The sequence below is a fragment of the Terrapene carolina genome, unplaced genomic scaffold (assembly GCF_002925995.2).
Source record: "Terrapene carolina triunguis isolate 2854851 unplaced genomic scaffold, T_m_triunguis-2.0 Scaffold374, whole genome shotgun sequence".
In the NCBI taxonomy this organism is placed as follows: Eukaryota; Metazoa; Chordata; order Testudines; family Emydidae; genus Terrapene; species Terrapene triunguis.
Window position 1 is genome coordinate 13019569 of NW_020664725.1, and position 71301 is coordinate 13090869.

At 42.3% G+C, this 71301-nt stretch overlaps 3 protein-coding genes across 5 annotated transcripts in view; all 3 read left to right on the top strand.

Annotated features, from left to right (window-relative positions):
- The first annotated feature begins 2168 nt into the window (after nucleotides 1-2168).
- CUNH11orf88 (chromosome unknown C11orf88 homolog) lies at nucleotides 2169-20719 on the top strand. The gene is made up of 6 exons (XM_024207192.2): nucleotides 2169-2340; nucleotides 3390-3428; nucleotides 4347-4417; nucleotides 12714-12773; nucleotides 14655-14707; nucleotides 20467-20719. Exons 1-6 carry the CDS (start codon nucleotides 2169-2171, stop codon nucleotides 20522-20524), a joined length of 453 nt encoding a protein of 150 aa, XP_024062960.2. The 3' UTR covers nucleotides 20525-20719.
- A 6416-nt stretch (nucleotides 20720-27135) lies between these two features.
- LAYN (layilin) lies at nucleotides 27136-45358 on the top strand. 2 transcript variants are annotated; one of them, XR_003899906.1, is made up of 8 exons: nucleotides 27136-27258; nucleotides 29603-29900; nucleotides 33298-33455; nucleotides 33953-33991; nucleotides 34355-34438; nucleotides 35761-35863; nucleotides 37768-38548; nucleotides 42665-45358. XR_003899906.1 is itself a non-coding variant. In XM_029912922.1 (7 exons), exons 1-7 carry the CDS (start codon nucleotides 27177-27179, stop codon nucleotides 38126-38128), a joined length of 1125 nt encoding a protein of 374 aa, XP_029768782.1. In that variant the 5' UTR covers nucleotides 27136-27176; the 3' UTR covers nucleotides 38129-39065. The 2 variants fall into 2 exon arrangements, 1 of the variants encoding a protein (XP_029768782.1); XM_029912922.1 differs by lacking the exon at nucleotides 42665-45358 and having other exon boundaries at nucleotides 37768-39065.
- Nucleotides 45359-53277: 7919 nt separating this feature from the next.
- SIK2 (salt inducible kinase 2) overlaps nucleotides 53278-71301 on the top strand; it is a 105402-nt gene continuing 87378 nt past the window's right edge. Inside the window, exons 1-2 of one of the 2 annotated variants that reach the window (XM_024207165.3) lie at nucleotides 53278-53481; nucleotides 63824-63940. In XM_024207165.3, coding sequence (XP_024062933.2) covers nucleotides 53332-53481; nucleotides 63824-63940 — 267 coding nt within the window. In that variant the 5' untranslated portion in view covers nucleotides 53278-53331. Of the gene's footprint in view, nucleotides 53482-63823; nucleotides 63941-70096; nucleotides 70140-71301 lie in introns of those variants that run through there. The other variant, XM_024207166.3, reaches the window with a different exon arrangement.

Here is a 71301-nt window from a genome sequence, read left to right on the forward strand (position 1 = left end):
AGCAGCCCCGGGGCCTGTGTTTGTGCAGAACGGAAAAGGAGAGCCAGAGCAGGGAGGCTGACAAGGGGTAGGGGTATGTCAGCACTGCAATACAAAACCCATAGCTGGCCTAGGTCGCTGACTCAGGTTTGGGCTCCAGGATTATAAAATTGCAGTGTAGAGTTTAGACTCAGGGCTGGAGCCCAGTCTCTGAGATCGCACAAGTGGGGAGAATCCCAAAACTGAGGCTGCAGCCTGAGCGTCTACACTGCAATTTTATAACCCCACAGCTTGAGCCTGACTCAGCTGACCTGGGCCAGACTGGGTCTTTTATTGCAGGGTAGCTATACCCTAGGAGACCAGCAGAGGGACTATCCTGATGGCCTTTCCAGGCAAAGGCTTGAAAGCCAGGAAGAAGCTGCAGAAAGACTGACTAGGGTGTATTTTCTGATAAAGACCAGGTGCGGACCAAAAGAAAGCCTGGGTGTGGCAGAACATGCCAGAGCTGGGATATGAGGTGTGCTGTTGGACTGTGGTTTGGCACTCTCATGGACTACATGCATTCTCTGTGGGATAAACTGACTGTGTTTGGGGCTTCCAAGGACTATGTGTGTTATGCGGAATAATAAACAAGCTATGGGAAGGGGTAATACTGGACACAAGAGACCACCTGGTGGAATCTTTAACGAGCCTGAGAGGGGAAGCTGAGGCAGTTACCCTGACATTGTTGTGCCCACCTGCAAGGAGGCACTGGGAGGGGAGGGAGAATTGTGGGAAGCAGAACAAATGTATCATGCTAAACATTTCAATCGCAACAAAACCTGTCCTCCACTATACAGCAATGGTGTTATTCCTGCATAGAACACTCTGGGCTACATCCTCCGGTCCTTACTGCAGCAAAACTCCTGTTGACTCCAAAGAGACTGTGCTTGGCTCTATTGCCACTTCAGAAAAACATCACACTTCATCTGAAAACTAGAATTCTGTGTAACCACAAAACATAATACAATTCTACTGTGCAGTAAGAGTGAGTGCTAGATTGGTGGGGAACTAGTTGTCTCATCATCTCATGGTATAGATCACCTCAGGGGAGTTTGCTGGTTTAAATCTGGCTCCTGGGTTGGTAGTAACTGAAAGCTACCAGCTGATGGTGCTATGGTGCCCTACTTGTGAGGTCTCAAGTTTTAATTCCAGCAGCAATATTCTAATTGGGCCACATCACATGTGACAAACACCTGCACTCCCATAATGTGTCCAGATCAGCAGTGCCCTCTGATGGATACTGTCCGTGCCAGATATGCTATGGGGTGCAATAATATCACCAACTGGCTACAAAACCCAGGGCAGCACTCCCTAGAAGAATAAACAGGGTTCTGGGTCAAGTACTGCACTGGGGGAGGTGGGCAAATCTGTGCTGGATTAATGCACAGATGCACTAGGCCCAGCCCTTAAAAATCAATTATTTAAAAACTAGATGAAAACCAGGCCCCAATTCACCAGTGGCCTGCCTATAGGGTACCCACGTGCAGCAGGGACAGGTGGGTGCGAAATGCTGCCTGGCTACCTTGGAAGCCTTTTGCTCTCACGGTGCGTCGGTGCAAATGAGAACACGAGGTGCAGGGTACCACGGGCCCCATGTTTTTAGACTAGAAATGTCTCTGACATCACCACTTTAATGTAAACTAATGTAGGAAACTGCACTGCCCGAATTCCTGCCCCTCAGCCGCCTGGACCCGAACATTCAGGGCTGCGGGCCTAGCCTGGCTCACCCAGATTTCCCGAGTTAGTCCTAAGCGTTGCTCGTGTTCTGGTCCAAGAGATGAATGGGGCTGAATTGTTTGGCAATAGCCACCACAATAAAATTAAATGTAACGTCTTTGCCAGGGCAGGGGTCACTCCAAAGCCCCCAGGGGCGTTTAATTTCCAAAAGGGGAGGTGCAGGAGCAGGCGGGGGCTAGTTACCTGGCAACGAGACGGATCAGTGCACACGCTGCCTGGAAACTCGTTAAACGGTCCATGGATGTTGGCCTTGGGCTGGGCAAGTAACTGTGAGGTGGGGGCAGCGACCCAGCCTGCTTCATCCCCGCACGGCCGGGCTGTAAGCCGAGTTCCCCGCGGGGGCTGGGCCGAGCGCGCAAACACCGACCCCACCCCCTCGGGCCAGGCCGCGGCGGCGGCTCCCGGGATCCATGGAGACGGCGCGGGGCTCCGCGGCCTCCCTCACGCCGGCCGGACTGCTGGTCTTCGCCGGCTCCGCCGAGCGCGACGTGGCCTTTGCCAAAGCCTTCTGGAACTCGGTGACCCTGCAGCCCCCGCTGGAGTCCCGCCTGGGCCCCGCGGGGCCGCGGCCTCGAGAGACCCGTGAGAGACCCCCCGCATTCCCCCTTCTCCCCCCAGACCTGGGGGGGGAGACATCCCCCATCGCACTCCCCCTAGCACGGGGGGGGGAGACACACACACCCCGCATTCCCCCTTCTCCCAGCACGGGGGGGGGGAGACACATCACCCCCCTGCACTCCCCCTTCTCCTCCCAGCGTTGGGGGGGAAACACCACTCCACTGCATTCTTCCTTTCTCCTTCCAGCACTGGGGGGGGAGACACCACTCCCCCGCATTCCCCTCTTCTCGCCCAGAATTGGTGTGTGTGTGTGATCCTCATGTCTTTCCCCTTGCCCCCTATCATGTAGGGGTGACCCCCATTCCTCCCCAGTAGTGGGGGGTGACTCCAGGTTATGACTGTTTATTTCCTGTCTCCTCAGGGCTGCCTTGAGAGCCCCCAGCCTCTGCTCCAAAAGACAGCTGTAATTTAGTTATGCCCTCCCACCCCCCATGTGCCCTACCTTTATCAGTGGGATGACCCTATTAAAAAACCCTCCTTTGCAGGTGTACCCCAAGAACCCAAATCCCCTCTCTCAGCCTGCATGTATGGGGTGTGTGTGATACGCTTTTGCTTCACAGTCACTGGAGAATCAAGGTGCTGGGCTCAGCCAAGGTTTAAACTAGTGTTTAATTGTATACAGATGAGCAGCCCCATTCAAGTCAATACTTGCATGATTAAGGTTAAGCATGGGTGTAGGTGTTTGCAGGATCAGGACCCTGCTTTGGTTACTGGAGAAGTTTGAAACACTAAGTCATGTTTTGGGGTGTTTTTGAAAAGTTGCTTATGGACAGATGCAAATTCCAGTGTGGACATTTGTGTTTTGGTTTAAGATGGGTGTATTTTGGTTTAGATAAACATGTTCCTGATTGCCTTGAGCTAAACTGAACTGAAATCATTGTCTGCATGGCCTTTTCCACTGCTTTAACTAAACTTGTTCAACATCACCCCTATACTTAAACCGTGTCATGCTGTGTGTCAACAAGGCTAAAGTGATATTTTATTTCTTCTTTATGTGGTTTTTGGTTTTTTAGAGAGAAATATTGCTTTCCAGATTCCACCAGGCAATAACAGTGAGTATAAAATAACAAGTGCTCTCGTGTTGCTAAACCCTTGACACATTGGGGGGTGGAGTTGTGTGTGTGTGTGGCTTTTGGGGTTTTTGTGGGGGTGGGAATTTAGCCAGGAAGTGTCTTTATAAGGGCTGAGTCACAGGACACTGCCCTCTCCCCCAATTAATGGCAAGAATAAGATGGTCCTGTGGTTAGAGTGCTATCCTAGGACTCCAGAGACCTGGGTTCAGTTTCCTACTCTGCCACAGACATCTTGTGTGACCTTGGGCAAGTCCCTTTATCTCACTGTGCCTTAGTTTCCCATCTGTAACCTGGGGATAATAACACTGCCCTACCTCACAAGGGTGTTGTGAGGATACTATGTTAAGGACCATGAGGTACTCAGGTAATGGGGGTCAGATATCTATCCCAGAAGTCTTACAAAGAGCCTGGTAGCCAGACATTATAGCCTGGTCCTGTGAACACCTTCACAATTTTATGAGTAATTGTGGTGAAAGCAATGGGGCTACTTGTGTGCTTAGAGGTAAGCCTATGCTTGTTTCAGGATGGTGGCCATAAGCCCCATTTCAACTGGGTAGTTGAGTACTCCCATTGATTTCAGGTTAGGCACATGCTTAAGTACCTGTCTGAATAGGGGCCTGCTCCAATTCCGTTTCCAAAACGTGAAACCAAAGGAAACTTAACCAGGCCTGTGAATTAGTTCACAGTTCTGCAATGATGCCTGTCATTTCTATTGTTACTGGCCATACTGCATTTCCGTAATGATGCTGTAACCATGACTGAGAACAAGTCAAGTCTCAGATTTCCATATCATGTGCCATTTATATAGGTCTTAGTGCTAGCTATTCTGAATCATTATTCAAAAGCTTGTCTAGCACTAATTTTCTATGTAGCCTTTGACTTGTTTATTTTATTTAGAGAGTGAACAGATAATCTTGGAAGCTCACAAAGCTCAGAAAGCTGAAGAAAAAGAAAAATATCTTCAGAAGGTAAGATCTACTGAATAAAAGATTCTGGGGTGTGCCTATTGCAAATTTTTAAAATTTTATATATGTATGTTGAAATACATGATTGTGCATAATACATAATGTGCAAGCAGAATAAAGTCTAGGCTGGTTATTTATTTTTATATATCTACACACACACACTCACTGCTTTAATAGGGCCAATTTACAAACCTGAAAACAATTATGAGCCAAATAAGCTGAGAGTCTCTGAGTACCTTTCCCCAACCTGAAGAAGAGCTCTGTGTAGCTCAAAAGCTTGTCTCTTTAGTCAACAGAAGCTGCCAAGCTGGTCCTCACCCACCTTGTCTCTCTAATCTGAGTATAAGATGAGAAAATGGGTGGCTACAGTCAAACAGATGGGAGAGTTCAAGGAAACCATGAGACAATATTGGTCAGTGTCATAGGCAGTGGTCTTAAAGTAGAGCAAGTGCAGAGGTGTTTGCATGTTCAGAGCCTTAAGGCATGTCTACGCTGTCCTGCAGTTCACACTGGGTGTGTGTAAATAGCAATGCACACCAGTGTGCTGTGCTGCAACTCCCTCATGTGGATGCTGCAGGTGTGAATATAAAAGTCCCAAGTTCGCACTAATGGCAGGACTACGTTAGTGCAAACTCAGGACCTTTAAGTCTGTGCCTTCAGCATCCACACGAGGGAGTTACAGCACAGTGCTTTGGTGTGCACTGCTGTTTGCTCCCCCTAAGTCTGAGGCTATGTCTTCACTACGGGGGGGGGTCGATTTAAGATACGCAAATTCAGCTACGCGAATAGCGTAGCTGAATTCGACGTATCGCAGCCGACTTACCCCGCTGTGAGGACGGCGGCAAAATCGACCTCCGCAGCTTCCCATCGACGACTCTTACTCCCACCTTCGCTGGTGGAGTAAAAGCGTCGATTCGGGGATCGATTGTCACGTCCTGACGGGACGCGATAAATCGATCCCCGAGAGGTCGATTTCTACCTGCCGATTCAGGCGGGTAGTGTAGACCTAGCCTGACCTGCAGTACAGTGTAGCCTTGCCCTTAGTGTCTTGTATCTACAAGAAGACTCTTGTTGGAGAAACAGCTTTAAGCAACTTGGGTAATAAACTGCAGTGGAATGTTCTGATGATTTCCCAAAATGGTTGTTCTTCAGTTAGTTCCGATAGGCTAAGTAAGGCACGCTCATCACTAGGGCCAGTGGGGATCTGTGTTAAATCCCCAGGCAGTGGTCGTAGCACTCCAGTTACTAGCTAGCATCACATCAGCCTACAGTTAACTTCTAGACCAGAGGGAAAACACAAAGACACTTTTAGTGACAATGTAGGACTTATCACCTCTGCTCTGATAAAAGCTTGAGGTGAAAGATAGGTGAAGCAATTGTGTTCATCCCAACCAAACTAATTTCATGTGTGCATGAGGATGGAGTACTGCGGAAAAGGATCGGGGGTGGGGGGTCATAGTGGATCACAAGCTAAATGAGTCAACAGTGTAAAACTGAAGAAGAGGAAGAAGAAGCAGCAGCAGCAGTGGCGCAAACCTAGTTCTGGGATATATTAGCAGGAGTGTTGTAAGCAAGACACTAGAAGTAACTTTTCTGCTCTACTCTGCGCTGATTAGGCCCAACTAGAGTATTGTGTCCAGTTCTGGGTGCCACATTTCAGGAAAGATGTGGGCCAACTGGAGAAAGTCCAGAGAAGAGCAACAAAAAATGATTAAAGGTCTAGAAAACATGAGCTATGAGAGAAGATTTAAAAAATGGGGTTTGTTTAGTCTGGAGAAGAGAAGACTGAGGGGGTACGTGATAACAGTTTTCAAGTACAGAAAGGGTTGTTAGAAGGAGGAGGGAGGAAAAAATTGTTCTCATTAACCTCTAAGGATAGGACAAGAGGCAATGGGCTTAAATTGCATCAAGGGTGGTTTAGGTTGACATTAGGAAAAACTTCCTGTCAGGTTAGTTAAGCATTGGAATAAGTTGCCTAAGGAGGTTATGGAATCTCAGTCATTGGAGATTTTTAAGAGCAGGTTGGACAGACACATGTCAGGAATAGTCTAGATAATGGTCCTGCATTGAGTGCAGGGGACTGGACTAGAAGACCTCTCAAGGTCCCTTCCAGTCCTATGATTGTATGAAAGAAACCCCATGGCATCCTGAAGAGCAGTTTCTCTTCCTGTATATGTTGGGACATAGTGTTGCACAGTTACATTAGATAGATATGGTTTGAGGTCCATTTGGAGCCATAAAACAAATCTGCTTTTTAGTAGTGCCTCTTTCGAAGGCTTTTTATCAGGTTATCCCTTTAACGAAGGAATTGGGATAATGAAATTGCATTTTAAATCTGGAGGACAGCTAGTACTTTTATTAAAAACATAAAATTGAAAATAATGAAGGAACTCTAAACAGCAGAAAGTGTGAGTTGCTGTTTATCTGATTGAAAAAGCAGCTAATTATCTTGCTACAGCAAAACCATAATTTCAATAAGGACTTACTGAGTTTTTTGTAATATTAACATCAAACATTTAAATCCTTGTGGCTGAAGTTGACTTAAGAAAAAAGCATAAATTGCAAAGTTGGAGTGCATTTATACATTTATTAATATAATTTATGAAAACTGTTATAAGTTTGCTTTAACATTCCGCTTGTATTTTTTTAAAGAAAATTTTGTTCATTTGACCAAAGTTACTCACATATTTGTTTGCAGGGTTGGGGCCATTAATCACTCTCTCAGAACTGCAAGAATAAATATGAAAGACTGTAATGGTTTCTCATGCAATGTGCATCTACAGACTGCATTCACTATTGAAATTTTTGAACCAAAACTTTTATTGGCCAAAAAAAAAAAAAAAAAGTGCAGATTCAGGTTATCTGAAACATTTTTGCGAATTTGTGTTGAATTTGCCAGATGGCTTGTTTGTTTTTCAGCTTTTAAAAAAAAAAAATTAGAAAAAAGTCACATCTGTCTTGATTTTGTTCTATTCTTCCAAACAACTTTTTGTTTTGAAATTTCCTTCCATTTAATTTTAAAAATGGAAAACTTAAAAATGAGGTCAAAATCTAAACCAAATGTTTCATTCAATCCAAAACCAAGGTTTTTGACTCTTAAGTTTGCTAACAATTTCAGAAATATTAATTTTTGGATGGATCTGATTTTCCCCTTTCCCTCCCCCCCATCACACACACACACGCTTTGGAATTGCCAGGAAACATTTGCACAGCTCTAATGCAGACCCCTCTTTGTTTGATGAATTTTGACTCTCAGACCATAATGGCTCCTTTGATTGTATTGTCCCATCAGGTAGGAGGTTTTGAGACATGCTGTGTGCTGTTCATGTGCTGACGTACATGTGTATGGTTAAAACTCCTTAATAAAGGAAAGAAGCTAATGTGCATTTCAATTTTTTATTTCGTATTCTGGACTAATTTCATGACAAACAAAGTCTATTTGGTGATTGTTTTAAATGACAAAAGTAACATTTTGAAGAATTGGATATAAGTTTTGTAGCTTTTTTTTTTTTAAATTTAAAAAAACACTTCATCCATGAGACTGTTCAATAATAGAATTTATTGTTGTTTAAAAGATCATATATTTAGAAAAAAGCTTGTTTGGCTGATTGTGAGCTCCTTGGAGCATGGACTGTTTTTTATTGTGTGTTTGTACAGCACCCAGCACAATGGGGCCCTGTTTGCATTCAGGCCCTTTAGGTCCTAAATGGAATACAAATAATTATGATGCTTAAAATCTTCAATTTTTTTAATCAGTTCAAATAACCTTTTCTGAATTTAGGAAGACACTAGGATTTACACAATTCAGTCTTGTTAGCTCACCTACTGTACTTGAAAAGTATCCAGACACCTGTCACGCTTCTCTCTCTCTCTCTCACACGCATACACAATTAGCATATAATGACTGACACCCCGTTGTACTTTTGCTTTCTAGATACTGAAGTATTCAATAGAAGTAAACTTTTGTTTGCATTTACCAACAATACAGATGGTAAATTACTACTGCATATGTTCACTATGGATCCAATTAATCAGAATCTAGCTCAAAAGCAAATAACATTCAATATTATGATAAGGTTGCTAGCCTTACTCTGTAATTACAGTATATTTTCCTTATTTTAGTAAAATGTTTGGGGTGGGTTTTTTGGAAAAGCTTATACGTTAGGCCTGGGAAGCAGGCCAGATTTAAGCAATCAGCAGTAGGTGTGTAAAGGTGCTGAGGTCTGCAGCTCTTCCTTGCAACTCAGCAATCCTCCTCTTTCCAGTTAATAACTCTGTAATGCATTTAATCTATTAGCATGCGTTAGGCTTACCTTTTGGAAATTGGATTAACAGGGCAGGAGTCCTTTTCAGTGAATATTCAGTTGATTTTCTAAAAATTCTGCAACTAGATTAAATCAAGGTTGTGCAGCTTTGCACATCCTACAGTTGTAGGTGCAGTTGAGAAATGTTAATGAGCAAATTATACAACCGCAAGACAGAGTACAAGCCTCCAGTAAATCCAGGGATATGATAGTTAATGCATTGAACAGAATAAGACTACCATTTAAATTATTAGACAGAGGTAAATTTTTCTATTAAATCCACCTGGTAGCTCTTGAGTTGGATGTAATGTTCTTTCTGTGTGGGGAGGCGTCCCATTGGAAGAATAAAATATAGAAGGTGAGATCTGCTATGCAGATCTGAGAAGATAATTTTCCCCTAAGTAAGGTATAATGTAAGAATTTTCAAAAAAGCATCAAGTCAAGATATAACTATTACACTGTAATTTCACAAACTCACAGTGAAATGCATTCATTGAGAAAGGTTGTTTTAATTAGCCAGTTAATTTTAATGAAACTGGAGTAATGTGTACAGAAACATAGCTGGTATCTTTTTTTTTTTTTTTTTTTTTAAATTTATTCCTTGCACTGGACTAGTATGTAATTCATTTATTCCTACAGTGTTTGTAGATTATTACCCAATTACCTAAGAAATTACAAGCACTGCAGGTCCAAGGGAGTCAATCTAAGTGTGCCTAACATCAGGTAACCTAGCCTGTCTGAATATATTCAGACATATTGATATGCAATGCTTTTTAGTCACTTTTTGGTCACTTCCTCTCCTTCAATATTGGTCTCAGACTGCTGTCTTCCACCTCATCTCTGAGTTAGTGCTGAAGGTCTGCATATTACCATTGCATACTTTGATAGTGCTGTAGATCACATCAGTAATTTATTCACCTAGAGTACAGAGCAGCATGGCTAGTTAACACATTGAAGGTCACTTGAGGGACTGGAAGAGACTTTCACAAGGTGGAGTTAATGAAGTGTCGGGATGCTGCCCTCCTTCCAGGTGGCATTATTGATTGGTTTGGTAGTCAAACCTAGGCCTGGTTGTGACAAGGTACAGAGGCCCAGCACATAATGGGATTACAAGGAGAGCCAAGGTTCCCTAGTTATCACGTGGATCATCTGGATTACTAAAGCAAAGGAGAAGCTGCAGCAACCTGGGGGAAAGGGTTTGCCCTTTCCCCAGTTTTCTGTAAAGGCTGGGGCAGCCACCACTCACCTTCTTTTCTTTTATCTCTTTCCCCCCCCCCCCATCTTCCATGTGATAACTCAGAACTGAGCTCTCCGTGTAACCTGTACACACTGGGCCGTTGTGCCTTCTCCCAGCATGTTCAGGTTTGACTGCCAGACTTCAACAGAGTTGGTTTACTCTTGTTTTTAATATTCTGTGTGTTCATAAAGCCACCCCTGGAGAAAGCGAATTGAACTCAACTAGCAGCTGGGGTTTTCTTTCACCTTCCCTGGCTGATGTATATCAATACAATCCCTTTTTTGTATGCTGAGGTATAGATTTGTCCCTCTTTTTTACAGCCTCACATATTTTGCTTTCCTTTCTAGTAAAGGAAAATAAATAGTAAAATGTAAGTTCAGACTCCAGAATAATGTCTAGGTGTTATATTGGGGCATCCATACCCCAAAATGGACTAGTTCTAGTCTTGGATCTCTTCCTACCTGCTGTATTTTTAAAAAGAACTGTTGTATAAATCAATGGTAACATTTTTGGCTAGGTTTAAAGTTGGTTAAAATTTGAAGTGATTTGTTGAACAAGTGACTCTTTTTAAGGGCTGAAAATTACATAAGCAGAAAGCTCAAATTCTGCAGAGGAAATTGTGGTCAGACAAAAGAATCCGAGCTGGCTTCAGGAGTTTTCTTTCGGTAGCTGGGTATTAATATACTGGCAGAGGCTATTGCTCTGTTTTCATTGCAGTTACCCCTGGCTTTTACTTGGGTGTTGCTCCCTAACCCCTACTGGCCATAGAAAACAACCCTTTTGCCCAAGTTTAGAGGTGCTTTTAAACCCAAGCTAGTTGGCCCGGGTGGGGCTGTGGATTAAAACCCAGATGCTACTCTCACTTGGGCTGGTAACCCACCGACTTGGCAGTGGGGACGCAGACTAAAGCACTCTTGTGCTGATAGTCCTTCAGTGCTTTCCCACAATTTCCCCCGTGTGCCCAGAAGGACAGACAAGTTCTACCACATCTAACTGGGAAAAATCCGAGTGGCTCGGCTCACTGCAGCAAAAGAGCCATAGATACGCCCCCCCAGAAGTCATAGTGATAGGCACAGGGGAGCACAGCACCAGTAACTTGGGTAGGGCTTTGCAGTGTGGCTGCTCATGCCTGGGTGATCGGCCCCTGGGTTACCTTTGCAGTGAAGATGTACCCTAAATGATTCTTTAAGGAATGTTGAGCATCCTCTTCCCTCTCTTGGCAGGAATCCCTTGTCTCCTTTTACTTCCCTGTGATAGGTGCTAACATATTCTTGTGTTTAAACCCTAAATCAGTATTGAGCATCTTGGTTTTGCTGGTTAAACATTTCCAGTGCTGCTTATTCCTCTTTCTCCTTACCCTGCTCCAATAGCTAGATCTTCTACTTCGTTTTTTTTCCTGAAAAATCCCTTGCTCTGTCTCGCATTAGCTGCTTGGGTAACAGAGAGCAGATTTCTGATTCATTGTGCTTTTACTAGTGATTAGACACAGTACAGGAAATGTTGGTCTGTTTAATATTCAGATACTTACAATTCCCTGTGAGTCTCAGCTCTGGTATTGAAAGAAACGGGGAATGACGTGGGCACTGAATAAAGAGGTTTTCAAATCAGATTTTACTTCCTTAGTTTTGTACACATTAGGTTTTAACCCAAAAGGAGTTATGAAGTGAGAACTCTTTGGTGTTAGTCACATTCTGTAATTTGTTCTTCTCTGGCATTGGTGTTGGAGATTTCCCAGAATACTTATTGGAATGTCTGTTTCATAACAAATTGCTAGGAATGTTTCAGCAGTGTTTAAGATGCCTTTTACCCAGCTTAAACAATTCCTACTCTTCTCTCTCTTCCTCTCCCTCCCCTCCCCCCCGCCACCTCTGTAGCTTGAAAGTCTGTTCTTCATTTCCAGCAAGCAAAAGTCCAATAGCATTTGATTACTGCATGTTAGAAGTATTTTGATTTATGTGGGTGCCTGGAAACCCAAGTATTAAACTGGTCTGAGTAGAAATTGTTGCACTGTTCATCATGAAATCGTTCTATTTCTGCAGCTGGTATTTTAGAGAAAGAATGGTTTTAACAAGTTCTGGGACATGAACTTATCTTTTTACAGTTCTGAAGAACCAAGACTGTTAATGCAAAATAAGCAAAAAGTATTGCATGTTTCACTATTCTGGATGAAATCATGGGCCCATGGAAATCACTGGGAGATTTACCTTGACATCAGTGGAGCCAGGATTTCACCCTTTGACTTTTTAAAACATTTCCATGGAGTGGGAGAGAATTGCTTGCACCAAAGAAGTATTGTGACAATAAAAGATGTCTTCTGCCTTGGATGTGATCTTTTCACATCTTTCAAGCTAAACAAGTTTGATATGGGTTATTTTGGATGGGAGACCGAAATAATCCTTATTTTGCTGTCTTGAAGAGACACGGGGAGTATTGTTTGCTAACTTTTGTTTGTAAATGTGTTTACTTCACCACTTGGAGTGGTTCATCCTGGATCAAGACACAGATGGCCTTCTTCAGATATCCCTACATCATTCTAGGAACAGAAAACTCAGTATTTTAAGATCAGACTTTCTGGATCATGGAAAAATACTGTGAAATAACTGCTTAATTGACAAAGTATCTCCTAATGTACTTGTTACATATTTATTCTAGCTTTCTGCTCCATTAAGAAATCAAATGTTTATTGTGAAGCTGTAAGATGTAGATGGGTATAAATTAATTTCTCTGGACTTAAAATGGTAAATATGTTTTCTCTCAGGCCAAGAGGAGGGATGAAATACTTGCTTTACTGTGGAAACAAAGAGAAGAGAGGATCACAGTAAGGCTGCTTATTTTTCATATTCATCTTTAACATGTCTATCTCAAGAGCAGTCCTTCTTTGGAACTTCTTACAATACAACATGTACCAGGAAACAACATACTCTGGTGAGGGGATACTGATATAATTAGAGGTTATCTAGTCTGAGAATAGTCTTGGAAAACGGATGCACTTCAGTATGAATGTTAACGAACTTTGGGAAAAGGAAGTAAAATATGTCCACTTCCCCTTATAATCCAAAAGACAGTGAGGAAAAGGAAATTGGTACAGCTTATATAAGTGGTCAAGGGGTTAATTGGCCAGATCTTGGGGCTGGGGTTAATTTTTGTAAGACTATATTTTTTCTATCCAGGTGCCCAGGTTCCTGTTTTTTGAGGCATCATGGTAGAAGAGGGTCTTCAGGACGGATTTAAATGTGCCTTTGCTCAGGAGGGATGTTTCGTGCATTAGGGACAGTAGGGAAGAAGGTATGGAGATGCTTGTGAGAGAAGCAGACAGTGCTGAGGCTCGCATTGCTCACAGGGAGGTGATAGGAAAAGAGACAAGGATGGATAAGTGCTAGGCCTAAGAGGCCTGGAAAAGATCTTGGATTTGGGAGGCAGAATCCAGGGGAGGGATTTATGAAGGGGGTGATATTGTCAGGTCAATGGGCAAGGAAGATGATCTTGGCAGCTGCATTTTGTTATAGCTGTTTGGCTACTAACACTAGAACTGAAATTAAATGTAAAACAAAGATAAAATACAATGTTCAACTTAAACAAGGATGAGTAACAGAAGCAACACTTCAGTCCGTTTTAATACAACCACATTTCACAGAAGTAGTTACATTTCTCAATTAATTTAGCTAGATGAATCTTTACAGACTGTCAGTCTTATTTTTAATTAACTTTATTTTTCATCATCTGTTGGCTTTCCCACTATAACACCCTATTACCAGAGATTTATACGAGAACCATAAAACTGACTATAGTTTTGGCATATGTTATCACGCTAGGATCCTTTTTATAAACTAATTTTTTGAGGGTGGGTAATCCCTTTAGCTTTTTTCTTATAAGTAGCATAAACTAGATTTATTGATTTGGAATGCTTTTGTGTGGATTAGCCAGATAGTTAGGAGAAACAGAAGGAACTGGAACAAGAGGGTTTTCTGTATGACTAAAGAATTCTCTTCCTACAGAGGCGATTGACGAGGTGCCAAGTAGAGATGTATGAGTTCAGAGGCCGTATAAGACCAAAACTACTTCTGCTGAAGAGCCATGCATCCTGATTGTTAAATTCAGTGACATTCTAGCAGCGAAGAGCAAAACTGCAGATTTTAGGCAGATAAATGTCATGATTTAATGTAATGAAACAGTGACTTGAAAAGCAAGATATCCTAAAAGACTTCAATAGATGAAATCTCCATCTTAGGAGTAAAATGGTCTTAAGAGCCAAAAGGGTCCTTTTTCTTCTCTCATTTATTTCAGGATTGTAAAGTGGTTCAAAGTAAGTACTTCCTTTTCACAAAGTTCATTAAAATCCAGGATAATGCATATCTGTTTTACAAGACAGTTTCCAAATTCAGTCCGTTAAAACTAAGCTTGGTACAAGGGACTGATCAAAATGATATTTCATACATATAAGAGCTGAATTGCTACAAGTATGTATCAGAAGGTGACTATTAATGAGGATCTCTTCATCTACTGCTTTTTGCTTTGTTTTATATGAATAAAATATATATGCTAGAATACTCAGACTACCTATGGCAGTAATTTACAAAAGCATCTGATCTGCCTGTTGATATTGTATTTCTGTGATTGCTGATTCTGAAAGGCTGCATTATACAATCTAAATTTAGAATGAATGAAAACAAATTCTAAATAATATTTCTTTATTTCTTAGAAAGAACAGATTTCTTGTCTACATAAATCAAAGACCAAAACACATCAAGTAAGGTAATGTAAATGCTTATTATAAAGTTATCACTCTGTCCCAGCAATATTGCCTGATTAAAGTCTGTTCCCATTATAAAGCCCTATTTTTGTGGGTTGATCCTCTGCCACAGAAATGTTCTCTGGGCCATAATGTTTTCCAATCATTTTTACTGTTTTTAAAAAAAAGATAATCAGATTTGCCTTACACGTGTACCCAGAATCAGAGGCTAGTGAAGAGAAAAGCCCTTTTACATTGACCAAATCAATCCTCTTTCAGCTAGTTCATAATTGCTAGTGCTTTCTCCAGCCTTGTTTTAAATACCTATATGAAGACAGGACACGTCACTTAGCACAACTGGCTCAAAAATCTTCTTTTACTTCTTATGCTCCAGCAATTTAGTAATAGAGGTGAGGAGGAGATGGAAGCTGAATTCTGAAACTAGAGCAATGGTGTGGAATTTCAAGAAAAATGTTAATATTTTGCTCCAGGTACAAAAAAGTTGGTGAAATCCAAGAAAAAACATGATTTTCAAGAAAATGTTTAGATTTCTTTACCAGGTAGTGAGGGAGATCAGAGAGCATGGACAGTAGGATGTGGGTCTTGGAGGTAGGATGGATGGTTTGAGAATATATATGCTCCTTCTTGTCCAAATAAAATGGGGCAGCCATAAAACAAAACACTCTGGCAGATTTTAAAATTTGCTTGTTTCAGGCCCTCCCGACAGATCAACAGTGTAGTGGATCACACAGTTTCATGTGGTGGTTGATGAAGATACAATTATTTCCAAATCTAACTCTTAAGGCCCTGATTCTGCAAACACTTACACGTTGACTTAAATGCAACTATTTTTTGAAGCCTGATCTACACCTAAAACTTAGGTTGACTTGTAAAGCTCACTCGGAGCTTTGGAAAATGTTATACCCTGAGCACCGTACTTAGATAGATGCGGCTAGTTCAATGGAAGGATTCTTCTGTTGAGCTAGCTACCACCTCTGAGAGAGGTGGGTTTCCTACATCAATGGAAAAACCCCTTTCATTGACGTAGGAGGCATCTATGCTACGGTGGCATAGCTGCAGTGCCTCAGCTGTGCTGCTGTAGCAACTGTAGTGTAGACATACCCTGAGTAATGCATTCAAAGAAGTGGGCTGTAGCCCACGAAAGCTTATGCTCTAATAAATTTGTTAGTCTCTAAGGTGCCACAAGTACTCCTGTTCTTTTTGCGGATACAGACTAACACGGCTGCTACTCTGATACCCTGAGTAAAGTTACTCATGTGCCCAAATGTTTGTGGGACTGGAAATGAGGGGCTAGATCCTATAAATGGATCTTCCTGGGGGCATCCCTGCATCATTGCAGAGCCACATTGAAGCCTTGAAGGCTGTGTGCCCATGCAGATAGTTCAAGATCTAGCCTTAAAACTGGAGAATTTTAAGAATATTTGAAGACTTTTGCAAAGGTGAGGGGTAAAATGCCCTAAAGAGAATTTCTGCTGCGGATAGAATACTGGATTAATGAACTGATCCAATAGTGTGGTTCCTAAACTTGGTGAAAGTTGTGACCAACATCATGACAGAGATTGCTGAGGATCTGATTTTCATTCTGCTGAACAGCTTTCTCTCTGGCCCTTGAATGGAATCTCCCGAGTGATGTCAGTACTCTTCTTTCCCATTGTGAGTGAGCATCTGTATAAACAAACAGGAGCCAGCAAATATCAGATAGGGAGTGGGAGATTTAATCTACTATGTGAGCAGAAGCTTAAATTTAAGGTCACATTACTGTTACTTTCAGAAACCAACAACTGAAAAAGGTTAGAAAACTCCCACAACGGATCTTTGTCAGCAGGTTTTGGTAAGAGGGGACTATCAGACAGGAACAGGAAAACATAAAAATCTGTCTTTGTAACAGGAAATCTCATTTAATTAGATAAAAAAGCAGTTTAAACCTGACCTTGTATACAAAAGATGCTGCTAAATTAAAGATGAAATATCAGGTCCTTTTACACCATTGTGCGGTTGTTTCTTTTTTGTCTGTCCATTAATATGTTTTCACTGTATATAGAGAAATAATAATAATCCCTATCCACTCCACAGGGCCAACATATACAATCTTAAATGCAGTTTTTTTTTCTGATACATGTCCACAGCTAGCTCAGCTCTACCCTTGAGTGTGTGAACAGTAAAAGCATTGCTTCTTGTAGTACAACACACGCTGCACCCATGAATCCCTTTCTACAAGGGAATTTCACAGCATCAGTAAATAAGGGCTCACTTACGGATGTAGATAAAACACTTTCACTAAAAGCCCAAAGGAATTCAATTGGGAGAATTCTGAGGTCACCGTGTGTGAACACTGGAAAGCTCTCAGCCTAAAGGTACAAAGTGCAGTGCTCTTAAACTGCAGATGGGAGTCTCTTGCCATTTCCTCCAGGCAGTCCTGTATCTATAGAGTGTATACTACTAAGAGGAACTGTGGGTATTTCACATTCTCACATGGCATATAATATTTCTGCTCTCTTTCTGTGGTTTGGGGGCATTCTCATTGATAGTCCCTGCCCTAAGGAGTTTACAATCTTCTTTGTTCAGTTTGCATAGTGCCTAGTATGATGGGATCCTAGGCGCTATCACAGTACAAATGATACATAATAGCAGTTGCCTATTCTCCTTTCCTGATGCCAGAAAATGTAATGTTACTCTGAAAAGCTGGTGTTTCTGTAGAACGTTCTCACATCAGCAGTTCCAAGATGCATTTTGATCCCTGTTTGTTAGGCAGCACTCAAGCAGTTAAAGAAAATAGCTGCATTTGCTACAATGTTGTCCTTTATTTCTAAAACCCATCTTAAAAATCTCATCTTTGGAAAAGCTGACCTGGTATCTCTCAATCCTTGATTCAGCAATTTCTCCCTTTTCATGAGTTTTAGATCGTTCAAATGAAAGCATTTTTCTCAGACAGCTGATTAGGGCCCACAGAGAAAACTGAAGTTTAATTCAGCTTATTACCATATAAAACCTTTCAAAAAAACATTTGCTTTAACTCTGCCTTCAAAGAGAACATTAAGCTACTGAGTGTATTTATTTAAGCAAACTCACCCATGCGTCTAACAAAGTGGGTATTCACCCACGAAAGCTTATGCTCCAGTACGTCTGTTAGTCTATAAGGTGCCACAGGACTCTTTGTCGCTTTTTACAGATCCAGGCTAACACGGCTACCCCTCTGATGCTTGTCACCCAGAGTGGAAGCTATAGAGTCATATCATAGTCTAGATGCATACCATGGTCTAGATAATACTTTTCCTGCCATGAGTACAGGGGACTGGACTAGATGACCTCTCGAGGTCTCTTCCAGTCCTATGATTCTATGATTGATTCTTTATTTCATTAGAATAGTTGTAAATTTAAGTCTCCTAATGCTTGTCACTGAGAAATGATCAATGATCATATCGATTTCACGAATATCTTTTAAAACATTTATAGTCTTTATTGGCTGAGATGATTCCTGTTTTCAGTGATCGCTCAGATGGACAGTTGGGAAAATATCTCCTATTTCCAGGGAGCTATGCAATGTCTAAATCCTACTCATCTTCTTTGGGCAGAATTCACTCCTTTCCTGAATCTTTCTACCTTTAGTGAATCTCCTTTCTCCCGCTCTGTTTGCCGCCATGCTGACCTCCTCAGCTCCCATGCTGGTCTTTCTGTATTTATATAGCCTTTCGCCTTCCAAGTATTTAAAAATAGAAATCAGTCTCTCTCTTCCTTCTAGCTTGTAGGGAAAATAGTTTGAATAGTTCTCCATGGACTGCCCTTTTTTTAATATATATATAGACAGACTTGCTTAAATAAGAGCTTGTTGACACATAAGTTATACTGCTTAACTATACTGTTTTAACTATAGCAGTACAAGCCTCCTCGTGTGGATGTAGTTGTACCAATATAAAGGTGCTTAGAGCAGTATAGCTTATTCCCATACTGGAAGGTGATGAAGTTGTACCAATATAAGGCACCCCTCTCCTGCATCCATTTAAGGGTGTACTGGTCTATAATTATTTCAGTTTAAAAAAAAAAAAAAACACTCACCCTTAACCAATATAGTTGTGCTGGTGCAAAATATGTGTGACAGGTCTTATTTCTTTAGCAATTTTGTGCATGTGTTTATCTGTAGAGCTTATCAAAGGAAAGCCAAGTCAAAGAGCAAATTCAATGTAGTGTGGCCCATAGTTATTCTCTCTTGCATGAGATATTAAGGCTGGACTCTAGATAGCCTTAGTCCAGCTGTTGTGAAAGTTCTGCCTACTATGCTCATGAGCCTTCCCCATTCATCGGCTGTTTCACATCTACACCTCACTGGAATCATGATTGCAAAGGGAGAAGGGATTTCTCAGGTTCATTTGCATGGAGAGGTTTAAATATCAGAACAGTGAACTGGAATTGGAGTCTGCAGTCAGTTCTCATCATCTCTAGGTTGGTCACTGACCCCCTCTGTTTAGGCTTGCTTCTCTTCCTGTCTCACAGGCACCTCTTTCTGGACGCTCTCCCACTTGCTTAAACTAAATGTGGCAACACCTGAACTTCTCACATTTCCTGTGAACCCCTTTCTTCATCACCGCTGAGAACTCCACTGTCCTCCCTGTCACTCAGGCTCATAACCCTGGAGTTATATCTAGATTGTAAAATTTTCAGGGTAGAGACCCCGTGCTTTTAAAATCTCTGTAAAACACCATGTAAAGATGTGGTGCTCTAGGGACTTAATAATTATACAAAAGAAGTGCAAGAAAAAGATATTAAACCAACATGCGTTGGACACAAACTCCTGAACGCCTTTAACAGTCTGCCATGTGCTTAGGCATTGCAAAACACATTGTACTGATGATCACTTATCTATGCTATTCTAAGAGCCTCTAATAGTGCTGCCATCCCAGTGCACAAGGGTCCGATAGAAATATGCTAACATTGTTTAAACAGAGAATTGTCTTGAGTTTTGATGGTATTAGTTACCCATAAAGTTTGTTTTCTGTATCAGCATGAAAAACCAAACAAACTTGGTGTTGTTTTCTACAGGATTTGAAAATGTAACTGCATACCCAGAGTCCAAGGGTTGGATCCTCAAAAGAGCCTAACTTATTTTGGAGCACATCTTCCATTGACTTTCAACAGACTTGTGCTTCGAAAGATGCATAGGCACTTCTGAAATTCCATCCTTAGTGTCCAAACAAATAGCTGTTTTTTCATTTGGTTCTGAAAGTTAAAATAACTGCCTGTAGGCCCCTGTCCTGCAAAGATTCATGTATATGCCTCACTTTATGCAGTGAATAGTCTTATTGGGACTATGCATTGTGGGTTAAGGGAAGCCTCTGTGTTTAGTCATTGCAGGACCAGGGTCATAGTAAGTAACAACTCTGTGTCCCCCCCCCCCCCCCAAGTGACCCTGTGGTCTAGATCAGTGGTTCTCAACCTATTTACCATTGTGGGCCACATATGCAACTCTGTGTTATATGGGCTGCATCCACACAATGTATATACTACCTGTACGGCCCTGAGGACGTCACATGGACCGCAGCTGTGTGCTGATTGAGAACCACTGGTCTAGAGCTTGGCAAAATATCTGAAGCTGAAAATATTTTGAATTAAACTGAACATTGGAAGTGTTTACTCTGCAAAATTGGATAAAGAGGCAAAATATGTGGCGGTGGCCTCAACCAGTCAGCATAAAACCTGAAACTAAAGTACAGGAACTGCATCACCCATTTATTTACTGCAGCTGACCTGGTTCTGTTATTTCCAACAGGGCAAAGATATCTGATTCTGACATTGAGGATCAAGAAACAGTAAAAGCCCTTGAATAGTTTGGTTAAGGTGACTGACTTGGAGATTAAAGTCTTTGTCTCTTCACTTCAGAATGATATCCTGCTAACAGGCCTATTCAGCTTTGGAATTTAAGCCACATGCATTCCTGCTTTCATTACATTTCTAGTTCTTCCTATTGAGGCACGGGATACTCTGCCCAAAGTTATGGATGAACTTGATGGAGCAGATCTTCAATCCAGCTGTAAATTTCTTTGTACTTTGTTTGGTTAAAAGTCAAAGTAATAAATGTTTAATCCAAATAAATGGATTTTTAACTGCAAATTTTTTATTTACTTTGGAAATTAATTATGCTATGTCTGTTTATGGCATCATGGTTTTACAAATGCTAGTTCTGTTCTGGTTTTTTTAACCAGCCTCATATTTTTCCTTTGTCTTGGCACTCTCCCACCAAACTAAATACAGTGAGTGATAATTGTGTATCTGATAAAACAGGGCGGCTGCATAGGGCAATTGTTTGTGAAATAAATTTTACTGGCCTTGCTATCATAGAGACTATACATCTCTCTAAGACTAATTATCTTTCCTAATACTAGGAAAATATAAGCCTTACTGAGCTTTATTCCTGATGATTCAAAACTAGGTTCTAATTGAATTTAGTGCATAAATTCATTGAGATTGCAAACCCCTTCTATGACAGCAAAACATGTCTCTCTGAATTTTCTCCTGCTCTGCTGCAATGTTTCTTTTGGTAGCCAACACTGATGCGCAGCAAGACAAATTCACAAAGGGCTTGATTCCCTTCCTTGTTCTCTGTGTGCAAGAAATGAAAGTGCTAATTGCAGCAAGATCTTTTCGGAGATTGTCAGCATAAAAAAATGAGTGGAAATACTGCCCAAAAATGTCAGTGAAACATTTTGTAGGGTGGGAATTAGGCATCCCCAGTATCTACATTCCCTGTTCATCTAGAAGGGGATGTTTTTCACAGCCTCCTGTCACTTGCAAGGGAAGGCAGGTTCTATAACTTCCTCAGACTCTGTACTCTGAATTGGTCAGCATTGTTGTGCATCGCTTTCAGGACACGCACACACACACTCACACTCTCTCTCTCTCTTCCCCCTCCCCCTCCCCCCCCGGCTCAGATAATATGCATCTCACTCAACGCACCAGCTATGTCCAGCCATCAATCTTCATTGCTATTATCAAATCTGACCAACCTCTCTTGGCTTTTGAAATATTTATGCTAAATGTTAATGTGGCCAGTGCTTGAATGGGAGAGCAGAAAAGGAAAAACCCTGTAGTTGCAGTTGGTGATCGTGGTGGAGTAGGAAGTACTTTCCCCTCTGAAACACTACTCAACGAGCCTCCTACCGGAGCGATAGAGGTGCAAGAGGTGCCACCTTTTGGATGTGCCATTAAAAAGTGAGGCCCAGCAATGCCTGGTCAAGAAAGATCCTATGGCACGTTTTGCAGAAGTATGGGGTATTAGCCCTAAAATCTCAGTCAAATAACAAAATAAGGAAGAGGATGACACTCGGATACTACAGTAGTGGATATGGTATAAAACCTGAATCCCCTAGAATTGATGTGAACTGAAAATGATAGACACATCTATAACAAAAACCTGGCTAGAAAGAAATGAAAAGGACCTGACAGAGGCTAAGATATTCTAGAGAGTGTTGGGTCATTTGGTTAGTGACTTATTGTGACATTCTTGGGGTGCTCAGGACTTATTGTGTTTACCTGGGTGTCAGCTCCTTGACACCACCAGCCTATTACCTATCCAAACAATCTTCTGTGGGCTATGCCAGCCCTTTACTTTTCCCTCCAGGTTAACAGTAAGTGTACCTCAGTCTCCAAGCTACTTTGAAGCATTGCCCTTGTGATGGGTTGGATCACAGAAACCCCCTTGGGAGCTGCCACCCAATGTACCAAGACTACCCCTGTTCCTGTTTTCCCTGCCAGCTCAGGACTCCAGCACCCTGTCTTGCTGAGCCAGACACTCCCGTCTGCTCCAACACAGACCCAGGGTCTGAATCACTTGTCCCAGAGCTGCAAGTTTACCCAAAAACAGCTCACAGAAGTGTGCTTGTCTTTAGCACTCAGATGCCCAACTCCCAATGGGGTCTAAACCCAGATAAATCCGTTTTACTCTGCATAAAGCTTATGCAGGGCAAACTCATAAATTGTTCGCCCTCTATAACACTGATAGAGAGATATGCACAGTTGTTTGCTCCCCCAGGTGTTAATACATACTCTGAGTAAATTACTAAATAAAAAGTGATTTTATTAAATACAGACAGTGGGATTTAAGTGGTTCCAAGTAGTAATAGACAGAACAAAGTAAGTCACCAAGTAAAATAAAATAAAATGCGCAAATCTATGTCTAATCAAACTAAATACAGATAAGTTCCTCACCAGTTCCCGAATGCTCCCTTTTACAGGCTAATCTCCTTTTAGCCTGGGTCCAGCAATCACTCACACCCCCTGTAGTTACTGTTGTTTGTTTCAGTTTCCTTCAAGTATCCTGGGGGGTGGAGAGGCTCCTTCTTTAGCCAGCTGAAGACAAAATGGAGGGGTCTCCCACGGGTTTAAATAGACTCTCTCTTGTGGGTGGAGACCTCCCTCCTATGCAAAGTCCAGCTCCAAGATGGAGTTCTGGAGTCACCTGGGCAAGTCACATGTCCCTGCATGACTCAGTCTTTACAGGCCGAAGCCATTGTCCACATGGTATCTTGCATGTCTCCAGGAAGACTTCTTATGTGGATTGGAGCATTCCAAGATGCATTGTTCTCCAAGTGTTTCCTGATCAGGTACTTTACCTGGTGAATTCCTTCCTAAAGAAGCTGACCAAATGCCTCCGAAAGCTTACTTAAAAACCAAGCAAGCATACAGCCCATATTCTTAACCTCAAGTAGAAAATGATATATATGTACAAATAGGATGAACAGATATAGTAGACCATAACCTTTACGGAGATATATTACATGACACAGGCAGCACAAAACATATTCCAGTTATGTCATACATACATTTATAAGCACCCCCTCCCCATAAAGCCTTATGGGGTACACTGTCACACCCCTGTCATATCCAGCTTCTTCTATACTGAACACTCAAAGAATTACCAGCTCAGCTGTTCCCAAATGGACAGTATACACACCAGGATTATATCTTTGTAGAACACACAATACTTAGATATATTTGTAGTGAAAACAAGAATAAGTTTATTAACAAAATAGAGATGCAAAGATTCAAGTGAATAGTGAGTAAGATTATTGGTGGAAAATGGTTAAATATCAAACAAATCAATACAAATGTTCCAGAGACTAAACAAGCTAACCTCCTGTCGAAAGCAGTCTTATCTCACACAAAGCCTTTTGCAGTGTTTCCAGCCAAGGCTGGTTATGATCCCATTTTTCATGAATGTAAATGTGCCATCTGTTTATTTCCTAGGTGCAGGATAACAGGGTGCTTTCCTTGTCCTCCCAGCTATAGTGCTGTAAACCTTTTGAAGTGCACCCCCGATAATGCTATTTTCCCTCTGCTGTTCTTCTCTTCCTGTTGAATCTCACAATCCTTCATCTGTGTTTTGTTCCTGCTGATGATTGTGAACTACACAATACTCAGTGTACATTTCAACAGATAAATGGATAAATATCTCTGGGTGGATAGAAAACCAGTTTTCACCTCTGCTGATTAGCACCTTGGTACAAACTGTAAGAACATATTTCCAGTAATATATATATGTAAGTCCTTCCATAGTAGCAGTGCATACATTTTATGATGATATTCATAACCAGTGTGACACCAACTTTCCTTTGACACCTTGCATGACATTTTTTGGTATACCTGAATCAGGATTTTTTTGTAACCTCCGTATCAGTTGACACTGAGAGGTTTGGGGGTCACATTTATCCAAGGGATTTTAATTCTTCGGAGCTTTGCTAGCCAGATTCTAAATGCTATAACTCTTCTGAACTCTGATGGATTTGTAAACTGAATAGGTCTGGCAAATTTCATCAGCACTAAATTCACTTAAAATGCAAAGGAAAATAAAAGTTTGTTATATTAAATGATATGTTGTTTAAGCAGATGCTGGGTAAGGAGAAGGAGCATAGAGCTAACAATGTCACAAGGGCTGCATAATTAGTTAACAGGATTGTCTAACACGTTTTTAAAATACTGAAGACTCTAAAATCTGTTGCAAGACAAATTATATGAGATGTTTAAATATTTGTACTTCATGCTTGTTCAAAAAAAAAAGTTTGATCAGGGCTGCATCCCTTAATGGCATTTTTCTGTCAAAATCAGCAGAATTTTATTTGCTGCAGTGTGATCTCTGGTTGTGCATCTGATTTGGGAGGGGCTGATGGTGAGTGAGTGGCACAATATCCAGTCACTTGCAGTAATTCAACAAAATGTCTTGAAAATGCTGACACTTCCTTCAGGAAGGCGTGCTTGTAGTTTTAACATTTTTTCTTTGAACCCATTAAGAAACTCCTTGTATGTACACTCTAGAGCAATTGGAAATTATTTTACCTATAGTATGAAAATATCCAACAGCTTCAATGAAGTTTATTTTTTTTATACTTTCTAGAAGCACAATAATTATTTTGGTCACCTCATTATTCATGAAACAAACAAAATTTTCCAAAACAGGATTTCCTTTTGTGCGTCAAAAAGTGTTTCAAAGAGCAGATGTTCTAATGGAGCTTCAAGGAAGTGAAGCTTTGGCTGGCATGTGTCCAATTTCAAGAATAGACCCCCAAGCTACTGGCAACTTACACGCTCTGCTTTTCTAGATATTTAGAGTAGTTTAAGAGGATTTGAAGTGGTTAGATGCTTATGCTGCCTTAATGACATACCTTGCTTTAAGGATTTTGAAGAATCTTAAAAATTGAAAGGATTTAAGGAGTTTTCTTCTAAAAACCCAGGAAATTAAATGTTTTAAAAATGTGTTATACAATCATTAAAGCCATAAAATTGCTCATGAGAATATAGGTACATAGGTAGATGTTTGAATGTTTGATGGATCAGGGCCTTATTAACCAAGGGTCAGGAACGGCAAAAGATACAGTTCCTAGAAGAGCATTAATTCTGCTGCGTTGCACAACCTGTGTAATTTTATGACATGACATAACTATACAGGATGCAGCAGAGGCAACTATACAAGGCAGCGGAAGTAATGCAGTTGGAACCCTAACTTCTGCATTTCCTGACTGCTGGTGACGTGGAGTACAAAGCTTGCAAGTTTTACTAAAAGGCCTTTTTAAAATTAATATTTATTGATTTTTTTTGGATAATCCTTTCATTGAAAAGTTTCTCCAGCTGGGCCCAAAAGAATGAGCCTGAGTTTTAATTTTATTAAAATTTGTTAATTCTCCATTTAAAAAAACCCCACAACTTTGTATCTCAGTGCCATTCAGACAATGGTGCTCTGGAGTTTTCCTACATTTTATTCTTTGTAATTCTCTGTCCCTGTCTGCAGCACCTGGAAACCATCTCAGGCGTGGAGCATTTGAACCTCAGCTGAAGAGTCAATGGGTCCGGAAACAGATGCACACCAACTTCCCAGTCAGGAAATAACAGACAGTGAGGAAAATGCAGACTCAGCATTTATCCCATTAAAGTCAGTGTTTGACTCAAAATCCATACATATTTACTTTCTGTACTGCTAGGCCCAAAGCAGATGCTTAACAGTGACCAGAGAACAGAGTCCTCAACACCTCTGACCGGAGGTTCTGTCCATAGCTTTTAGGGGTTGTGGACAGAGGCTCTGTCCCTAGTTTGTGCAGCCTTAGGGGATGTTGATCGAGCTCCCTGGGATATGGGCACATTTCCCCTTGTCCCAGCTCTTTCAGCAGCCACCATGCAAATCCCTGAGTCTGCAGTAGAAATGCAGCATTTTGTGTTGGCATGATTACAACCGTATCCCCCCTATGGCAGGGGTGTGAAATTGAAGGGGGGGACTGGTGTAGGAGGTTAGTGTAGGGTGTTCGGGGAGAAAGGGGGGTGTTTTGAGAAGACTGGGAGGCTGTGTCTTGGAGTTGAGAGGAGAGAGAGCCTGTGGGTTGCACAGAGGAGGTGTGTGGGGGAGTGTACAGTGTGTGTATAGAGGACTGAGGGGTGCAGGGGGCAGGGTTGGAGGATGTGGGGAGGGGCATGCTGTGTAGAGGAGGTTGGGGGGAGTATGGAGTGTGAGTACTGGGCTGAGGGGTGGGGGGCAGGGTGGGGTGTACAGTGTGTTGGGGCAGGGTGGAGGTTGCAGGGATGTAAGGGGGTGGGGTGTAGGTTGTAGGGGTGTCTGGGGGCGGGGTGCACAGTGTATGGGGGCGGGGTGGAGGTTGCAGGGGTGTCAAGGGGCGGGGGGTACAGTGTGTGGGGGCGGGGTGGAGGTTATAGGGGTGCACGTGGGAGGGGCGCGGGGTGTGTAGAGAAGCAGGGGGGGTATAGTGGGAGGGGGGTGAGGGCCTGGGGGCTGCACAGCGAAGCCGAGGTAGCCCTGCCTGCTTGTGCTCGGGGCGGGGGCGGGGGAGGGGGGGTCAGGCCCTCTCCCCTTGGCCGGCCCGTGGCCGGGGAGGCGGGGCCGGCTCCGCCCCGCTCCCTCCCTCCCTCTAGCCCAGCCCGGTCCCGGAGCGACCGCTCGGCTCAGGCGGGAGATGCGGCTCCGGGAGCGCGGCGCCCGCGGCCATGGGACTGGGGCAGGCGCTGGTGGCCGCGGCCATGTGCGCCGCGGTGCTGGGCTGCGTGGGAGCGTCCCGGCTGCTGAGCGGTGAGTGGGGCCGAGCGGTCCAGGGCTCTGTGCCCACGCTGCTGCAACAGCGGCAGGGCTGGGGCGGGAGAGCGTAGAGCCGGCGATTTTCCTCGTTTAAGCCAAGTGGGAAGGGAAATGCCTGTGGCTACTTTGCAACTAACATCCAGAGCATGGTGTGGTCCCTGCAAGGTTCTCTGCTCCAGAGGTACAGCCAGGCTGGGTCTGGGACTAGACTAGACAGTGATTCCTACCCCTGGACACTGTTACACATAGTGATTCTCCTCAGTTGTTAGAGTGCTCCCCCCTCCAGTCTCTTGGTTATCTTGCTGCTCCCCCTCTCCCCGGAGGATTTTAAATGCAGCAGACCCACTCTCCCCAATTATATTTATCGTCCCCAGATGAATTTTCAAAAGACTGTGGATTTTCTCATTTCTATCTTGCAAAATCCCTTTTTGGGATAGAACATAATACATAGTCCTGCCATGAGTGCCGGGGACTGGACTAGATGACCTCTCGAGGTCCCTTCCAGTCCTATGAGTCTATGACAGGAAGGTGGATAATTTTCAGACTTTCCAGAATGTGTAAGCAATAAAAACAGCATATCATCTTGGGATGGGGGCCTAGTAAATTTTTGGTCTTTATTGATACGTGTCTATATTGCATTATATGTGTGTACAGGAATTGCCATACTAGATCAGAGCTGATGTTTTAGAGAAAAGTGCAAGAAACCCCACAGTGGATGGGTATAGAATGACACACAGGGAGCTTGTGAGGGGAAATGAAGGGATACCTTCGCGAGTAAGTTTTGGAGGGGGAAACAGGAAAACAGAGTCTCATTCTACATTGGCTAGAACTGTGCATACAATTGTTCTGTGTTGCCTAATCAATAACATACCCTACGGTGATATCACTATTTGGACAGTTAACTTGCAGTGTTGCCTGGAAAGTGAGCAACTACATTAAATTTTTCCTTCGCTAAAAGAAAAGGCAAGTTTTTGGTTGATAAGACACAGATGTTCTGCCGGTTTGTGAAAATACTTGCTTGGCATATCAAAAAGGAACCTTGTAGTTCATAACTGAAGCTCTCCCTCTGCAGCTCCGTTTTGCTTTTACCACACTCCACAGCAGCGGACCTGGTCCTCAGGGCTGGTAGAGTATTGCTTCTTTTTCACCAGCGCTGCCTGTCTTTAAAACTATTAATGGAAAATACAGGGTTTACCTAAAGACACATTTTAAATGATGCTTTTACTGCATCCCTTGTTTTAATTTCTTTGACAAATTTTAGCAGTCGCTGTAATTCCAAATATGCAAGTGAGTGGATTTAAATCTCCAAAACAGAATAGATTTAAATTCCTGTTGCACCAGTGGCCTTGGATAAAGGTGTAGAAACACAAAAGGACAAGCATACACCACCACACTTTTTTTAGGAGCATTGATTTACAATGCAGAAGTTTGTAACATTCTGTCCTTAAATCATACTTATTTATGACTACGTAATATCTGTTAACTGTTGTTTTTCTATTGTAGATTCACAAGTTGCTAAACTAAATGTATGTTGCATATTCTTACATGATAAATATTTATTTTCAAAGCTATTTGTTTCAACAATTTAAATATTGGGAATGTTTGGTTATAAAGCATTCCAGTCCGTATTTTTTATAGTAAGTGTGTCTATTCTCTTTGATGTTCACTTTCTTTGTTTTATGCTCAAAATAAGCCAGGCTGTTACATGCATATGAGAGAGCTTGGCTCATGACTGCAAACAGTCATTGTTTACTTCTTTAGAAGTCTGGAACATTATGCTCTGGAAAGCATATCCTGATTAACTGCAGTGAGTTCCATGAAGCTATTATGCACCTCCCAAGTGGTAAATAATTTTTATTTCTGGACCTGTAAGCACATCTCGGGATCTGAGTGAGTTTCTAGCCAGTTAAATTATTACAAAAGAGCATGGTTGAATCCTAGTGCAGCATCTCTCTCTCTTACAATGTTGGACATATCCGTTGGTTCTCTGGCACAACATTCCAGTGTGGGAATCTTCTCCCCCTCTGCAAGGAATTGCTGAGGTTTCTTCATTGCAGAGAACTCTTGGTGTGGCTGTGGATCCCAGGAACTGAGAAAACAGTGCTGCAGAGGTCAGTCTGAACTAGTGTATGCAACAAGAAAAGGTAGACAGTGCTCAATAATTCCTCAGTCATATCAAAGTTAGTATTTATTTCTTTTGCGTATTTGGAGTTGTTTATATAAACTGCCACACAATGCAAAATTCAACAAGTATTAATGGTATTTGCTTACTCTTTGTACTAATCATCAGCAGCTAATGCATGCAGTCTCTGTAATTGGCTTATTTCTATTTCTGTAGGGCAGACAGTTTGCCGGGGTGGAACTCAGCGACCGTGCTACAAAATCATTTACTTTCATGATGCTTTGCGCAGGATCAACTTTGAAGAAGCGCACCAGACATGCAGAAGAGATGGTGGGCATTTAGTCAGTATTGAATCAGGATCAGAACAGAGACTGATTGAAAAATTGATTGAGAGTCTCTTGGCTTCAGATGGAGATTTTTGGATAGGACTTAGGAGAAAAGAGGAAGACGTGGACAATAGCACAGAATGTCAGGGCCTGTATTCATGGTCTGATGGCAGTACATCCAAATTTCGGTAGGTACCTGAAGATAAAAATGTTAGAAATCTATAGTTTTAAAGTCCTGGCTAAAATGCAGGGGCGGCTCTATGTGTTTTGCCACCCCAAGCACGGCAGTCAGGCGGCTTTTGGTCGCGCGCCTGCGGGCGGTCTGCTGGTCACGCCGATTCGGCGGCATGCCTGCGGGAGGTCCGCTGGTCCCGCGGCTTCAGCATACCTGCCACCGAATTGCCGCCAAATCTGCGGGACCGGCGGACCTCCCACAGGCACGCCGCCGAAGGCAGACTGACTGCCGCCCTCACAGGGACTGGCAGGCCGCCCCCCACTGCTTGCCGCCCCAGGCACGCGCTTGCTGCACTGGTACCTGGAGCCATCCCTGCTAAAATGTTTACAGTACAGGGTAAACTGATGTTTTGAAATGAAATTCCCTAAACTTCAGGACTCCTTTTTTTTCCCTCCTCAATGATAGGACTTACTCTCGTTGACTGCAGCAGGAATAACTCTTATCCTTTTGAGGGAGGATGGAGCTTGAGAATTGCATTGAGTTTATCTTTGCACTACCTGATAGATCTCTTATCTCATGGCAAGTGGAACCATAATGCTCACTGTAATTATTCCCTTATAAGATTGTGGAGAGGAGACTTCCAAGGAATATGAGTTTTGCAGGAGATGGTTTTGATACATTAACATCTTCCAAATATGTTTGAACCAAAAATGTGTGTAGCCTCAAGTCTTGCTTAGTCCTCTTTTGATTCTGATCTTAAGTCACAGTTTTCTAGGTGAACAGCAAATAATCTTAAATGAGAACTCATCCTTACAAAGTTCGTATTTGCCTGAGGTAGAAATAGAGTAACATATACTCCAAATGCTGCCAGATTAATGATAGTCTTTGCAACAACGTGCCAACATTGCAGTGAATTTGCTGGTTCTAATTTTGCCAAGGGTGCAGTTCCTATTGAATCTTTAATTAAAGTTATTAAAAAAAATCAAAGCATGGATGCAATTCACTAATTATCCTGCACATTTTGCAGCATTTACTGTGAGTGAACCCATCTATTTCATTCAATAGCCCAAGTGTAATTAAATACTTTATGAGAACACTTAAATTAAGACATTGCCATATATATTTGAGCTCTTCTTACTAAGAGTTATGCACTGAAATAATCTGTTTCTGTAAGAGCTATGCTTTGGAAGCCACAGTAAGAAAAAGGTATTGCTCTTCCTTCCCTACTTTTTATGATGAGTTTGTTTACAAAGTGGAGGAAAAGCAGATGTTGATCTTTTCCAGCAAGCAGAGAGGAGTGCATTGTATAACTCCTTTGAGATGGAAGACGTGAGGTGAATAATGGAGAAAGATACTCACAGTTTAGGTAACACTGAAACCAGATGGCAGGAAAATCAACCATTACATGCGAACACTTGTGAGGAACTACTGGTCAAGAGACAACATATTGGTCATAAGGTCTGGGCAGTGTTTGGGGGAGCTACCAAAAGGGCAAATACTGTGCCATCTTCCGATCTGAATTTAGCCCCCCAAAAAGAAAAATATGTATCAGCACTTAGCATTAGGAAAACGCACTTTGAAATGTAGTCTATTAAATGCTTTGAGGAGTAGGTTATCTGATGTGCTTACTTATTCTACACTGAGTTACACACAATCTGTTACGGATGTGCTGGGAAAAACATTAGTTGCTCATGAAGTCGGAAAGTGTCTTCTGGCATCATGGAAAACTTGCTTAATATGACATTTCCTTCCTCCGGAATTATCCAAGACAAGCTGGTGACCTCTGCCCCATTGCTTGAGCTTTTGCTCCCCCCACGTCCCAATGGCATAATTTAAAAGTGAAGTCTGAACCTCACTTCTGAATCTCTCAGCTTTTCTCAGTTTGGCATGCATCCTCATCACTTAGGGAAGGGAAAGCAAATCGGGATTTGAGATCACACTCTTTGGGACTCTATGCAGATAGGTAGCTTACATAAGAACCTATAACAAATCTCCAAGAAACGATTCTCTTTATGTTCTAAGGACAGTTAGGGTCGTGGAACGCTAATAAGATGCTCAGCCATAAGTAAGGCTGGATGAGATGCATCTGCTTTTAGTGCTGTTTGCTAGGACACTTAAGTTCAATAGCGTAATATTTTCCTCTGTGGTCCAAATACTGGGAAAGTTGGTTATGGAGGTATAGGGCCAGATTCCCTGCTGTTACAAATGGGCATAGCTCAGTTGACTTCCATTGAGGGAGCCATGCCAATTTGTACCAAAGGATCTGGCCAAAGATGCTAATGAGTAATACTATTTTAAAAGAGGAAAAAAATACATCCCATGTAAATTTACCATTTTTATTGGATCTGGGCTGTTTTCTTTGTAAAGAGCAAAATCGCATGCAGTATAAATGTATGTAAAAAGAATATCTTGTAATGATTACAAGATTGGTTGGACATTTATCTGGTAGTTTCCCTTTTGAAATATTCTGGTATAGCTAGAATTATTTATATTCTAAGGGCCAGATTTCCAGACTCCAACCTAATTGGGAGCAGTTGGGTGCTAGCACTCTTAGAAATCAGGCCTTGTAATCTTAAAAGTAATAGTCATCTGAGTCTGATTCCTAAAATGTCTGTACAGTAATAGATATATGACAGAGTGCTAAATAGTAAGGGAATTTTTCCTATATTCTTCTTAGAAAGGTCCGTGCATTTTCCAGTGGTAATGTTTTGCTATTACTGGAAAAAACATCACCTGTAAGGCAGCTCCTTTCATTTTAGTACACTTCTGCCTAGAGCAAAGCAGATTTCCTTTAAGCATTTTTCATTATCTTATAAAATGGATAAATGGTTGAAAGCAATGGAGTTTGAGAGCAGCGAACATAGGTCATTTTTAACCTGAAAATAAGTAAAGTAAGTCAGAGATCACCTCAAAGGAGATGAAGGGGGTGAGGTGCTCAACCCTCATTTAAATCCAATGGGAATTGGGTACCTAACTTCCTTAAGGTCCTTTGACAGCCGCAATATGGAATCCCTTATCTTCCAGTCATGTGAGTCTTCCGAATAGGAAATACTGTTTGTAATGTGCACAAAAGACTTAGAAACTAGGTTGAGATCAAACTTCTTTTCATTTTGCTCTAAATGGGATTCAGACCACTTTTTTTACTACTTACATTTAGTATCAAGAGTTTCTCCATTGACCCCCATCTTGTGAAAATCTAAAAAAACAAAAATGTGAAAATAAACTACTGATAACTGAATTGGTGGGAGCAGCGTGTGCATCTAGCTGATGAGAGGGTACAAGTTGAATCGTGTTCAGCATTAGTTCTTCTATCACTGATGTTTGGAATCCTGTGCTATATTCCAAGTCTGAGCTTCTGCAATATCAGGGGAAATGCATCGCCTGATGTGGTGCTTGGTTTATTTTTCTAGGAATTGGTATACAGATGAGCCTTCCTGCGGGAGTGAGATCTGCGTTGTGATGTACCACCAGCCCTCTGCCCCGGCAGGTGTCGGAGGTTCCTATATGTTTCAGTGGAATGATGACAGATGCAACATGAAAAATAACTTCATTTGCAAATATTCTCTTGGTAATGAGTTACTCTGTATCACGTAAAAATGACTGTACTCTAATCCACAGGGGGGTGTATTACTAGTCAGGTGTCACATGGTTTGCCTCTAACTAGCCAGACGTGTATCACCTGTGCTGGGAAACAATTGGTAGAAGGCAGACATGCATTTAAATGGATAAAAGTCCTGTGGACAGATGGGACACTTCCCAGATCCTCAAAGGGTATTTAGGCTCCTAATTTCCACTGAAAACAATGGAAGTTAGGAACCTAATACCTTTGAGGATCTGGGCTGCTGTACTGAATGTCCCTGGGTAGGTACTTTGCAAAATGTATGAACCGACTGGCTTGGAAGCTCTCCTTTTTTAAAAGTCTTTTTTAAAAGTTCAGAATCTGAAATGGGCCCTAAAGGGGAGAGGGAGGATGCTGTTGTGAGGGCCAATGCCAGCTTCTCTCACTATATTTATTTGACATGGTCAAATGCATAAGGAAATTTAGTATGTGCTTCTTTCTTTTAGAAAAACCAACTGCTGCCCCAGAAGAGAACTCCCACGTGGGTGAGTTACAGACAAGTATTTGATTTGCTGACATGGTAATTTTTGGTAAAAATATTCCTAGAGGATCTTTACATTTACCTGAAGTAATGAAAATTGACCAAAGAAGTTGCCCCTCAGTTAGCATTTCCTTCTATTTATCTCAAACCCAAGGTCCAGCAACCAGGTCTGACGTGGTGTTGCTGTCCAATCTGGAGTCCACCGCTATGCTACGGAGCTCTGAGCAAAAGAGAATGAGATCAAAACACACCGTGTATCTGGCAGTGTCCTAAATCCCTTATTTTTGTCTCGTTTTTAATTATTCTCTGGAGTTCATTCAATGTTTAACCCGTATCTTCAATATTAACCAGTCACTTTTCCCCCCAGATGTTGTCACAGGGTCCTGGAAGCCAACGTTCCCAGAAGAACGCATTAAGGAAGATGCCAATGAAACCCTTAAAGAACCCAAAGGTACAGAGCACATACAACGGCTAGCCATTACCCTCTGCAGCTATGCACACCTGCTGCTTCCACTGGCCTCAGTGTGGTTGCAGATGCTCAGCACCTCTGAATATTGAGCCTCTTATGGTATGCGTACACAGCAAAAGCATGCACAAACCAGCCGGCTTGAGCTAGCTTGAATCCAGCTAGCGTGGGTAACAGTAGCAGTGCAGACAGCACAGAGTGAGCTTCAGAGGAGGTCATACAAGCCCCTCATGGACCCTGGGTACGTACTTGGCTCTGAAGCCCATGCTGCGCTGTCTTCACTGCTATTGTTACTTGCAATAGCTGCATTCAAGCCTGCTCGGGTAGGCACCGCTCTTGCTGTGTAGACAAATCTTGTTCTCTGTGACTGTCTATGAATTTAGAAGCCTAAATGTAGGTACTCATGTTTGATAGTTTTGCTCTGAATCTTTACAATTACAAAACTAAATTGGTTGTTTTGGCTATCAAATGATTTATGCCAAAGCTGTACTAACTAAGTCAGATGTGAAAAAACTACCTCGAATGAATGGCCTTGCATTTCAATGATGCACATTTGAAATGTCAAAGACATTAACTTGTTGTTACCACACTGACTTTTTTCCTTGTATAGATAAAGGGACTTGCATCGTCCCCATGCCTTTATCTGTGTGAGGAAAGAAATCTAATGAAGTTAGGGAGGAAGAAATGTCCCACTCAGTCATTAAATAATTCCCACTTAAAATCCTTATGATGGTTGTTTATAAGCCTTTCAAAAGACAACACATCTCATTAGCTTCTTCCATTATTACTTTCACAGGAATAGATTGAGAAAATGTCAAATAAACGTTAGGAAAGTTACGTTTTTTTGGTTTAGATCCTGCTATTTCTCTTATATTTTGTCCGACAGATCCTTCTGAAATGCAGGTTATCCCACATCCTCGTCCTGAGGGATTTATTATACTGGCCATGATTGGAGATTGGTCCTTCTAGTCCAGTATCCACTAGTTTGATCCAGTCAGGGAATTCCTATATTCCACCATCCATGGAGGATGGGAAAATTAGGGTTACTATATATAGAGAGCCCCAAACTAGGAGACTCAAGAGCACAGTTTGGTCTGATCTGCTGAGCTAGAGGATTATTCTGTACTTGAAGTGTTGGCATTGAGAGTGGGGTAGCTGCTAATACATTACAAATAGGACTGAAGAAAACCTTTTATTATTATTATTTATTATTATTTGGCAGTACTACCTTTCACGGGAATAATTTGTACATGCAAAATAAATTTTAAAATGGATAACAGTTAGAATTTCATATTTTTCTCCCCCAGAACCTGTTTTGAGTCTTGTCTACATCTTAATTCCCAGCATCCCTCTGCTCCTTCTCCTGATGGTCGTTACAGCCATCGTCTGTTTTTGGCTTTTTGCAAAGAGGCAAGTGGCATGATTGTGCAAGGAGGGAACCTTTGTATCTCATCATGTTGAAGAACCCTTTAGCTCCAGGATTAATTAGTTTCAGAATTTTCAACTGAACCCCATAAAATGCACTAGAGAGAATTGGAGTATATGTGTCCTGTCTAGTACATTTCTAAAAAGCAGTATGTGCATGTTGAAGGTGACAGACTTTGTGTAGAGTAAGTTTTTTAATAAACCATGTTATGCTATTTTATTAATTGTGTGACATACAATAATTGTGGAATAGCATAAAATAAGGTGATTGATTTGAAGTGTTAGATTTATTAAAAGGGAAAAGAAGATGTAATGCAAAACTGACCGATTGGGAATTCCCCTCCATAAGTACCAAATAGTGTTGGCTCAAGTTTTCTAACGTTTTGTCCTTCTAACCTTTTGTTTTCCCAGCTCTCCTCCTCACTTTCCCATACATGCAAACAGTCTAACTCTACCATCAGCATTGCTTACCTTTAAATCACGATTAGGACTGTGTTTAAATTAAAACATTTTTAGAAACTAGTTTCAGGACTTCAAAAAAGACCCCTACTGTTTTCTCAGCTGCATTCTTGAATGAGATGAGAACAGCTACTCTAGTATTGAAGTAATAACTGGTGACACGAGGCCTAATGTATGTAATAGTATAACTTTTACTGTAATTGTATTGACTCAGCCCCTGCCCTCCAAGAGTTGATGCCAAGCTATTCTTTGTTTAGAAGCAGGGGTCTTTAGTTCACTAGTTTGAATGTAGGGCCAAGTTGGTAGTGAATGAAAGTTACCATCTGCGTGTTTGTTGGCCTATGTAAAATGCCATCTTCCTAGTGGACAGATGAGATCACATGACCCAAAACAGTATAATTAGTACTCATGTTGGCACTTTCAGCAGATGCTAAGGAGTGAATGAACCATGGAGACCAAACTTCCTTTTTAGCCCCAGAGATGATCCTTGCAAGTCAGGGTAGATGGAAGTTGTCAAGATGCAAGTGTGGGCAAAACATGCAGTAACACTGCCGATGGTGCAGCTGAAACTCTGACATTTCACCAGCAATAAAGTCAGTTCACCCAAAAAGACCCTGTTTCAAATATTTGTCTACTGACACAGTGAAAAGATATTGGCTTTGGAGTAAAAGCAGAAGGGAGGAGGAGAAGGAGAGTGCTTGCCAAACACTAACTGGGAGATTGTTCCAAGTGTAAGGGCGGCATGATAGAAGGAGCAAAGTCGGGAGCGGGAAAGGAAGACAGAGGAGGGAGCAGTAGTTTGTATCGCTCCTATTATTCATGGCTCTTAAATGGCTCTATAAACATGAATGAAGCTGCTGTTATACCAGTCTGAGATCTGGAGGAGGAATATGTGGCATTCAGGCCCATTGCCAGGTCAGACCACTAGAGACTCCCTACATTTTTTTTGTTTGTTTGTTTTGGAGGAATGAGAGGATGAATAAGTACAGCACAAACACTTCAGCACCCTGGCCAGCACCCAGTTGCTGTAATACCTATGGGCACCAGATGGGCTAATATGGGCAGCAGTCCTCCTGCCTGTTGGTAGGACAGGTGTGGATCCAGAATAGGATACCATTTTGTGAGGGCTGGAAGCTGATTCCTCAGAGATCTCGTTCTCTGTTGCTCCCTTAATTTGAAGTCCGGATTAGTATATCGCACAAGCGTAGTACAATAGTGAAATGGTATGGCATGACAACGCCAGTAATGTTGTTGCATTCATGTGTCCAACTACAAATAATAATTAAAGTACATATTTCTGAATCTAGGCTATTAATGGCCATTTTCCAGAAATGCTGTCATTAGGCTTCTTGTTAGAGAGATGCAATGTCGGACTGTGCTTATGAAAAAGAACAGACAAGGAATTCAGTGTCTCCTCTTCCTCACTTAAGGAAACGAGAGCACATGGAGGCGAGTCCAAAGGAACAAGATGCCTGGATCTCCCCCCACAGGAAGAACAGTCCCAATTTGGAGATTTACAATGTAATTAAAAAACAAATGGAGGCAGATCTGGCTGGGACCAGGCCAGATACTAAGAATTCTTCCTTCCGCACCCCTTCCGGAGACCACACGTCTGACAACTTCTCCGGAGATTACGACAACGTGGCTGTGAATACTACAGAGAGCGGTTTTGTGACGTTGGCTAGTACTGAAAGTGGCTTTGTGACCAATGAGATCTATGAGCTGTGCAGTGATCGGATGGGACAAAGCAAGGAGTCAGCCTGGGTGGAAAACGAAATCTATGGATATTAAGGAAACTGGAAACACTTGGATGTGGGTGACACAGCAAATAAAAACACGAGTAGTCCCCCACATATATTTAACAGTAACACAAAAATTATGTGTGTGGCAGTGCACAGTGGTTTCAGATCACCTCTGTGCTCATTCATTTTTTTTAAAGGCTATGTTATTTTAAACAGTTGAACACGACAGAATGTATTTAGCTTGCCTTGCTTCAAACCCCTGTTCAATACTGTCTTGGTCTTGGTTCTGTTGGAGCTACAATATTTCCTGAGCTCTGGACATGAAAATATTTCTACATCTTTGCAACTAAACATCAGTCCAAGTTCCAAATTCTTTCGTTTTGTTAATGGACCTCATCCACATGGACGTTTTTAAGTCGTACGCCAGCCATCCATGCTTTCTCCTAGCTGCACCGGAGAATGGTGACAGGTTGGTCATTTGTTTCCATCTCAAACCATGTTTTAGTTACATGGATTCCCTCACCAGCTAGTTTGTAGTGTTGCCAGTCAGGTGCTTCATTAGGGATTGGCAGTGTAGCCCATGGTCCTTTCCCTCCTTCCTAGTCCCGCTAGCCATGCAGGGTTTCTCAGAGACTTTAAATGATCTCATTTATTTATTTAATAATTTTTATTAAAAGAACCAAATAGACAAACGATTTCAAAAATCTCAGCAGATATGTTGATGTTGTATGACTGATCATTTTGCCTCACTTATTCTCCTGGCAAGAGAATGGCAAAGCAGTGACACGAGCAGCACCTTCTCAGTGTTGTGTAGGAGGGAAAGGGCCATTGCAAAGCATTTTTAAATAGCCTCAGAAGTTGCTGCAATCTGATGGGCTTCTATGTTGGTTTTGCTATCCAGAGTTATGCTAATATGCCTCAGTGGCAAGTTAAATACTGGTTACTTTATTATAGAGTAAATAGCTAGTTACTGACTGATGGATTGTAGATTTCCCCCCCCCCCCCCCTCTCATGCTCGTGAGCTGTACTGGATGCTATGAAGATTGATAAAATGGCTCCTCTGACTGCAGACTGATGACATATTGCTAATCTCAGCATGGATGGGATTAGTAAAAAAAGTGAGTGAATGTTACTGGATTAAAAATATCATTTTGAAGTGTCAAGTAACATATCACTACCATCAGTTACAATAAAAGCTCTGTTGACTCATTGCCCCAGGGACGTCAGCTACCCCAAAACCCGGTTAGAAGTAATGTCAAGATAAGGTAGTGCATAGATCATGGATTTGCCTCTCAGTTGAGAGGGAATGATGCTGGTCTACTTCTTTAAAACTTTGTTTTTGAGACGCTCTTCATGAAACCACATTGGATGCTGCTTGTTTCCCTGCATTTTTTGAAGGGGGTTGGATGAATTGTAGCTTCTGTACCTTAATTTGGTGCCTTAAGATTTCCCAGCCTTTTTCCGCACTGTGACTTTTAATACTTCCTCTCATCGCACCTTAGTTAATGGATTTCTGAATTCCTCCAAATCTGCTTTGTACTGGTTGTATTCCCTTTCCTTTCCCTTCCCTTTCTATACTGATTATTAGTACGACGTTTCCCTACTCTCACATCTTCAATCATACGCTGAACTCATGTTGAAGTTGTTCCACCAACATCTCTCTTCCGGTTAGAATATCTACTGATTCTGAATTTGTCCTGTGCCTCCTACCTAGACACAGGGCCGACCCCAGGGTTTTTGCCGCCCCAAGCGGCGGGAAAAAAAAGAAGTCGCGATCGGCGGCAGCTCAGCCGCTCTGCTTTCTTCTTCGGCGGCAATTTGGCGGCAGGTCCTTCGCTCCGACAGGGACCGAGGGACCTGCCGCCGAAGAGCCGGACGTGCCGCCACTTCCCCTTGGCTGCCGCAAGCAGTTGCTTGCTAAGCTGGTGCCTGGAGCCGGCCCTGCCTAGACATAATGAAGGATCAGTCGTCACAATTTTATGATCTTTGACTTTAATTTAGAGTGTAACCTTAACATTTAATATCCACAAGTAGCCATTTGGTCCAATAGAATTTCATGTGGTCAAGAAAAGAGAGCTGCAGCCGTGACATGGTCACTTTCATTTTAAAGTTATCTGTATGTGTGGCATCTATTATTTTATTAGATGCTCTCATGCCTTGTGACACTGAGACAATCCAGTCTTTCCACCTCCATCTGTCTAATGGCATGTTTCTTGCTCCATTATAGTCTGGCTCCATGACAGTGGCATCTTTCTGCATGATTTTCTTATGTCATTTGTTGTCCATCTCTTTTCTGTCTTCCACCAAGTGGTATCCAATCAAGGGCTTGTCTAGGAATACATTTTTTTGACATCCATACATGTCCAAACCACTTCAGCCTTCTTTCTCAAATCATTGTCTCTACAGTCTGCTGGTCAGTCCTTTGTAACACATCCGTGTTGGTTAGTTTATCCCCCTAGTGGATTCCAAAAATTCTTCGCGGGCATTTCTGACGCTATGCATTAAGTTTTCTGTTATGAGTTTCTAGCATCTGCCAAGTTTTAGAAGCATATAACAATGTGGGTATCACAATGGCATTGCATAGCTTTCTCTTGGTTCTTGTGGGAATCTCCTTTTTCCCCCTAGATGTTTGCCAGCCTCGAAAAGCTTCATTTGCGTTTCTAGTTCTTGCTTCCAACTCCTTATGGAATAGACCATCAGTACTAGTTGTGCTTCCAAGATGTAAAGACTCCTTAATGATGCCATATTCTTCACTATCAATCACTTATGCATCATCATTGCTGACTTCTCTTTCAGTGGTAATGACTTCCGTTTTCTTTTGGCTGATTCTTAATTCTGCTTTGGCAGCCTCACGTTTGACATTGGTAGTAGTCTTTTTCATAGCCTCTTCATTTGTGTCCAGCAGAACAATGTCATATGGAAAGTTGAGATGTTGCAAATTTTCCTCTATTCCATATAATTCCTATATTATGTCTTCCTTTTTTGCTTTTCATATTGCGTAATCTATCAAATGCAGAAGAGGACAGGTGATAAGATGTATCTCTGTCGCACCCCAGTGGTGGTATCAAACCATTTCGTCTCTTCACCTCCTGTCCTTCCTGAACCTTCATATACAGCATCTTAGCCAGTCATACTATCTAGGAGGCTCATATTGTCACAAGATCTTCCATAGTGACTCTTAATGCAGTGAAAGCTTTGGTGAAATTGATTAAGTTTAAGACTAATCTTCTCGGGTAAGCAAGCCCTTTCTTAATCATTCATCTCAAAGTAAAGATGAGGTCTAAAGCCTTTGTGGTCTTTTTGGTCTAAAGCCTGCCTGCTTGGCATGCAGTTTTTCATCTGTGACCAGTTTGATTCCATTCAGTAGTACACTAGACAACACTCTTCTGTGTACTTAAAGCAGTGTTATTCCTCACCAGTTGTTGGTTTCCTGCTTTGGTAATTTACAGATCACATCTTTCTTCCACTTCTCTGGGCAGAATTCCTTCTCCTAAATTATTTTTAAAAGTTTATGTATTTCATGTAGTACCACTTCCTCCCCACTTGAAGCATGTCAGCCGTGATCTTATCTTGACCAGGAGTTTTGCCATTTTTAAGCTGCTTAATTGCTTCCTCTATTTCTGCTTCTGAAATTTCTAGCTCTGAAGCAAGCCCTTTGTTCCTCTTTATCATCATTCATTACTCACCATTGTTGGAATCTGTTGGAGAGCTGGATTTTAAAGTCTCTCCTGATTCCCAGATCAGACAGTTTCTTCACATCAAATTCCATTTCTTTTCTTATTAGCATGTCTTTTTAGCTTTATTCTGTTCCGGTGACAAGATAGTAGTTGCTTCCTATATCAGCGCTTGTTTTGTGTATCCAGCAGCAGTGTGTTTCAGTTGCTTCTCAGTAATTCAATCATTTGACTTCCATGTTAGTTTGTGTTTTCCTGTGATGAGGGAAAAGTGAACCCCAGGTGCACAGGTTATACATATTACACAGCTAAGTAAATCTTTCATCGTTGTCCATCTGCCCCTCAGTGACATATTTGCACATGCAATGCTTGTATCCCAAGTTGTCATTACCCACTTGGGCATTGGTATCATCCATAACCAGAATGACAACATAAGCATGGACCTAGTTGAGTACCTTTTGCAACTTAGTGTAAAATGCATCTTTTCCATATTCATTGGTAGGTGATCAATGATAGTTCCTCCCATCAGAGATTGAAGACTGGATTCTCATTTACGCTGAAGCCCACTTACACAACCATGGCTGTATAAAGGAGCCTTAAAGTGGACATAAATTACAGTTATGCTCATTTTAATGCTCCGTTACTTGGCTGTATTGTAACTGAGAATCTGATCCAAGACCTCTTTCTAATTATGCTAATGTTGCATGTTGGTATATAACTAAATATGAACTCAGGTGAAACCAGAATTAGCCAGTCTGATACTGAAAGCTGGGAGCATGTGAGTGAGGTGAAACAATGCCTATTACTTATGGGAACAAATTCACTGTTTGTTTGAATCCTGGGTTGGTGGGAGAGGTGTTTCCACACTCAGTTTCTTATCCTTATCGCTGTCTGTTTCTCTTTATTTGTAGCACATGTAATAGAGTTTCTAAGCAGCTAGGAGAAGTGCAGAGTACACCCAAGCCATGAAGATGGTGTGAGGGAACCTGCCAAACATCTACGCAAGTGACCCTCCGCTGGAGTTTGTATCTAAATCCCCAATAACCCACAAGTATTTAGATTGGAGCAACAGTGTGATTGTAAGGGATGTGCCGGCAGCTCTGTGGTTGAATTAAGTTCCTGCTTTATCGACTAGTGAATGCATTAAGATTACAATTAATTTTTTGAGCTGTTGATACATAAGTATGAGGCTTTTGTTGCCATGTGAAGTCTAGGACATGGGCTGTGAGATGAACTGAATCTATCTTAGTTAACAACTGGTATGTTTTTAAAGCCTTTTGAAGCACAATACAAGATTTAAGCCAGCCCTCTGATCAAAGAATCAGGATTATATATTGGAAATGAAGGTGAGCATTGGTCTGGGCATCTTTCTTGCCCCTTCTCTCCAGCATTTTATCCCATTTAGTCTCTTTTCTACCTGAGAGGATAATGTCAGATATCGCAGACAATGTGGAAAGGAGACTGAAATAAGTGTGTGACTGGCAATTTCTTTATACTGTACTTGTCTGGCTCCTGATTGCATGGAGAGGTGCCCAGAGTTGCCTTGAGCCACCTGAAATGAGTTTGAACACCACAAATCTTTCCTAGAAAAGACCAAAACCAAGATGGACAACGTGCAAACTCTGTGGATCTGCCAATGGGCGTGTATTCTTTGAGAACTGGATGCCTGTGACTTTGTACTTTAATACTGCCAAAGAGCCCCTTGTCACGCATCGAAAAGGCATTTGAGGGATTGTGATGAGGAAGCTATGAATCAAAAAGTGACCAAGAAAGTACTCTCATTTCCTATGTATCCGACAACTGACACAGTTAAATCTGACTTACTCCATAATGGCAACAAGCTAGTTTCAGTCCTGATGCAAGTTCCGCTACACAAGCGTGAGCTGTGTGGCTCGAAGCTTGTGTCACTCACCAACAGATGTTGTCCCAATAAAAGATATTACCTCACCCACCTTTGGTAAGCCAAGAGAGAGGCATTTCCCAAACACAAGCTAATTTATCCCAACGAAGCTTTACCATGCTAAACCATCCAATACAGCAAGCCTAGCTGTATCTGTTCTGGGATGCTGACAAACTCTTGAGCAAGATGTGGCGGGGAGGAGTGGAATCAGAATCTGAACTCAGGAGAGAGCAGCACTGATGACTTGGGGTTTACTATTAACTTGATGATCAATAGAGCTTTCTAATGCCTGTGTTTTGCTTGTTTGTATGCAGTCCTTTGAATGTTTGAATTATGGTAATCACGGCTTTGTGTGCTCTACGGGAAGCTTGATATAAATCATGTGGCAAGGTTCCTGCACTGTCCAGTACAGCAGACTGGAGCTCCGGTGTGCGCTTCAGAGAAGTGTAAAAATGGAGATTCATATTTAACTAGGTACAAAAATGAATACACTCATGGCAGGTTTCCCTTAGCTTTTGAATATTAAATGCCATTTGTTTTATGCTGGCCATACATTTCATGCTCTGTATGATGCAGAACGTGTGGTGGGGGTTTTGGTTTTGGTTTTAAATGCCTAGCTAATCTTTTTGAGCTGGCAGGGGGAAGCTGGAGGTTATTGCGGCTGCATAGGCATTTAGGAAGCTTGGGTTTGTGAGATAAGCACACTAACTGGATGCAAAAATGAGGATCATCTGTGAAATATATGAATGTTGACACTGAAATTTGCATCATTAACATATAAGGTAACACCCCATTGAAATGAATTGAGGGACAGTTCGCTCCTAAGCTTTTGCTTCAGGCTGTCTGCAAACTCAGGCAGATAACCTTGCATTGATTTGCATTTGGTTCACATTTGGAAAGTTTTGGACACCACCCTAAGAGCGTGAGACATTCTTTTTGAAGTATACGCTTGGGTTGTGGCTCACAATTTTGCAGCAAGGGGTGGATTTTGAGGTAAATTCTGTGGCTGTGGAAGGAGGAAGTGTGGTCTTGACAAACAGCAATGTGTCTTCTAGAACCTGTTTATAGAATTCTTGTACCCGTTTCGTCCTGCCAGTAACACTTCTGCTGTGAATATGTTCATTGGGTTGGATTCTGAAATGGATAGCAGCCTGCTGGGAACTATTATGTCCATTCTTGTCCAAGTTTATCCAGAGAGCTGGCTGCACCAGTCTGGGATTAGACAGTTGTGATCTATCTGTTCCTGCATGCTCTGATGTCCCGTCATGGAAGGTTAACATGCTTGTTTTTATGTTCTCATGTTGAATGTGTCCAGTTCCTGAGAGATCCCACAGCATTTTGTATTGTCTGCACTTACACTAATTCCGGTCTGATTCTGGAGTTGCTCTCAAACGGGGCTTGTTTCCTAAAACTGGGATTTTGCCTGAACATATCTCACTGGTCTGAAAATGAACTGAGAGTGTTGAATAGCAGAGTGCAGGATACTTGGTGTCTATTTTAAAGGAGAGGAAGGATGGTCCAGTGTTTAGGACACTATCCTGAGACTTGGGACACCTGGGTTCAGTTCTGTACTCTGCCACAGTCTGACCTTGGGCATGTTACTCAGCTTCTCTTTCGCTTCATTCTCCATCTGTATAATTGGGATAATAGCACTGCCCTACCTCACAGGGGTGTTGTGAGGATAAATACATTAAAGATTATGAGATGCTCAGAAACTATGGTAATGGGGGCCAGATAATTACTTAATATTTTAATTCTCGTGTCCACACAGACCTTTAGAACATCTTGGAAGCTTATTGAAGATAAGCTGTTACATAAGGATTTGGAAGAGTATTTGAGTCAATATGTGGTTTGGTTGAGCAATTTTGGTGCCCGACACTGAGTACAGCCAGTGATGCTGCTTATTTATTTGGCTCTTGTTCGTCCTTTTCAAAATTGAATTTAAAAAAATGGTAAATTCCATTAAAGCCAAGGCCTGCCATTCTATACTGGTGGTAATAATACCACCTAGCTCTCAGACAGCACTTTCCATCCATAGATTTCAGTGTAAAGTCTGCATCATTGTCCTGCTCTCTGCCACAGGAGCTTTGCTTAATCAAGTTCCTGACTTCTAAACACAGAAGAATCTGGACTATAGAGCAGGCAGGAAGTACCACTTACAATAATCCACAAAGTGATGGCCAGTGGATGTAGTTAGGTTCTAGTCTAAAATAGAGCTCCAGCCTGCCCTTTTCAGTGTCTCTTAGGTGAAAGCTATTTAATAGTCTGCACTTGCCAAGGGTTTCCCTGCAACTGTTGTTGATTTCTCAGAGGAGCATTCCTAATTAAGAGTCTGCACCAGTGTCCCAGGGAGAGGCTTCCATTGGTCTGGTGAGATTCAGTAATAAAAAAAAAAAAATCCCATTTTTTGTATGTGTACACCATGCTCTGCAGTAGATGCAATGTGACAATCAAATGCCAGTTTCCTGGCTTGGAAGAGCTTTATCTAAAGGCATATTGGCTATAATACAGAACTGTACAAAACAAGTAGGATGGAGCAGCACAGAGGCCATTGTGTGATCACTAAAGCCAAAACACAGAATAATTTCACATAATTGGGAAAACCACACCTGCTTTAAACTCTGCTTCCACTAAGAAGCCTCTAAGGAGCTTCTAGCCTTCAGGTCAACGATCCATCTGTTTTCTCTCTGATTAGAAATCGGGCAGGGGAGGGAGAGTGACACCGTGAGTGAAACAAGTCAGGAAGAGAGGTAGATGCGGACATATACTGCTCCACGGGTGAGTCTCTCTGGCCATAAGAGGAAATCTAAATAACTCATGCGCTACGTTCTGCAGCCAAACAAGACTGGCTCTGAAGCATCTGAAATGTCAGTAGCTACTGACAGAGAGTTCATGCAACATTTATTTTTTCTGTTGCACTTAAAAAAAAAAAAAAAAAAAAATCATGATATTGAAGCAAAACCAGTTCGCAGAAGCCACCAGGAAGCAAAAATGCGTCAAAGGCTTTGGCAGAAGGTGTTTATATGGGAGTGAAACAACAACAGAAGTGAGTGCAGGACGTTGCTGTGAGTTGAATCTGCCAATATAAACATTCAGGGAGCCAGCTCTGGAGCTGTATGCCACCCATCATATTCATTGCAAACATTAAAATATTTGTAAGTTGCTATAGCTGTTTCTGTCTGTTCATAAGTATTACAGGTTGGGTTGATAGAGACATAGGGCCTGTCTTGGATACCTGGCAGTCTGGGAGAGTGCCTACCAACCAGGATTTGGTGGCCTGCCATTGACTTTAGTGGTCAAGTTCAAGCCTCTGAGAGCAGTCCTTGCCAGAAAATGGCCACTGCCTACCAAGGAAATGATAACCTGCCAGCTGGTTACCAGTGGGGATAATGCTAGGCAATAGCTGCTGATTGGCACTAGGAAAGGGGTATCCACTGACTGGTGCTGGCTAACTTCCTGGGATTCATTACGTTAATTAGTGCATTTTAGTAAGCAGCTGTGTATGTGTATTCATTTTTATCCTTCAAATCTGGTTCTAGTCTGTTTTTAGGCAGGCTATAAGCATCTTTGAGTCCTTGGAAAATCAAGAAACGAGAGCAAAAAGCTCAAGCAAAATATTCAAACTTAGGTGTGTAACCTCTTACATCCATATTTTGGTAACTAAATGAGTGCCCTTATTGTTAGAGGTGCTGACCACCGCAGCTCTCGTTGAAGTCGGTGAAAGCCTGCCACGCGTGTTCGAGCACCTCTGAAGGTCAGGCCAGGTATTTAGGTGCTGAAATATGGTTGTAAATGGTTAATTTTAGTAAACTAATTTGGAAAAGTTTTGCCTATTAAAGCTCCCAAGGTTCACTTCTTTATCTGTAATGGGACTGAATAATACTTGATCTGTGTTCTTTCCTCGTTCTGAAATCAAAATGTTGAATATGGCGATGACAGTTACTGACAAGAACAAGTCTCCTTGAATTTGTCAACCCCTATCTAGCACTTGATCTGTGGAGGTCTTTCATGCCATTGTTGCGAGAACAAGTTAAATGTTTAAGTGCTGAAATACCCAGTGTTCCCTATTCTATTAAGTTTGAGACTGCTTCCCTATTCCTTTAAGTTTGAGACTGCTTTGAAACTGGAAAGGTGCTTGTATCAGAGATAAACCTCATCAAGGAAACTTTTTAACAGATGTGATATACATGCACTCATCTCATAGCTGCTTCGTGTAGGACAGAGGCAAAAGCTTATTATTAAAAAAATATGCTTTCTTGCAGTCAGGAGAGTTTGAGATCACCTTTGGGCCTTTGGAAAAGAGCAGGCACCAATGAACCTGAAAATGAAACCAGAAAAACCTTCTCACCTTCACACGTATGATTAATGAAAGTATACAAATGTTGTGTAAATAAAATCTGCTCCAAACCATTTCACATGCACAGAATAGCTAAGTTAAGAACTATTGGATTATAGAAGCTAGATGGGAATCATCCAGTCCCTCTCCTAGAAGCCAATGCAAGATTGTTTCATACAGCACATTTTCTAAAGCTTTATTTCAGTCTTGTTTTAAGCATCATGAAATTGCACTTCCATTGCTTTTGGGAGGAGACTGTTCCATAGCCTAATACATTGCTCTGATTAGGCTGAATATTGGGGGGGGGGAGGAATCTTTTACTTTCATCCCATCACTCCTACACATACACTGCTGTGCCACACTAAAAATGCCTCCCCATTGTTATTTCTATCCTTTAATTGTAGGGCTATGTCCTTCCCCTTAGTCAAGTTATACATATTTAGTTCTTTCTTTTTTTGAAGACATGCTCTCTGGTAATGCGGTGCCTACAAGAGTATACAATGATGCCAGGATTCAGACATGGTTGCGTCAGGGCCTGGTGTGGAGGATGATTAGTTTCCTGTCCTGTGACAGGGTCTTTCCCTGTAAACAGCCCAAAACTGCATTGGTCTTTTTTTGTAATCATGTTTAATTGCAAAAATACGTCTATTTTGTTCTTCGCCGTCACCATTTTCAGTTGAGTGAAAGTGTGATTCAGTTAAGAAAAGGGTGTGTCATCTCAACTGTCAAAACATCAGACATGTGGGCACCTCTAACCCAGTTGTCCAGTTCTGTTCCTCTTTGGCTTGAGGTAGAGGCAGGAGCCCAGGTACTTTTCTTATAGTTTGGAGAGGGCACATAAGTTGCCTTCTTGCTAGGAATAATGCCCCACACAGAACTTTCTCCCTCAAGTGTATACCTATCAATATTACTTCCTAACAATTTAGAAATACAGTTTCAATGCTTTTTATCCCAATTCTCCAGCAAGTTTGGCTATAGATAATTTAGCACTTAACCATCCATATATCCTCACTGCCTGGGCACTGTGCCTTGTCCTCAACTTGCAGATTGGGAAGATGGACAGGGGTTATATAACTTGCCCAAGGCTATACAACTCATTGGGTGAACTAAGATTAGAACAAAGGAACTGCAGGTCCATGTCTAATCTTCCACTTTAAATATTAACAATATTTCAGCTTGCTGTTATTTCACCACTGTTACTCAATGTACCATAAGCTATTGCAACTTTTGGCAGATTTGAGACCACAAATAACTTGGTTTCTTCAGGCTGTGAGGGCGGACCTTAGAATTCCCAAATGGTTCTGCATTGCTTCTGCTGGAGGAAGTCAGCAACAAAAACTGGTGGCAATGAACTAACTTTTCTCTCTAGAGCACTGCTGTGACTATATAGTGCACTACTGTACTCACCAGAGCTTTCCCGGAAACACTCGCATCTGACCTAGTAAGTGAATGCTCTAGTATGATGATCAGTTAGGGGAGCCTAGCCCCGACTGCCCATCAGTCCTTGAAACATCCATAATCTGATTTCTAGGAGAGGAGTTCAGTAATGAAGGTGAAGATTTTGTTGGAGCACCAGTGTCAAGACCTGAAATATGGGGATAGAACAGTTCTAATGTTACCCTGCTAAGACCACAGCAATGGAGCTTTCACCTTTTACAGGATGCAGTCTGTAACGGTCCCTAAGACATTCTTGTTCTGCCCTGCCTCAGATAGGGATTCAACCTCCTCTGCAAAGCACAGGAGAGGTGCCTGTCTTCTGACTTTATCTTCACAGGTAGGTGCTTTTAGTTTCTTCATTGTCTTCCTTGAATCTGTTAATAGCTATTAAATGAGAGTGTGGGATTAGTGGACTACTGAGCCTACCAAGTGCATTATCTCTTTGGACAGACTTCTCCTGCACCTAATTTTATCTTTTTGCACAGACAACTGTCAGATCTCTTTTGACACTTTAAATTTAATAGATCGCCCTCGGTGTTATAATTAGTATCCTACCAAATTCATGGCCATGAAAAACACATCACGGACCGTGAAATCTGGCCTTCCCCTGTGCAATCTCGTCTTTTGTATGCTTTTACCCTATACTATACAGATATCCCAGGGAGACCAGTGTTTCTCAAATTGGGGGTCCTGACCCAAAAGGGAGTTGCAGAGGGGTTACAAGGTTATTTTAGGGAGGTCGCAGTATTGCAACCTTTACTTCTGGACTGACTTCAGAGCTGGGCAGCCAGAGAGTGGTGGCTGTTGGCTGGGTGACCAGCAGCAGCGCAGAAGTAAGGGTAGCAATATCACAATCGCCTCTACAATAACCTTGTGACCCCCCCCATAAGTCCTTTTTGGGTCAGAGCCCTACAATTATAACACCATGACATTTCAGACTTAAATAGCTGAAATAATGAAATTGACCAAAATGGACCTTGAATTTGGTAGGGCCCTACTTCTAATATACATAGGACAATAGTCCACTAGAGGGCACATGTGCTCCACATTTGATACTTTTGGACAGTTGCTGAAATTGCCTTTGAATAGTTCCTGAGTGTTTTATTTGAGATCGCACAGGTCACTGTTTGGATCACCTTGTTTGAAGCACAACAAGAAGTGAACCATGGGTAGCAAAACCATCTACAGAAAGGCTGTTCTCTTGGTTGCAGTTTTTCCATGAACATTATTTTGAAGTTTTATTTTAGCCTGTACATTTGAACCAAAATTGATGTTACCGTGTGCTGTACAAGAAGGGCTGTGCAAATGAAGCTTTCTGTTGTAAACATAAAGTCTAACTTGCTGAATAATTTGTTTCAGACAGATACGGTAAGGGGTAGCATCGCTAAAAGTAGGAAAAAGGCAGATCGATTCTTTTGCTACCAAAAATATAGAAAATGTTCCAAGGCAAATTCCCTGATTTAGAGCAACTATTAGGCAATATTTCACATGAACCTCAGGTTAGATTATTTAAATCTCTAATTTACTGGGTTTTTGCAGCATAACAACATTAATTGAATAGATGAATTAAAGTGTCATAATAGTGCAAAAAAGATAATGAAAAGCTAAACTCAAAGAGTAAAAGGTCTGGGTGACAGCATATTATACCCAAGTAGAACTATTATTAGCATGCTTTTGTATACATTAGCCATCTCAGAGGGTGGAAGTCTGACTAATGGAAGTAGAAAATGCATGCAATCCTCTTTTAGGGCCAGGCATTGTCAAGCCTTAAATTGCTCGCCTCCCAATGTGCTTAGTGGTGTCTAGAATCCCAGCAATGCTCCCCTCAGTGGCAGACTGTAGAAGGCCACACCTCCCGTCAACTAGAAGTAGTAGCAGCATATACTTTCATAGGCCAAGGAGCCCCTCTGCTATCAGGTGTTCTAGACTCCTACAGTTTTAAGAAAGGGATTGGCTGTCCAGAAAGAGGTGGTGGGGTTAATTGTGAGAGGGGAGTGACAGGTCAGGCAAAGAGAGATTGAAGCTAGATAGGGACTGAAGGAATTAGGAAAGGGCAAGGTGTGGGGCCCCGGGCAATTACCCTGCTTGCTACTCACTAAAGCCGGCCCTGGCTTTTATATGCAGAAAAACAGTGGTTGTGGCACACGTGGACTATGGAGGTTTTATAGCATAGTTGGGGGGGGCCTTAGAAAAAGGTTGAGAACTCCTGATTTAAACCATCTCTTTGGGGTGATAAATTCAGCATTCATCAGCAACCAATGCCTCTGATCCAGCCTACAAGGTCCCTCAGGTTGGGCCTAGCCTAGCCTGCCCTATTGGAAACACTGACCATGGCAAGAGCTTCATGCTCTTAGCTGACAAGGAGGGGTGTGTAAGTATTGGGGGCACTCCCCTATAGAGGTGATCCTAGCCCATCTGAAATGCTGCTCTCAGTGTCAAGGAGGTTATTTGCTTCAGAAAATAGTAGCCTGGATGGTGAGCACCTGTTTCCCAGTTGTCCTTAGTTAAGGTGTGAATCGAATCGGTGTGGAGGCTCCCCATCCTTCATGGCAGTTGTGCTGACAGAGCAAGCACAGGGCCAAGCTGGAGGTTTGGGGCTAGAGAAGTAGAGGGAGAGACTTCATTTTTCTGCTAATTAATGATTTCTGATGGACCCTTCCCAGTAACCGTACACCTAGTAAATACATCAGCAAAAGTGCCACTACTGATGCAGTGGGGAAAGGACCAGTGTGACATGGAGCATAGTGGGCTCATGGACACTCTGTGGGGCAGGGATGATATCTGTTACAGGTTTGTACAGTACCCAGTGCAGTGGAGCCCATGCGTGCTATCCCAATACAAATAATTGAGAGTGTGTCTGCACGGTGAGGCACCTGGCAGAGGAGGCAATGCTGGACATCCCTGCTGCTGCCAGGGGCTGTCTCAGCCCTCAGAGCACCTGGCACCATCTGCCTGGAGCGAGGGGGCCCCCTCCGGGGGCATCCTGGGTGGGTTTGAGCACTGGCTAAGGTGTGTGTCGGAGTCCCAGGGCGCTTACAGGACCTGTGGTCTGGTAGAGGGTGGGAATCCCTGGCAGCTGCATTCCAGCAGGAGGGCTGCACTGGGTGCCCAGCTGGTTCTGTGGCCCTGAGGAAGGGGGTACAGGGACCAGGGCAGCGACAGGAGCCGGTGAGGCCTTGCATGGTCAGAGATTGGCAACCGGCATGGAGGGAAGGCTAAGGGGGCTGGGGCCAGCTGGGCTTAGGAGTCCACGGGCATGCTGTGCAGTGGGAGCCCCGGAGTCTGCTGTGCAATGGGGAGAGGGGGAATGGGAGCCCAGGGACGTGCTGTGCAATGGGGGGGGGGGGGGCACGGGGGCCCGGGGGGCGGGCGGGGCGGGGGGGGGGGGGGGCTGGGCGGGGGGGGGGGGGCACAGCAGCAGTGGGGGTGGCGACAGGCCAGGCCCAGACTCATGGCTAACCAGGACTTGGGAGGAGGGGCTCTCCTGGCCCCCAGCCCGGGGGAGGGGGTCTGGGGGAGAACCAAGCTGTGTGGGGGAGGCTCTCCCCAGCTTCGAGGGGGGGCGTGCAGGTAGGTAGCCCTCCCTCAAAGCCCGGCCATCTCCTCCCCCCCCCCCCGGCCACCATGGATCGGCCTCCCCGCCCCAGGCCGGCGGGGAGTAGGCGCTCTGCCGGGGACGGCTGTGAGGGGAGCCCCGCTGCCGGTGGGAGGAGGCGCCCCGCAGGGAACAGCCCCAGGAGGCCGTTGCTCATCCGGTGGCGGTGGCTACGGTTGCCATGGCGAGACTCCTCCTTCGCTGACGCGCGCGGTGACGCGCGGGGGGGGCGGGGCGGCGCGGCTGCAGGGCGCCGCACGGCCACAGACGGACCGAGCCGCCGCTGCCGCCGCCGCCCCCCGAGCCCAGCATGGTAATGGCCGAGCCCCGGCAGCCTCCCCCGCTGCTGCCCCGCGGGCCCGGGCCCGTCCGCGTCGGGTTCTACGACATCGAGGGCACGCTGGGGAAGGGCAACTTCGCCGTGGTGAAGCTGGGGCGGCACCGGATCACGCGCAGCGAGGTGAGGCGGCCGGGCCGGGGGGGGAACCGGGCCTCCCTCGCCCCCCCGGGACCGGCTCGTGAGGAGGCGGGGCCTGGCAGACCCTTCCCCTCCCCTCCCCCGCCACTGCTGCCGGCCCAAGGGCCTGGTACCGCCCCGGGGGCGGCTGGTTCCGACCCCCAGGAGCGCTGCCCCCCATAGGGGGGGCGCTGGGGGGGGGGGGGGCTCCGGGGGTGCCCCCCGCCCCCCCACATCCGACTGCCGTTCGCACAGGCACGGCCGGCCCGCTGCCTCCCCTCAGCCGCCTTTGTCCCTGCAGCGGGGCCAGGGATGGAGCCGGCCTCCGGCCCCTGCCGCTCCGCCCGCGGTGCCCGGCTGAGCGCGGCGGGGGGCTCCGCCAAGCAGCCGAGCGCGGCGGGGAAGGCGCCGGCCGGCCAGCCCTGGGACCTCCCCCCCCCCAGCGGTGCGAGCTTCCCCCGGCCCCGCGGGGGTGTCCCGGGGCCAAGCCGGAGGGGAGCCCCGCGGGGCGGGGGATAAGTCTGGGCCATGCACTTGCCAGCAAGACAAGGTGTAGGTGAGGACATATTTCTTTTACGGGGCCAACTTGTGCTGGTGCAAGTGTGTTTGAGCCGCAGAGCTCTTCCCCGGGCTCGGGGGCTGTAGCAGCGCCGAGAACAATGCCGACACTAGCCGTGGAGCTGCTGTTAGGATAGTCCCTTCATGAGAAACGGCCAGCAGGTAACTGATAACTTGGTCATTAGCAAACGCAGAACAGGTTTGCAGTGCTTAATTTGTCATGAGCGAGGGGCTGGGGCGCCAACAATTAGGTGCCCTGGCTCAAGCCATTTTTTTTAAACTTTCATAACTGATGTGGCAAGCCCTGAGTTGCCGGGGCTATGAACTGCCAACCCTAGAGGTGCTGGGACTCTGCCCTAGCAAGCCCTGGCACAAATTAAGCACTGCAGGTTTGAACCCTAAAGGCTAAATTGTTCTGTGTTCTGCTGTCAGGTTTGCCATTTATTCAATATCTCCAGGTGTGGAGCCAGCTTTGGTACTTCAGTTTGAAGAAGAATGATTCCCTCCTATCCCATTCCCCTGAATCAGCTTGTCTGGGTACTAAATTAAAAACAGTCATCTTTTCAGAAATGCAAGTTACCCAAGTTATCAATTAAATACCATTCTCAGAAAACCATAATTATGTTATGCATCATCCATAATTAAACTACTATAGTCTACTTGGGTAAAAATGTAGTTAGGCATATTTTTAAAATATCCGATGGAAGCAGCACTTTTGGACATCATCGCTTAATAACTTTTAAAACATAAGTACTTTCAGTTACTGTAACTGTATTTAACGAGCAACAGAAAGTCCTGTGGCACCTTTAAGACTAACAGATGTATTGGAGCATAAGCTTTCGTGGGTGAATGCCCACTTCATCAGATGAAAGCTTATGCTCCAATACATCTGTTAGTCTTAAAGGTGCCACTGGACTCTCATTTGCTTTTTACAGATCCAGACTAACACGGCTACCCCTCTGATACTATAACTGTATTTAAGTTTCTTGACAATTTTTATGATATGATCATACTTCCTATTTTTAAAAAAAAACCCTTTTTCTGTGGTGCGATGTGAATGATCCATACAGGCAAGGAAACTGAACAAAATGCACAAAGCACAAAGTAAAGAAATTTAAAACTGTAATCTTTCACTTATAATGATCTTAAGTTGTACAGGTATCAATAGGCAGGAGGCAAAATTATAATTGTTAACTTCAACTACAATTTTACATTTAACATTGTTGCAGGGCACATAGTAGTGGTCACTCTTCAAAGTTGTGTGTACAATGTTATTGACCTCTTGAGGTCTCTTCCAGCCCTACATTTCTGTGATTCTATGAAAATCCAAAGTATTAAAGGAAATTTGATCAAGTTATGGCCTCACTTCTCAAATTGCATATTAAGGAACTTAATCAAATAATTTTTAAACCCTTTCCTTGCTACTACTAAATACCCAAGTTTGGAAATTAGAATTTTAGGTAGTGTTCAATTATAGTGTTAATGTTTCACTCACCAGGCAGTAGGTAAAGCTGTTTGCTTACTGGTCTTCAGGCACCATGTCTCAATGGCATTGCAGTGGCAATCTTAACTTTTCATTGTAATTCAAAAATTAGATCTCTGAGTTTTGTGAAAATTTAAAATAATCTACACTTCGCGTTTAAACAGCTTGGCAATACTGTGTTTGGTACAAGTTGTCAGCTTAAAAAAATGGCTGAAATTAATAGAAGTACATTCTAAAAACTTTACTAAATGTCAATATAAATTTGATGGAATAGGTTTTCTTCTTGGTTAGGGTCTCGTATGCTGTGCTTGGTCTGGAAGTTGTTTTTATAGTTCACATTGTGAATTACTACTGCCAAGATGGAAGTAATTCCAGGAATGTGAATGGCAGGGTGAACTTATTATGACTGACAGTTGTTTCACATGGTATATTTTAAAATTCAGCTAAAATGAAACCTATATCATATTTTTCTCATAATTTTTGTAGCAGGTTTTCCCTTTCCAAAGTTTTGTGGTTAAACCTTGTTGTACACTTTTATTTATTTATTTGTTTGTTTTGCATGACCAGTTATTTCCACAACAAGAAATTTATAGACATAGGTAGAACTTCATTGTTGGGTCAGTCAGTAGGAGCAGCTAGATGGGTTGCAAGGGAGAGGGACCCTATTAACTTTCACTAATGGTAAAGAGAACTTGCATTCTGACCAAGTACCATTACTGTAAATGATTCAAAGTCAGACCGGTATGAGTTCCACCAACTCTGCTTAGTTACGTAACAGAATTGTATTGAAATGGTGCAGACCTTAAAGTTACTTGTCATGAAATTAATCTAATCTATTTAAAGGTGAAATCCGACTGAAACAGAATGTGTGTATAAGAAGAATGTGTACATAGCCCAGAAGGTGGAGTATGGCAAACTAGTTCTAAATTGAGTGTGAACTCATATAACTGCAACCTTAATGTTGCATTTGAGCACTCAAGTGAAGAAATGTGAAAGTTAATAGAAATGCAGGAATTGCAATGTAGTCTCAACCATGGTTGATGTAGTCCTACAACCTGCCTTTAAGATCAGTCAGTACTAGATGCTTCAGAGGGGACAGCTGCATTTTTGATAGGTTCTTGCACACAGTACGTTTGTTGTATCACAGAAATATCCTGTGATCAGAGAATTAGGTTTATGTTCATGAATATGGATACAGGAGAAGTAGTTATGGTCTGGAGGACAGGAAAAATAGGAGACGGCAACAAAAATAATTAGAAGCATTGGAAGAATCATAAGGGAAGCTCAGAAAGATTAGGACTGCTTAGTTTTAGGAGGTAAGTAGTGACATGAGGTATAAACATGAATGGTAAAGAACATCAGCCTGAATCTGCTGCTTACTATCTCATAATATAAGAGGGACACCCTCTGGAATTATAAAAGTAATAAACTTACAGATAAAGGAAATACTCAAATACATAACCAACCTGTGGGACTCTTTCCTACAAGATATAGGGCATTAAGCCTAAAACTCAAATGGTTAATCATCTGCATATTGATGTAAGCTGTGGCTCCATGAACTATCGTAAACACTTTTTATTAACCAGTCCTCATGGTTCAGGACATATGTCAGCCACCAACTGCTTGAACTTGGAAAACCTTCTCCTATAGGCATGTTATTGCCTAATTGTCCATTACATATGGTTGTATTTTTCTCCAAAGTGGCTTCTCTAGGAGGCAGAATATTGAACTAGATGAACGGTTGGCTGATCAAATGTGTGTATGCATGATACATACTCATAAGTGCACTAGTTTAAAACACAACAGCCCTCCCCCCTTGTTGTGACCCACAAATTGGTTTAGCGCACACGGATTTAAGGGAAGCTAATATTGATGTAGCTATGTTGGAGCAAACCCATGATGTAGAAGCACTCCATTGTTTCCGTAGGGCTTGCACCAGCACGATGTATTCCAGATCAGAGTAAGCCCTGTTTTACACTATTACAGTGAGTCTACATAGGGACCTTGCATCAGGGTAACTGCACTCGTGCAAATTTCTCTAACCTAAACAGGGCCTAAGGTTTTAGATTGACCTGTGCAACCTAAATGGCAGCTGCAAAAGAGAAAATCTGGATTTGTGCCTTTTTTGCTGTGTGTCTTATAGGTCTGAAAGATATTCAGCATTTCCCTTACATTAGAAGTTTAGGTCTTCTTTTTCTGGATGACTGGAGGACTATAAGGGTAGCATCAAAACTAAATAGAAATTAAATTCATCTTGAAAAAATTGAAAGTAAGGATTATTAGTCAGACTAACTTTTTTTCATTTGATATCTGTTTAAATTTAGATGCCTGGCAGTTTCAGTTCCCTGCCCTTTCAGTTGAAGGCAGAGAAGGCTCCCACTCCAATTCTCTAGTCCTCTAGCAAAAACAAGGAAGGAAAGACTTACTATTCCTGATATTTTGAAGCAAGATTTCAAATAGGTTTTAGGCTTTTATGCATCTTAAAAGCAATGTGGGGGGAGGGTAAGGGAGGTGTAGACCATTTTTTACCCCTTTTCAGGTCACTTTTAAGCTGATTTAAAGCATTTATTACTCTTAATCATGAAAGTTGTGTGTGGTAGTGGGGAGAGGTGTGCAAATACACAGTGATTTGCAGCCTAACTGTAGGAGTATGCAAGAATCATGTGACTTGCATAATTGTCCTTAATTTGGTGTGTCCTGTGGGTGGTGGCATGTGTTGCCATAGATAGAGGTTGACCATGCTAGAGAAATGAGAATTCAGTCATGTACCAGGTAAACCTTTATGCAGTATACTGGAAAGATTAGTGCTATGTTATGACATTTCTGGAAAATATTAGTGATTGCTAGTGAGCTGTATATTCAGTTTCACTGAGAGAGATTTCATAGTTCAACAGTTTTGGGCAAAAATGTAAAATTAAAATCTTTGCTGCAGTCAGAAGCAGCATCTCCAATTTGAACTCAATGGGATTTGGCCCATGTTTTGTTTTAATCAAGACACTGTTAAGATTGCTAGTGAAAAAGAGCTCAGTGCTAAGTGCAACTTCACATTTACGTGTAGTTGCGCAGTATTTCTTAGTGATTTTTCTCTAAACCTTCAGATCCAACAAAGGGCAAAAAAATTCAGGATTAAAAAAGGCTGAGGTATCTAATCTACCTTTAAACATTTGAAACAGAGAAGCCAAATGTCTGTAATACTCCGTTTCAGATTAAGAAAATATTTACACATATATTACAGTGTCAATCCTAATATAAAACCTCAACCTGTATTAGAGAATAGACAACAAAATATTTCTGTAATTAGCGCCACCTCTTACTGCATCTTTGTTTCAGAAAAACTGCTAGTGCCTAACTATAGCAAGAGAGTACACACTACATTTTATTCAGTTCATTATCATGAGTGTTTTTATAAAGTCTCTGGATGAACTAGAAATAAGAAGTCTTTAATATTTATTGGTCTACATTATTTGATATAAACGCTTTTTGTGTTGCCGATACACAGCTACTCGTGGTCAGCAAGAGTACCGCACGTGGGATTATTTCAGAAATTCAAAAAAATGAACTAGCATGTAGCTAAATAAACATTTACACTCGTATAATTACATTTTAGATCAAAGAGGCAGTGTGGCAACTCTCATGTTGAGTGATCTGTATACTGAAAATCTTGATTTTTAAACATTTGACTGAAGCAAGAATGTGTTTATGGATTTTTAACAGCTTGGCAGAGTTCATCTGTTGACCTACCCTCACAGCAGGTGATAGAACACTGTATAAAGCTGCTGAAGTTTGCTTAACTCATTTTGTGGGGGCAGCTTTTTAACTCCATCTAGAATGAAGAAGAAGATACTAAGGGATTCTTTGGAAAGAGAGCGCATTAGAGCAGAGGAGGTCCTGAAGGGAACCCCTAGGGACAACCAGTGGTAAGAAGAAAACTAAAAGTGAAGTTCATCTTTTTTTGTTAGTAATAATAACTAAACCACAGAAGGAGGAGGGTTTGGATGCTAATTCGGGGTCTGTGTGTTCTGTGGACTGTCCATTCAGCTTTATACCAGAGTTCACCTAATACAGCTGAGTAACTTGCCCATTAGTCTAATTGTAAAGAACGTAATTGCATTTTTAAACACAGTTAGGCTTTTGTAAATGTAGATCTAACCAAGGAAAGTTGTAAGGCTACCAAGTATTACATTTTAAGTGACCAAAACTGAATTTTTTAGAACTTGTTTGGATCATGTCACTTGTGATTAAATATGGAGATATGAAAACAAGTTCACTTATGTGAGTTCAAGGCTTGATGACATTAAAAGAACATTCTTGCTCTTAATGCGATAAGGCTTTTATAAACACATTTTCAGACTTCACAGGAAGTGTTGGCTTGTCAGGTTCTTTGACACACTACTGTACCTGAATACGCTACATGAAAACTAAATGTGACACAGGTATTTGCAAGTTACATAGCTGTAAGTGCAGGGTTCTTAGAGCAAAAATGTTAAGTGATAGTGATAGAATTTTTGCAATAAACAGCTATTTGATAGTGTGGGAAATGTAGAACTCTAGTACAATAGACTTTCTTTAATGAGATTGTGTGGCATACTGGTCTCTAATGCAAATACATTTTTCTTTAGAATCTGAGAGACTGATTTTTAGTATGAGAAGACTAATGTTATTTGGAAGCCATTAGAACAGATTTTCTTGGGATTTGCACTGAAATGTTTGACTTGAGGACTGAATTTCTTGGAGCTGTATGGCTTCCTGACCTTTAAATGAAGGAATTATTTTCAGTCTTTTCACCATCTTCTAAATGTAGACAGGTTGTATTGTTAGGAATTTTTTAAACATCTGTAGCATGTCCCTCAATGGGGAACATTTGGAAAAGGAGGAAGTGGCAGAAAGCCACAAAGAAAGCACATTAATTTAACATTAAACTATAATAAATGTTACAGCAGGACTCAATTTTTACATGCTCAGTTTTCTGAAGATTCTCCCTTGGGGATGAAACTCCGCATGGTTGGTCTCCGATCAGAGATTATTTTTGTTTTTTAGTTGGTTCAAATACCAGAAGGGAATTTGCTAAGTAAATGTGAAAAATGTCTTTTCAATTTTAAGTAATTTTTTAAATAACTTCAGTCAACAATATGGTAAAACTATAATTATACATTTACTCTTGAAATAACAGAAGCATCTGGTATAGATTAACTGTCAGTGAGATTACAGGTAAACGAAGACCCTTTTTACCCTCTCACAACTCATCTGTTTCTTTCTTTCTTTCTTTCTTTCTTTCTTTTGCTAGGTCTGACTGAGGAATTAGGTCTTTTATGGTTTGCAAGACAACTCAGCTGAATTGTATCTTTTAAAAACTTTGTTTTGGGCTTGCACTTTTGCTAACATTGGGAGCTAGTAACTGCCTAACATACATGGAGAAAGTTGTCAACATAGGAAATGTTTATAGACAGACTTGAAAGCAGAAACATTCTTCATTGAAATATTTATGTTCCTTCAGTGTTTTATAATCTCTGTAGAGATTCTGTATTCAAATACAGGAGCAAATTGTGGAAATGCCAAACTCTGTTGGAAAAACCAGCAGAGCTTGTATACTTTAAATTCACTTTTTTCAATTCAAGGAATTTACACGCTTCACTGCAGGAACTTGTAATTGCAAGCCATATAAATACTAGATTTTTTTTTTTCCTGGGGGAGTGGAGGAATGGAAATCCAAAATACAAAAGTGTATATTAAAGAGAGTGAAGCATTTTGGATGAACTGAAAAAGATGAAGGAAGAGCCTAGGAAGGCAGAGTTTTGCTGCTTCCTTACTTCAGGTTGTCCAGAATGCTGCCACGGATACTAAGGGCAGGTCTTCACTACCTGCCGGATCAGTGGGTAGTGATCGATCTATCGGGGGTCGATTTATCACGTCTAGTGTAGACATGATAAAATCGATCCCCGATTGCGCTCCCCGTCGACTCCGGAACTCCAGCTCGCGAGAGGCGGAAGCGGAGTTGATGGGGGAGCGGCAGCGGTTGTCTCGCCGCCATCCTCATGGCCAGGTAAGTCAACCTAAGATACGCCGACTTCAGCTACACTATTCACATAGCTGAAGTTGCGTATCTTAGGAACACACACACACACGGCCGCGAGTGTAGACCTGGGCTTAGTGTGCTCCATCGCTCTGCCTGTGCTCCACTACAGCACCCTTTACTGGCTTTCCCTCACCTTTTTATATCAGACATAAGCGCTCTCCTCTTTGAATCCCTACACAACTTTGCTCCTGTCAGCCTCTGTACGTTAGTCTTGTCACACAGAAGATACAGGCAAGCAACAAGAGAAAGTTATTTTAGTTATGATTAAAGGGATAAAGGGAGAGAACGAGGTAAAAGTGTGCAGTAGTTCAAGTGTAAGACAAAAGTAAATGGACTAGAATAATGAAAGGAAAAAACAGAGAGGAAATGGAAAGTGCTCAGGAATTCCTCTATGGATAAAGCTTTTGCAATCTGTGCATCTACTAAGGAACAGAGTTAGAGCAAGGGGTTAGTGTGGATAAATGAAGTAAGAGGCAAGACTGATGCTGTGTAAGATACCATGTACAGGGGAGGTTTGGAGAGATTAGGCTATTAATGTAAGTAATGGGAAAATTAAAAATTGATCATACAAACAACTGAGAGAAGGTGGTTGGTTTCTTGAATTAGGCTTGTCTGGTGAGTGAGTACACTTGGATACTACTTCTCTAATAAACTGGAATATAAATCCTCCTGGCTTACCTAAAATAGGGGATCCGTTACTCTGACAGGATCTGGATAAAGTGAAGTATCAGTTTGGGGTAGGGATCACCCTAGAAATGTTGGGTAACTTTTTATGTGAGAAGTAGTGGTTTCCATTCTTTTTATTGAGGGAGGAAGCTGAGTGGTGCTTGAAACAGGGCTCCACCCAGAGCACACCTGCCCTGTTATATTAAGAAAATATAATAGGCCAATTCCAGTGTTTGCTTGATATTGCTTTTTTGGTGAGCTACTATAAAGTAAATGAGAGAAAGTGGGGAAATTTGACATATAAGGAATAACTTTTTAAAGCAAATATTTCCTAAGGTGTATGTAAGAATTTTTGTTTCTATTTTTAGTGTCTGTTTTTGGTTATTATAATTTTCTAGGAAACTTGTTTTATAGGTTGATGAAATGGTGCCTGCATAAACTTGTTCACAAATCAGTTTTATTGGCAGTAAACAAATTGGGGAGGGGGAAGTCTTAATTTTTTTTAACAGACTGAATTCTTGTTTACATCCTTGTTTATTCCTACACCATGTATGTTCACACCAAAAAAAGGAATTTGCTCTGTTTAATATTCTCAGTATTTTCTCTTGCATTCTTTATAGCGCCTAACATTTTGTTTCCTTTTTTGGTGAAATTGGGAATCCCTTAAGTATAGTTCTATGTAACTCAGTTCTCCAGTATTGACTGGGAATGAGGTCAGTAGGACCCCAAACTAGCTTCTAAATAACATGGACTCTGTTTGCTCTGTGTAACTGACATGAGTTTCCCTGCAGAGATTTTACACTTTCTCAACAGGTTAATTACAGACATCCTTATATCTAGAACATTAATCACATTGAAATAAAAATCCTTAACAATCCAAATTGCATTAGCTAAGTATGTTTTGATTGCATGTGCTGAGTCAAGAACTTGAGTTCAAAACTTTATTTAAAATTTGTGGGGTGAAATCCTGGCTGCCTGGAACAACTTATGTGCATGGAATTAAGCATGTGCATAAGTATTTGCAGGATTGGGCTCTGGGGTAGAAAAGCAAGCTGTAATTGAAGGTTTTATTAGTGTATTTTGCAAATGAAAAAATACTGACTAGTTTTAGTTTGAGAATTTATCATTGCATTGTCCCAGATAGTGACATGGTGCTGCTGCAAGAAGTCTCATCAAGCTGTTTCATCCCTCAATATTGCTTCACGTTCCCAGGCGTCAGACTGCAGTTTCTCCATTTATTACTTCAGTCCACTTGCTCACATGCACAAATTAAGAGGCACTTGAGGTCTCTTCTCCTCTGTCTAAGCCCCTGCTGATACTGCCTGCACCCGTTGACAATGCTAAAGAGATTTTGGTCAGCAGCTGAGTTCCTGGATCAACAGCATGATATCTTATGTGCCTTATTTTTTATAAGTGAATTATCAAATTAAGATATAGCAAGTATATTTTTGAAATAAAAAAAATGATCCAGAGTTATAGGAATTTGGTGTCCTGTTAACAAGCAGGGGTAGACAAGACTGGAAAATTGATTTAAAGAAAAAAAATTTTTGTTCCTTGGGCTACAGGTGGCAATAAAAATAATTGACAAATCTCAGCTGGATGCAGTGAACCTGGAAAAGATCTATCGAGAAGTGCAGATAATGAAAATGCTCGACCACCCGCACATAATAAAACTCTACCAGGTACAGTTACAATCCTCTTGCTTCTCCCCTCCCCCCATGTGTTCTTGTGTAAAATGTTTATGGATGTCTAGTCCTCTACATCACTGACATTTTATGAGCTGCTGGTTCATAGTATACATTCGGCTTTTATGTGGTTGAGTTGTTTTGGGTGTGTTTTTAGTCTTTGTGCGTGCACAGCAGCTTATTGGCCTAATTCATTCTGTGGTTAGCATTCATGTCTGCCTCACACAGAATAACTCCAGAGGTGCCGGAGATCTAATTTTTAAAAAACGGGGTCATTTAGTGCTGGTGAGAGGGGCTAGAGATACCTGGAGACTGAACCTCCTATTCAGTCACGTAGCAGGTACAGTATGAGCAGCAGCTGTGCAAGTTTCCTTCACATTACTTTGCCTATGTGCCTAAACTGAGAGTGAGAGTGGCCATTGGTTTTTCTTGTTTTTTTTTCTGTTGAGACAACCCACTGCCATAACGTTTGGCACCCTTGTTGGTAATCTTGTAAAAACTTGTCCACTGGGATCTGGACTGAACCCACCAGTCTCCTTTCAGGGAAGTTACCAACCTGCCAATAAGTGGTAACTTTCAATTAAAACCAACCACCTGCAAGTGGAAGATTGTTAAACCCAATCCTTTGAAGTGCCCAGTTCCCCTAAAAATCCAGGTCCCAGTTCATTGTTGTATGGTCATTTACATCGGTGCAAAATGCTGCCTTTCCTGTCTGTGTGGGTGTAAGCAAGTACACAAGGTGCAGGGCAAATTATGATTTGGATCTTTATTTTTCCTAAGTCATGAATAAATCTGTATACACACAGTAGACCATGATGCTGCAGATCCACTTATAGAAGTTGTCTGTAAACCTATTTGTGTAATTCTGAACAGAATCTTTGTATCTGCTGACTAGTTTCAGTTGATGTATGGGGTTTGCAGTACAGCTGGGTAGATTCAGAGTTAAAGGTGAAACTGCCCTTTCCTTGTCTTATTGTGTCTTGATAATTTAACAGACTTTGGCACAAAAAGATGAGGTAGAGGGAGTTCAGTTTCAGACGTTTCTTGATTTGTTCTTCATTGCACACACTTCTTTCTTGAAGTCTGAAGTGTAGAGATGTTGTGGAGTCTTTTCTGATGTCAGGACGGTGTTGTGTATCAGGCCTGTTGCAGACTGAGGCTGGCTTCAGAACCCAATATATTGTGTAAAGAATTTCAAGGCATTCAACAGTTAGTCCTTCTGATCTTATGAGGCATGCCGCACACACTTCCCACTGATGCTGAATCAAAATCTGTATGAAATGATTAGGGACTTATTATGCCAGCTTGTCTTATTGGCATCCAGATGTTCTCTGCCCTGAGCAGGGGCAGTACTGGAACTACTGACAAGGGAGGTGAGCGCAAAGTGGAGGCCAAGGCAGAAGTAGAGTAGTAGAGAAATTCTACACAACCCATCCTCTCCACAGCAACCCAAAAGCTAGAGGAAGCTCTGGGATGGGAGGGGGGAACCTTTTCAGATACCTACCAGCTAGAGGCTGAATTTGAAATCTGGATCTCCCAAATAGGGTCTAAGGATAACACATTATGGTAGGAATGAATGGGAGGGGGAACAGCAAGAGAATTGGTCCTCATCTTTCTTACAGGTCGTCGTTTAGTATATTTGGTCCTTTGGCTCTCAAGAATATAATATTTCTACACCTACATGTTATATTCTTGAGAGCCTCAGTTCCTCTTATTGCCCATTGCAGCGAGACAAAACAAGTGGTGCCCACCCCCTTCCTTTTAGCAGAATTTTCTCTCGTAAATTAGTTAATTCCCTTCAATTTCCTCCTTTTAAATTTTTTCTATATGAACACACACACACCACCCTGCCCCCCCCTCCAAAAAGAATTAAATTTAAGTTTTTTCTTCTGTAATTTTACCCAGTATCCAGACCTAAACTGGCAGATTCAAAACCCTCAGGCTTCAAACTGTGGCAGTCCTGTGACACTTATTCCACTCATAGATGGCCACAGCTGCTGTGTTTGTCGTCTCGGGGAGAACCGTGTGTTAGACTGCTGCTCTGTATGACATTCCTTTTCTGTCTCAGCAACTCTGAGTCAAACAATCAATGAGAGGGACTTCAGCGCCCAAAGAGCAAGGTTTGACATCCAAGATTGATCTGGTCTCTAAGTTCCAGTCAGCCAATGCCCCTGCAGGTTGTCACGCAACATCCAAGTTCACTACTGGCAAAAATCCACAGCACATCAGGCAAGGATCAGAAACCAGTGAAGACTATCTTGGTGTCAACTTCCCACCCTGGCACTGAGAACCAGTACTGCATTCTCACCAAGGCAAGCAAGATCTGAACACCTGGATAGACACTGCTGCCTGTACTAATCCCCCTCGTCCCACAAGGAGAGACTGAAACCCTCTCTCTCCTCTCAGCAGCAGAGTGCTAAGCTTGTTCATTCGGTAGGGGCAAGTGATGCTCAGCACTGATGACGCTATACTTGGCACTGATCCACATCTCCAAACTCACAATACCAAAGTCGGCGCAAAGATCAGCACTGCCTCTGGGAGAAATTTCTGGCTCTTTTCCGCACCTTGTCAAACATTTCAGCCTCATTTTTAAAATGAGGCCACCAGAACTGGATGCAATATTCCAGTATCAGTCTCATCAATGCCGTATACCTACGTAAAATCACCTCACTGCTCTTCTATTTATACACCCAAGGTTCACATTAGCCCTTTTTTGCCATATTGTCACACTGGGAGCTCATGTTGGGTTATTTGTCCACTACAATGTCTAAATCTTTGTAGGAGAGAGTCTCTTCTCTCCTGGATGTACTCCCCATCTCTGCAGGTATGATGTTCCTTCATCCTAGATCTAAGATCATGTATCTCTGTTCAAGTTAGGGAGGATGATGACCAGTTTGCCTCTACACCTCAGCCCCAAATCTCAAGCTCTTTAGATACCAAAGACAGTCCAGACAGGACACCCACCTACCTTTGGCAACAATCTTCTGTGTACCCACTGTAACAGACCCAGACCAGTGGGGTACAGGAGTCTGGTAGAGGGCAAATATACTGGTCACTGGATGAGTAGTTTTCTGTTCCCTGAGTGACCAGAGCAGGGGCTGCACTAGAGTAATCAGGAACCTGCTAGAACCAGTTAAGGCAGTCAGGCTAATTAGGACACTTGGAGCCAATTAAGAAGAAGCTTCTAGAATCAATTAAGGCAGGCTAATCAGGGCACCTGGGTTTTAAAAAGGAGCTCACTTCAGTTTGTGGTGGGAGTGTGAGGAGCTGGGAGCAAGAGGCGCAAGGAGCTGAGAGGGAGAGGGTGTGCTGCTGGAGGACTGAGGAGCACAAGCGTTATCAGACACCAGGAGGAAGGTCCTGTGGTGAGAATAAGGAAGGTGTTTGGAGGAGGCCATGGGGAAGTAGCCCAGGGAGTTGTAGCTGTCATGCAGCTGTTACAGGAGGCACTATAGACAGCTGCAGTCCACAGGGCCCTGGGCTGGAACCCGGAGTAGAGGGCTGGCCCGGGTTCCCCCCAAACCTCCCAATTGACCTGGATTGTGGGTTCTCCCAGAGGGGAAGGTCTCTGGGCTGTTCCCCAACCCACATGGTGAATCTTTGAGGCAAGAAAATCCACCAATAAGCGCAGGACCCACCAAGATAGAGGAGGAACTTTGTCACACCACCCAGCAAGAAGGCAAGATTATCTTAGAAGAGACCATCACTTCCTTCAGTAATTGGTCAGTCTACATCAGCTACACCAAATTTGATAGAGCAGTGTTATAGTCACTTTATTTAGTGGCTGCCAGGACTTCTCAATCCCACCTTGTAGATGAGACAGTGCTTATCAGTTACCTAGAGTGGGATCATATGGACACAGATTTAAAGACGATAGGACGGTTACCTTATAGGACCTGTAGTTCCCTGACCCGTCAGACCCCTTTGGTACTGACCGCACCAAGACCACCCACCTCTGACGCAGCGGGACCATCCGGTACTGTGCAAGCCAAAGACCCTAAGGTGGGTTCAGACAAAGGCACAAAAGGGAAACCTACAATCCCTGCCTTGGTACCGCCAGAGCCACTCAAACATGCGGTAGCGGCACTGAGCAGCTTGGCAGCGCTACAATCTATGGCGTCACCTCCTGCCTCCACAGCGCACAACCCTCGGCACTGACAATCGCGGTAAAGGCATCAGTACCACTGACAACACCCTGCTCAGAACTGATATACTCTCCATACTGCAGTAGTTTCTTCAGCATAGAGACCTTTTTTTTTTAGTCTCGTCAACACCGGAATCTCCACTCCTCGGTACTGACATTATTTCAGCATGGTTGGTACCATGCCAACTCGCTACACAAACCAGATCAGCTCCTCCTTTATCCAGTGACAAGGATGATGATGAGGAAGGGAAAATCTACTCCTCCCATCGCTCTTCGCCTATACAGACGGCCACCAGACCGGGTCCACTAGAATAACATCAGTACCACCCAAGAGCTGAAACTCAAGGATGGTACAGACACCCCTGGATGCTGCCACCAATGTCATTCCCACCACAGTGGCCCTACTGGGACCCAGGGGCAGCATACCACCAACACTACCCTAAGCCTCCCAGTCCACACAGGGAGAGGTCAAGGCATTCTCCATCACCTTCAGTACCTCGACCCTCTGAAATCCTGGAAGAGGCAATCGAGAAACTGGAGGAGACTTCGGATCAAGAAGTCACTGTGTCTGCCAGTTTTTCATCCTTCTCTCCAGATGAAACTATCATGCCCCCACCACCTACGATGGGGATGACTTTAAACAGTTCCAAGAACTGTTTAAGAGGATTGCAGACTCCCTGGGTATACCGCTGGAAGAAGTTGCAGAGTCCCAACATAAGTTGTTGGACATCCTCCAAACTTCAACCTCTTCCAAGATTACTCCTCCAATAAATGAGGCTCTCATGGACCCAGCCAAGACTATCTGGCAAACCCTAGCAACAATTCTGCCCATTTGCAAAAGAGCAGATTAAAAATAATTATGTCTCTTCCAAGAGAGTGGAATTTTTATTTTCACACCCTACGCCAAACTCTCTGGTGGTAGAGGCCATGAATGAACGGGGCAGATAACACCACTCCAGATCCACTCCATATAACAGGGACTGGAAGAGATTGGATCTTTTTGGTCGTAAAACTTACTCCTCTGTGATCTTACAGTTCAGGATTGCAAACTTTGAAGCATTAATGGCCAAATACAATCACTCCAACTATTAAAAAATGTCTGAATTCATTGAACATATACCAGAAGAAGCTTCTATAGTCTTTCTATAGCTTTTAGCTCTAGCTTCTTCTAAGTTTTCACCTCCCACTCAAGACTTGAGGAACCTGGATGATCGAACTCTAGACCTGAAAGACTTCTTAAAAATCTGTTTTACTTTTCACTATTTATGCTATATTCTTTTTGCATTTCACTTAAATTGGATGGTAAAAATAGATTAGTCAGTTTCACATTTGTTTCCAGTATCTTTCATTTTCTGTTATTCATACAAACATGATGCCATGGCATTTTGGGTTATTGGCATTTCAGAGTAAGATTTTGATCTGAATCTACATCCTTATATATTACAGAATCTACATTTTGGACCTAACTTCCCTGTCAACAACCTTTTTAGTAAATTTAGGCCAATTTATTTCATGAATGGTGCTTCATCTGATTTCGTATTTGAAATATCATGCAAGAAACATGTTTAACTCAAATTGCAGGCACCAAAAAATAAAACAAAAGAAAAAGCCCCTTTGCATTCAAACTGAGGGCCTGATCTTGCAGCCCTTTGAAGGCAATGGGATTGCTCACATAAAGGATCAACCCTTTGGTGACAGAATTATTCCACTGAATAAAGACAAAGGGCTTGATTTAGCAAAGTCTTGTTTAGCTTTAATTTCATGTTATGGGAAATAGTCTGGCACTTCCTTTTAAAATCAACTTGTGATTCATAGAATAGAGGCAAATGTTAGGGGATAAAATTAGTAGCTAGCATAAGTAAAATTCACCACAATCGCCTAAATGAATGACAAAAAAGAAAAACGAGGGGGAGAGAGGAGTGAAAAGCAGTTAAATTAGGGACTGGAGGGAAGCAAGGACAGTTACGGACAAAGGTAATGCAACTTTTAATTTTATGTTTGCCTCCTAGATATTGTTGTCATTGGCACATTAGAAATACATTTGGTAGATAGGTAAGTAGATAAAAGTAACATTAGCATGCTAAAAACATTGAGTCTTTCTAATCGATCTACATATAATGTGCCCATCATGGTAGTATGCCCACAATATGAGTCTCAGAGCTCCCTATTTGAGGGGGCTGGGCATAATGGGGACCAAATTCATGGCTTTCTAGTGTAGAAAATACAATATTGACGTTTCCTGCCTCCTCCAGGTGTTGGATTAAAAACCAACCAACCAACCAACCTTGCCATACTATTTTGTTTTTCAATAAAGAAAATTATGGGCAAAATGCACTCTGGACCTTTATAGAATTAAATAAGGACCCAGATATGGTTGGACTTTCTGAAGATCAGCCATTGTGTTCTATCTGTAGAGCTATATCAAATCTTTTGGGTAATTCATGTGGGTTTTATAATTTTCTGTTAAAGATATGTGAGATACAAAGTGAGTGAGGTAATATCTTTTACTGGACCAATTTCTGTTGGTGAAAGAGACAAGCTTTTGAGCTACACAGAGCACGTCTTCAGCTGTTTGTTCTTTAGCTCTGTGTAGATCGAAAGTTTGTCTTTCGCCAACAGAAGTTGGTTCAGTAAAAGATGTTACTTCATCCACCTTGTCTCTTGAATATCCTGGGATCAACATGGCTACAACATGTTAAAATATATTTTAAAACCTAAGAAGAAAAACACATTTCTTCAAAAACAATTATTTACTAGAAACTGTTGCAATAGTTTCCAGATTGTGAATAAATAAAAAGCCGGAAAATCATGATTAAAGGAGGCTGTGCCCACAACTTACTCAGGTTGGTCTGTCTTTAACAAATTACAGTGCTCAGTTTTGTTTAAATAGTTGAGGTCCAAAATGTGACTGACACTTAAATTGTTATAACCTGCTGGAGAAAAAAATCTTAAATGACTATTTTTATTTTAAAATACAGTTTTTCAGTCTGTTTTTGGTCCTGCTACTTGTGTAATGAGCTACTGAGGGAACATTTAAAAGATTAAGCTAGGGTGATGCATAGGAAGAAAAACTGCAGTGTAATCAAGGAAGTTTTCCTTTTGGGGGTAGATTTCTTGGCAAGTTTGTGTCCTGAATTCTTAGGTGAAATCCCCTTGTTTGGGACAGCGCAGAAATTTTTATGTCAAATTTAGAGATGTAGATTTTTGTCCAGTG

What these genes read in the sequence shown, in the direction of transcription:
- CUNH11orf88 (XM_024207192.2), top strand. Translation starts at nt 2,169, where the DNA reads ATGGAGACGGCGCGGGGCTCCGCGGCCTCCCTCACGCCGGCCGGACTG. An exon ending in GATTCCACCAGGCAATAACA is followed by an intron (nt 3,429 to 4,346) that starts GTGAGTATAAAA and finishes TATTTTATTTAG; the next exon opens with AGAGTGAACAGATAATCTTG. An exon ending in ACCAAAACACATCAAGTAAG is followed by an intron (nt 14,708 to 20,466) that starts GTAATGTAAATG and finishes TATTTCCAACAG; the next exon opens with GGCAAAGATATCTGATTCTG.
- LAYN (XM_029912922.1), top strand. Translation starts at nt 27,177, where the DNA reads ATGGGACTGGGGCAGGCGCTGGTGGCCGCGGCCATGTGCGCCGCGGTG. An exon ending in AGCGTCCCGGCTGCTGAGCG is followed by an intron (nt 27,259 to 29,602) that starts GTGAGTGGGGCC and finishes CTATTTCTGTAG; the next exon opens with GGCAGACAGTTTGCCGGGGT. An exon ending in TTTTGGCTTTTTGCAAAGAG is followed by an intron (nt 35,864 to 37,767) that starts GCAAGTGGCATG and finishes TCCTCACTTAAG; the next exon opens with GAAACGAGAGCACATGGAGG.